General features: G+C 32.2%; 1 protein-coding gene across 1 annotated transcript; it reads right to left on the bottom strand.

Moving 5' to 3' along the window:
• Positions 1–28,391: 28,391 nt before the first annotated feature.
• LOC134712002 (QRFP-like peptide receptor) lies at positions 28,392–65,515 on the bottom strand. The gene is made up of 3 exons (XM_063573083.1): positions 64,867–65,515; positions 31,461–31,851; positions 28,392–29,319 (listed from the first exon to the last, which is right to left on the bottom strand). The coding sequence occupies exons 1-3, from the start codon at positions 65,355–65,357 to the stop codon at positions 28,594–28,596; spliced, it is 1,608 nt and encodes a 535-aa protein (XP_063429153.1). The 5' UTR covers positions 65,358–65,515; the 3' UTR covers positions 28,392–28,593.
• Positions 65,516–72,089: the final 6,574 nt, after the last annotated feature.

Here is a 72,089-nt window from a genome sequence, read left to right as displayed (position 1 = left end):
AGAAAAATGAAAAGGTTTTATAACAAAAGAACTGACGGCTAAATCGTACCACTAGGATCCTAGATTTTGAAACCCGAATTGAAATATGATAGTGGAAAGTGAATCGCTTCCGTCGCCTCTACACGCATATAACAGGGGAAAGAAAATTGTGTTTAAGTGAGTTAGAATAAATATGAAATAAGGAAATGTATGCTTGACAAGAAGACCAATTTCCGCCGAAAGACGGGTAATCCTTAAGCTTTAAACCATAAATAAAACAACAATATACCGTATAGTTGTTTATACAAAGTCCCAGGTAACCAACTGGAACAATTAAACATAGAGAACAAACGACCCGAATGAAACCAATAACAATAAACAAAAAGACCAGTATTGCAGACTACAACCACACTGATTTAAACAGGCACATAACATGTATCTTAGACCCTCCCATAGCCTAAAATTGATGTGTACCATGGACAGCATATCATCGAACTTTTATAAAATTGAGGGGACAATATCTTTTAAACCACAACAGTTAAACATAAATGAGATATGAATTTCAGTTGATATTTTCAAAACGCACTAAGATCTCCATCTGCTACATTTAAGCTTAATGAATTTCTATATTTAAAAAGTGAAGAAAATGTTGTTCTTGATTTAGTAATTGTATTATAGAAGCAGCTGACATATCCTTGAGGGCAGGCAACTAATCAAGTAAAAAGGTGAGAGTAAAAATAAACCATGCTTTAATTGAAGTGTATACGAGATGAAGATATCTATGGATCAATACATCTTGAGGTTAACAAACTTGTTTCAACAATACTAATGACAAATGTAGCAAGTGAAATACCGCAGATTTTATTTTGAAATTTTTGTCTCAAAATGTTTCATTAGTGCTTCATACTTTTTTCAGGATACATTTAGATCTGGCATAAGCAAAAATAACTTCATTATGAGATAGCTTTTGTAATTACTATTAAGATATATGAACCACATCAGTATATTTATATTTATAGATACACTTTTATTCATGTTCTCTATTCAAAAGTCACGGTTAAGAAATATTTCGCTGATAATTTATTAGATGTGTCATCGCCTATACACCATATTTCTAGCACACTGTACATTATGACTAACAAAACTGAGCCGACCAATATAAACAAAACTCTTAAAATGTGCTGTCCTAACAATTTCTTAACCGTGACTTTTGAATAGAGAACATGAATAAGCTCAAGTCTTGAAGTTCCATTCTGATCAGTAAAACAATGGAAGTTTTTAAGACCTAAGCTACAGGGGGATTGTTTTACATTTTCCAAGTTTTAGATTGGCCTTTCTTGTACCCAAGGTAACTTAGGAGCGCTGTGATTGGGTGTATGAAATCAAAATATGTTTTAAAATGTATTTATGAATATTAAGTGCAGTTTGTATAAATGTATCAAATTGAATGTATTTACAATATATAATAATTTGATGAACATTTTTTTAGATTTATTCGGAAACGCTTTCCAAATTTACATATTTGATGTAAAATGACGATACCAAAAACATGCTGCCATTTGACTTCAATTTCTAAAACAGAAAAATAAAGTTTTAATTATAACTGTTTTGTCCAGTTTGGTTATTAAAAAGGGTTAAATTTAGAAGAAAAAAAGAGTATTAGTATTGTCGCCTTCGGAAAAATAAATATAACCACTTTCCCGCCAAGTGTCAGATATTTTAAGCATGTTCGGGAGAACAATTACACATAAATAAAGATTTGGTGTAGTTCATGCCATGGAATACAGCTGTACAATGAAGGTACATTGAATAGGGACAGCAATTTAGCGTGTCAAAGGTCACATGTACATGATTTTATTGAAACGGATTACAGAGAACAGAATTACCTCTAAACGAGACATCAAGGATTTAGATCGCACTAGGATGTAAGTTTATATATCCCGCACAGGCAAACAGATACCCTTATATTTGCAAGCGTTGTGCTGTCCTTGGTTGTTTCACGAGTTAGTTATTCTGTGGTTAGTATGTATAAAATTTATGTAGTATTGTTTTGTTTATTTGTGTTATTCTCTGTCCTGAATATTATTGCATTTATTTGTACAGTATTCCTGTCATGTATTTTGTGATTTTAGTGGTTTATTTGCCATAAAAGCGCGAGGTTTTGATAGCCACAATAAAAAAACAGGTTCAACCCACCATTTTTCTTGAATTGTCTTGTACCAAGTCAGGGTTAATATGTCAGTTGTTATCTTACAGTTCGTTTCTGTGTGTGTTGTATTGCCATTTGTTTTTTGTTTTCGTTTTTTCCTCTTATAGTTGATGTGTTTCTCTCGGTTTTAGTTTGTAACCCGGATATGTTTTGTTGTTTCTCAATCGATTTTTGACTTTTGAAATGCATTATACTACCGTTGCCTTAATTTACATAGGTCGGAAGAAGACGAAGGGACTATTTATTTTTATATTCCAATCCCTCCTTGAGTTGGGTGATACCATAAAGGAAAGCACCCAGAAAGCTCAACAAAAATGAAATTATAGTTATCACTTCACTGTTTATAAAAGTATGAATTATTCTAACTACTGAGAATTTTCTTATAGCAGTTATAGATTACCCTATAGCTAGCCGTTTTTGGCGCAACTTTTTGTAATTTTGGGTTCTCAATGCTCTTCAACTTTATACTTATTTGGTTTTCTAACTATTTTGATCGGAGCGTCACTATGAGTCTTATATTGACGAAACGCGCATCTGGGGTATTGAATTATAAGCATTGTACCTTTGATATCTAATTTACAGTTTTAAATCACAGTTTATGATCGAACTCGGTAACTAAAGGCTCTAAAGTGCCTGTGTCGCTCACCTTGTCTATATTCATATTTAACAAAGGATTCATGAAAAAATTGTGTTTTGGTGATGTTTTTTTTTTTTGTTTTTTTTTTTTTTTTATCTTACTTTACCTCTATTTACAATCATATTGAAGATAATAACCAAAAGCTGCAAACTTTTCTTAAAATAACAAATTTCAGGGGTAGTAACCCAACAACGGATTGCCTGATTTGTCTTAAATCTAAAGGGCAAGCTGCAAAATTTTCTTAAAACTACCAATTCAGGGGAAGCAACCCAACAACGGGTTGCCTGATTGGTCTGAAAATTTCAGGGCTGATAAATAGATCTTGACCGAATGAACAATTGAAATCTCGTCAGATTTGCTCTAAATGCTTTGGTTTCAGAGATATGAGACACAAACTGTATTTTACCCTATTTACTATTTTAGCCATGTCGGCCAACTTGGTTCGCGGGCTAAGTCATCGGACACATTTTTTAATTTAGAAACTCCAATGATGATTATGGCCAAGTGTGGTTAAATTTGGCCCAGTAGTTTCAGAGGAGACATTTTATTTAAAAGTTAACGACGACGGACGACGACGATGGACGCCAAGTGATGAGAAACGCTCACTTGGTCCTTTGGTTAGATCACGATGAGTGTTGCTGAATTAAATACTTAAATGTAGTTTAGGTCTTTGCTGAGTTTTGTCATAAACTGTGTTTCATAACAGTACAAAAAAGTCTGCCATGAAAAGGGCGCAATTAGTACCTATAATTAGTATACCCACAATTTGTCGATAAACTTTGCTGCCGAAATGCACGTAGTGTTGAGTTTGGTGCAGCAGAATATGTCCCCGTGCATGTATTGTATATATGCTCTTATTATTATGCAGTTAAGGTTTGTTGCTTGTAAGAAGGTTGTCTACATATATGTAGTTGTTAATTTCTGTGTCATTTTAATCCCATATGACGAGTTACCTCAGTTACAATCATACATCTTATTTTTTTACATAAACATTATCAAGGAAAACAATAACAGCTAAAATCATCTCATCACACGTACAGTTAGTATATTTAGCATATTACCTTTTCTCATCAGAGAAGAATGCTTTAAATGAGATGCAGCAAATATAAATTTACATTCAGATTTACCAAACAACCATTTAATTTAATAGGAAAACCTTTTGTTTGATAAGATTGTGTTGAAATGTAGTGTAAAGAAAAGAGTTGAAAAGTCAAAACTGTCAACAGAAATAAAAGGACCAACAAAAATACGTTATCTATCTAAAAGATCGAAAGCAATTTTTACATTCCGAAAATAGTTAAGGTTTGGTACCATTAAACCGTTTAATCCCGCTGCAAATGAATGCACCTGTCCTAAGTCAGGAATCTGATGTACAGTAGTTGTCGTTTGTTTATGTAATATATACGTGTTTCTCGTTTCTCTTTTTTTATATAGATTAGACTGTTGTTTTTCCCATTTGAATGGTTTTACACTAGTAATTTTGGGGCCCTTTATAGCTTGTTGTTCGGTGTGAGCCAAGGCTCCGTGTTGAAGGCCGTACCTTGACCTATAATGGTTTACTTTTATAAATTGTTATTTGGATGGAGAGTTTTCTCATTGGCACTCACATCACATCTTCCTATATCTAATTCCACTATTCCTTATATTTTATTACAAACTTTTATAATAAGTTTCTGGATAGTAGTTAAGGAACTAGTTAAAAGCACTGACATATCAGCTGTAGAACACTTACTATAGGCCGAGATCCAACAGTATCTTACTGCTGGTTTTTTTTTTGGTGTAGTGTACATAACCAATATATAATAGTGACCTTCAAATGTCCAGAAGAGGCATTAAGCTGTGGTGCGGTTATGATATGTTTTGGTTTACTATATGACTCTCTGTGGAGCGCACGCAATTCACTTATTGTAGATTTTCATTTTTTAGAACGCCCATGCAGTATTGTTAAATGTAAACTTTAAGTTATTTATTGGACAGTTGAATGCTTCTGCTACATAAAAATGGGCTGTTTTTGACAATACATTTGACATATATCGGGTTGTAGCACCATTAAGTCATGCTAAATTACTGAAAACTTCAAAATTCTATCATTTTAGTTAAATTTTAGACGGTTTCCGTATAAAACGAAAACGGTCGCATTCGTGTTCATCCTTAATATTGAAATGTAAGTTGTATTTTATGATAATACAAAACATATATAAAGGTTGTGGATGAACACGGATGCGGTCACTTTCATTTTCGACAAAAACGATCTGAAAAGTGACGTTTTTTTGGCATCTTTGAGAGATTTTGCATATTTGAGCTTGAATCGGATCGTTTTTAATGACTACTAAATCTGTTAAAATCTTTCACATTTACTAATTGAATCAAGTGAAATAGACACTTAAATATTTAAAAAGTGGTCAAAATCTTTTGTCAGATGAAACTGAAATTTGAGGCCAAAATGAGTCCTTACCGAACCTACTCCTTTCATTTTTTAGAACGTCCATGCAGTTTTTACAGCATATCACCATCACAGAGTTGACTGCTTTGTCGACCAGTACACACACAAACCGCTTTAAAAGTTCTTGAAATTTATTTCTTATTCTAGAAGTAGAAGTATAATGTACCCTTTTATAAATTTCTAAATTATTTTCAAAATGTGATTCTTAAATATCCACCACATTTATATATTTAATTAAATAAGAAACAATAGAAATTTTATCAGAATTTTACCGTTGACACCATTGTTTTAAAAAACGAGGAAAGAGCGACTTTTGTGACCTGGCGATACCATTTCTGATATATTTTACATTGTGAACGATATTTTGATCCTTTTTATGCCTCACCTATGATAATAAAGGGGCATTATGTTTTCTGGTGTGTGTCCGTCCGTTCGTCCGTCTGTCCCGTTTCAGGTTTAAGTTTTATGTCAAGGTAGTTTTAATGAAGTTGTAGTCCGAACAACTTGAAACTTTGTACGCATGTTCCCTATGATATGATTTTCTAATTTTGATGCCAAATAAGAGGTTTTACCAAAATTTCACTGTTCATTGAACATAGATAATGATCTTGCGAGTGGGGCATCCATGCACTGAGGACACATTCTTGTTTCAAAAAGTGTAAAACTCCTCGGTCTCGGACGATGTTGAGATTTGCCGTAATAACTTGCCCATAGGGATCATATCAACTTCGACGATTCACAGTTTCAATTTAAATGAGTTTGATTTTCTATAATACTGACGTATTATAATTAAAATCTAAATTTTGCTGTTTTTTGGTATATGAACGAAAAAAAGGTGGTATTGTGTTACATACTTCAGATACAAGACTTCAGTATAAAACAAAATGCTCATTCAACATGAAACTGAAACGTCGAATTTAAGATAGGATTTCTATGACTATGTTATAACAGGGGACCTCAACATAGTTATAGACAGAAAAGTTAAATAATTTCTAAAAAAAAATATCAACATATTGTCCTCTATTGAAAATAAATTGGAACGAGTACCATAGGGTCATTAATGACCTCCTTTCATCCTTTTGTAACAATTTATAGACGGGAAACATCTAATTAAAAATTTCTTGATTCTTATTTAAATAAACTAATCTATACCGTGGATATTTGAATATCACATTTAGGAAATAATTTAATGAAAGGGTTACCAAACGCGTATTTATCATGAAAAGAAACTCACTTCAGGTAATTACCATTCGGTTAGTGTTCCTTCCGGTCGTCAAAGCAGCCAATGATGTAGTGGTGGTATAACTGTGTGACGTAAATTCTTCTGTTTATCTTTTAAAGTACATTGCTCTTTGAAAAATGTTATTGCTAATGTACTTACTGAAACTCATATAAAGCTTACTTTTGTACTGAAAAAATACATTACTCTTAATATATTTACCGAGAAAGTTAAATCGTTACGTAATTTCTTTCATAACTTGGGTCTATGAACGTTTTAACCATTGAGGTTATCGGCAGGTTGTATAGTTTCTTATTAACACCAATTGCGCCCCATTAATTGCAAACTATATTGTTTTGAATCACGGTTTATCGCCAAACTCAGTTAAACAGTACAGTTCCGTTTAAATTATATTTATAGATGATCGTTGGTCATCTCAACGAGACTGATTTTCTCGCTTGAGCCGCACGGCAATCGAATTGAGAAGATCATGATACTCTGTTTATCGCTATTTTACCTACGACGACGTGGTGACGTTCATGTCAATTTCATTAGCAACGCCATATGTCTCATTAGTTTCTAGCGATAATTTGTCCATCTCAAGCGAGGAGCATGATATGACAAATTATCACAAAAAAGGATCATAGGAAAAATGCACAAAAATAGCGATAATGATCGATATCCTAAAAAAACAGCGATAGTTGCACTTTTTGTGATTTTGAAATTTCAGTTTAAGTAAACACTGAAAACAAAAATTATTTCGACAAATGGAACGGTTTTCGCCTTTTATTTCCCCCTTTTTGGACGGTGTTGTTTCTTTGTTTATTCTAACGATATTCATATATCCCTACTTGTTTGCTTTGCTCTTGTAGTGATGTTGTATATTTCAACTACAATGTACCTTCATTGTTGTGTCGCTTGTAAACTATTACATAATAACAAACAACTAAAAAGCTTTTAGTTAATGTGTGTTCTTACATTGTTCGTCGGGTGTTTTTATGATACGGATATTGCGCTGCAACTCTGCTTTTCAAGGTTACATGGAGAGTTGATTCTAGCAAACATGCTTAAGCCCGCCATATTTTATATGCATCTGGCTGGCACATGTCAGGTGCCCACAATTCAGCGATTGTCTTTTACATTTATTATTCGTATTGATTTGTACATGCATACGTCAGGACGTTGGTTTTCTCGTTTGAATTATTTTACCATCTCACATGTCAGATCTTTCATAGTTTATTTTCGATTTATGAGTTTGACTGTCCCTCTGGTATCTTTCGTCCCTCTGGCAAAGCTTACATTACAATTTTATTTTTTTTAATGTTTAAGACCGTACAGAGTCTTATAGTTGGGATATTTTATATCGGTTTATGTCTGGTGGAAAGTGTCTCATTGGTAATCGTACCACATTTTCCTTTTCTAAACCAATAAGACTATTCGATTTGTCTCTCAGTTCATCATTTCAAATCCTAATCCCTCTAATCCCTCAATTAAAATCATCCTTGCTGTATACCGTATGCAAATAACTGCTTTAAAATGAAAAGAAATAATACAATAATGCTGACATAAAGTTTAGAAAGGATTATAATTAAGTATTTTCTGTCATCTCAAATGATCAACAGTACGATGATGAAAAAGTATGCCAGTTACATAGATTCTACAGAGAAAATTATTAGTCCCGAGGCATTTCATTAATAAACGTAATTATTTTACATGTTTTATTAATTTGGGATTATTCGTTAAGGAAATTAATTTGCCTTAGTTATAACTGTAATCATTATTTTCTTGAAGACATAGGAAGAATATTCAATTATTTCTTCAGTTTCAACTGTATTATTAGCTTAGATTCCTAAGGGTTGAATGAATGGCCACATTATTAAATTACATCATTAAATTTATAGGGTTCATTCCTGTTTTCAAAGTACTATTCAAGTTTGAATTATGTTTTGTTTATACTTCAAAAGTCAAAATGGTGTATTGTTTGTTGTAGAAACAGAATAATACAATGAATATTTTCGACATTACGGTCCTTATATTTGTCTTTGTAACCGATTCTTCAATAACAATTTCTCAATAGCATTCCAAATTGATCATTCTAGCTGTCACCTTGAACATAAAACTCCAATTACTATCTGTTGTAGTAAATTCAGATGTATGTTTGTATACATGTTACTGATGTCAGATATTCTCATATGATTTTAATTCAAATACATGTAGGAACTATGTATTCTATATTACAGCAATACCAAGCAAAGAAAGACAATTCATTTCAATCTGAGACACGCAAAAACTTTATTTTTTACGTAAAAGTTAGCAAAGATAACAGTATTATAATTAAGTACGCCAGACGCGCGTTTCGTCTACATCAGTGACGCTCAAATCAAAATATTTATAAAACCAAACAAGTACAAAGTTGAAGAGCATTGACGACACAAAATTCCAAACCGTTGTGCCAAATACGGCTAAGGTAATCTATTATGCCTTGGATAAGAAAATCTTTATTTTTTCGTAAAATGCAAAATTTATAAACAGGAAATTTATAAAAATTACCACATTATTGATATTCATGTCAAAACCGCAGTCTTGACTACTGGGTTGCTGATACCCTCGGGGACGAAACGTCCACCAACAGTGGCATCGACCCAGTGGTGTTAGAATTTATCAAAGGTACCAGGATTATGATTTAGTACGCCCGACGCGCGTTTCGTCTACATAGGACTCGTCAGTGACGCTCATATCAATATATTTATAAAGCCAAACAAGTAAAAAGTTGAAGAGCATTGAGTATCCAAAATTACAAGAAGTTGTGCCAAAAACGGCTAAGGTAATCATAAAATACGGGATGTAAACGTGGATTGTGCCAAACAGGCAACCACTTGACCAAGAAACAGACAACAACCTCAAGCCACCATCGGGTCTTCAACTCTGAGAGAAAATCCCGCTCCGGGAGGCAGGATTCAGCTGGCCCATAACACACTAATGAATATTAGTTTGGCGAAATTGAGACAACAACAAACTTTGAAAACATTCAAAAGACCAAAATTGCAAAAAGACAACAAAAACAACACTTCTTAAAATTTGGGGCTAAAGGGTCTTGCATATGGATAGGTACAGACATTATTTATCCAAATGCATCATGTCTCCTTTCATATGTGATATTATGAATAGTAAGACCTTTAGTGTTTCATGCTTATAATCGGATAGAATAAGTATGTATGTTATTATAAAAATAAGAAGATGTGGTATTTTTACCCATGACACAACTCTTTATAAGTAACCAAATGACACAGCTATCAACAACTATATGTAATTATAATTTTGTCTTAAACGCCGTAAAGAGTCTGAAATATTTAAATCGTGCCATTTTAACAAGTTCAGTACAGTTCTCGTGAAAATACCCCGTTGGTAGTTACCCAAAATTAGTGCTATCTATTTTTTATGCAAAGAGTAGTTATAACGTGTAATATAAGGTATGTTACAAAATCCCAAAATTTTCTATGATCAGGTAAAATAATATATTAACCTTGAGGTTCCTACGATCACTGATTGAGATATATTTATTATAATAATTTGCATTTTCTACAGTTTACACAAGTATTTCCCATTTCAGACTAAAAGATAAATTAGAAGAGTTGGTTTTGCTTGTTTCATTAAAAAAAGTACAGCTAACGTAGATACAAGTATCTTTTACTAGGAAGGAATAAATCCTAGTATGTTCAAAATCACTCTGATTCAACGAGTTCTCTGTAACTGACTTTATCAAGATCATTGATTTCTTGATTGACAACCTATTTGTTACATTTGGAGGACTTTCAACAAGCAATAGACATTCCCATAGGCACCAACTGCTTGCCAACTTGTTACTTTGTTTTTATGAGCATATCCTTTAACATTACTTTCCGCTATTTAGATTATGTTCTCTCACTAAATAATTCAAAATTTAGTGACTATGTTGAACGCATCTACCCCATCGAACTTTATGTTGAACGCATCTACCTCACCCATCGAAATTTAGATAAAGAATACAACAGATACAGTTAATCCTTCCTCATATCTGAACTTATCTAGAAATTGACAATGAGGATCGGTTGAAGACAAAATTTTACGACAAAAGAGATGATTTTAGCCTACAAATAATGAACATTTCATTTCTATGTAGCTTCACTTCAGCAGCACCTGTACACGAGTATATGTCTCCAAATTGATACGATATTCCCGGGCTTGTATTTCCTATCATGATTTCTTTGATAGCGAATTACTGCTTAAAAGGAAGCATTTAAATCTAAGGGTTTAAATGTGAAGTTGAAACAATCCCTTAATAAATTTTACGGACGCCATCCATCACGAGTTGGTTGGGTACGGAATTATACTTTTTTTTTTATTAATTATTTTACATCAACTTCACAAATAATACAGAATGTTCTTGAAGGAAATATTCTACGTACTGACGTTGTTTATCATCTTAATTACATGTTAGAGTGTTCTTTTGTTTGATTTAGTACATTATCACATTTACTACATGTGTGATCATAGATACCTAGTCGTCTACAAAAAACTCACCAGTAACGTTCGAATAAAAAAAAAGTTAAAAAGGCCAAATAAAGTAGCAAATTGAAGAGCATTGAGGACAAAAAAATCCAAAAAGTTTTGCTAAATACAGCTAAGGTAATCTATTCCTGAGGTAGAATGCCTTAGTATTTCAAAATTTCAGAAGTTTGGTAAATAGTTAAATTATAAATTTAACCATATCATTGATAATTCATGTCAGCAAAAGTGACTACTGGGCTGGTGATACCTTCGGGGAATTAAAAATCCACCAGTAGTGGCATCGACCTAGTGGTAATATTTTGTTTTTAAATCATCTTGCTTTTCTTTCTTTCGAAATCAAAGGCAAGAGATTCCACAGCAAGGTTCCAGAATACATATACGGAGTTTCTGTTACCTTAATTAGTTTCAAATCGTTAAGCAAGTATATTATTTGGTGAAGATTATCTTAGTGCGTAGCTTATAATAACTTGAAAATAATTAAGATAAACATGCAGGTGCTAGATTATTGATGCACTCATATATCATAACTGACATAACATATTGCATTCTATTTTAATGGTTAGCAATACCAACTTTTTAAAAATAACTGCCGAAGAAATACCAAGACCTGCATTCAAAATGAATTTTGTTGCACTCTTTTGTTACTTGTATAATTTGTTTATACTAATTTTTGAAGCATTCCCTGCACGGCACAGCAATAGTCCTGCATTGAAAATGTATGTCAGTTATTTTATTGTGTGACGCAAAGGTATATTTTAGCTCGATCAATAAAATGCAGTATGCCTACAACTACTGCAAAAAGTTTATTTTATTTCCCCCAAAATATAGTAATTAATATGAAGCAGCTTTTGATTATGAACTACGTATATTATTAAGCTGATAAAAATGTAGACCTGATACAGTATGTTAACTCGCGTGCTCGAACTCATATGAGTATAATAAAATCTTAGAACTATATTTTAGCTATATTGGATCATCAATGTACTGTTTATTTGTCTTGAATGATGTTAAGAGCCTTAAATATATCAATCGTACCATTTGAACAAGCGATTAATACAGTTTACATGCAAACTTTTTCATGTGGTTTCTATGTTGTGATGTTAGGCTATTGTTTCAGAAAAGGGAGAAGGCTCCGTGCTGAAGGCTGTACATTGGCCTATAAAATGGTTTACTTTTATAAATTGTTATTTTGATTGAGAGTTGTCTCATTGGCACTCACATCACATTTTCCCATATCTAAACACTCCTTTATTATAAAAACTGAAAATGAATTCAGTTTCTTTTTAGGCAAACACAAGGTAAAACGTATAAGTTACAAAAACTTTAAAACTTTAATGATCAATCATGAATAAATAAAGTTACCTCCCTTTGGTCACGGATTGTATATATAGATTGTAATAATCAAATGCCACATATGCGACAATGATAGTCGTTTTCGAGATACAGATTAAAGAAAGTTTTTTTTTTAACGAAACCTTGCCAGAATTTAAGAAAACTTATACAGTATTATTTAGTGTCATGATAACAAGATGTCAGGCCATCTTGGCATCAGGAAAATACTATCTAGAATCAAAGATATTTTCCTAGTTAACGACATGACGGATTAGTAGTAGCCTATATAGCCAGTTGTGAAGTCTGTACTAAGAGAAAATGTCGCAAGAATCAGATGATATCTTTGTGCTGGTAGGTGTGGCGCCCGAAATTTCCAATGATAAATCTGAAAGTGCGGACAATTTTGTTGATTCATGTGATTCAAGGGATGAGTCAGACTACAAAGGGCGTGCGCGCAGGGTTTCAGCATCCGGCCACTTGATTCTGTTAGATAATGTGAATCACATGATTGTATATATTCTTTATCATGTATATAAATAAATATTGATATGTGTATAAGGTTAATTTCTACAGCAAATGACAACAAAAGTCATAGAGTTATTTTTATTTTATTTCACCGAAATGATGAAGACCAAAGTAACCCCAAGAAATAGACAGGACTGGCGATGTAGTTTTTGTTTGCGATACAGATTGCAAAACGAAAGCTGTATGGGATGCACATACACTCAAATGTGCAAAGTAAAAGGGAGAAAAGGAAAAGTTTATGTGCTCTGAGGCTGGGTGACACTATGCTTCGACAAGAAAGCAGAATTTGAATACAGACATAGGAAACAAGAGGCTCTCAAGAGCCTGAATCGCTGACCTTAATTTGTTTGGTTAAATCTCTCATCAATGATTATTTTGGCTTTTCAATTTATTTCAATTTTCTTTTAATCGTCCTATTTTCTTCAAAAGCAAAAAAAAAAAAAAAAATTCTCCTATGTTCTATTTTAGCTTTAGGAGCTATGTTTCTTGACATACAAGGAAATAAAATATAAAATTTATACTAGATACTCTGAAACTCATTTAGCCTAAGTTTGGCTGAAATTGATACAGCAGTTTCAAAGGAGAAGATTTTTTAAAGTAAGTCAACATGATGAACAAATTGTGAAAAAAAAATCTTTAAAGGGCAATAACTCCTTAAGGGGTCAATAGACAATTTTAGTCAAAATGACTTATTTGTAGATCTTTCTTTGCTTAACATTTTTGCTATGAACAGTTTATCTGTATCTATAATAATATTCAAGATAATAACCAAAAACTGCAAAATTTCTTTAAAATCATTAATTCAGGGGCATTATACCTGAAAAAACAGTTACCCAATTCGGCTGAAAATTTCAGGACACGTAGACCTTGACCTAATAAATACTGTAACTTCTTGTCTTATTTGCTCTAAATGCTGGAGTTTTTGAGATATAAGCCAAAAACTGCGATTTACCCTGTGTTCTATTTTTAGCCATGACGGCCATGTATTTTGACGAAATAAAAAATAAAACACAAACTTTATTTTATAGACCCTACTGATCATTCAGTTGAAGTTTGGTTGAATTTGGTTGAGTAGTTGTAGAGAAGAAGATTTTTTAAAGTTAGCAAATATGATGAACAAATTGTGAAAAATTGTCATTAAAGGACAATAACCCCTTAAGGGGTCAATTGAAAATTTTGGTCATATTAACCTATTTGTAGATCTTACTTTGCTGATCATTTTTGCTGTTTACAGTTTATCTTTATCTATAATAATATTCAAGATAATGACCAAAAACTGCAAAATTTCCTTAAAATTACCAATTAAGTTGCAGCAACCCAATAATGGGTTGTTTAATTCATCTGAAAATTTCAGGGCTGATAGATCTTGACCTAATGAACATTTTTACCCAATGTCAGATTTGCTCTAAATGCTTTTGTTTTTGAGATATAAGCCAAAAACTGCATTTGACCACTATGTTCTATTTTTAGCAATGACGACCATGTTTGTTGATAGATCAAAACTTCGGATACAATTTATAAACAAGATACTATAAGGAACATTCAGTTAAAGTTTGGAAGTATTTGGCCTAGTAGTTTCAGAGGAGAAGATTCTTGCAATAGTTTACGACAGACGACGGGCGACGACGGACGCCAAGTGATGGCTGTACATGGTTTTGACAAAGCTCTAGAGAAGTCAGATTGGACTCAAAGTCTTAGAGATTTATAATTATAATAATTTTATTACTGGTTTGCCTGATGATCTGCGTACCGTGCGCAAACCGACCAAATCCATGATGGCAGTACATGGTTTTGACAAAGCTCTAGAGAAGTCAGATTGGACTCAAAGTCCTAGAGATTTATAATTATAATAATTTTATTACTTGTTTGCCTGATGATCTGCGTACCGTGCGCAAACCGACCAAATCCAACCCAGTATTTGCGCCTTGGAGGAAGTCAGAATAACTGGACATGCTACAAAAATCCGTCACACCACAGAAATTCCCAGATCGTGGTGCAATGTATCCATAGCGCCTACTCCAATCATCAGTGAAGTAGTGGTTCAGAATCTGACGATTACACTATCAGAGAGCTCAGGTATTGTACAAAGATCAATATCGCTAACCATTGCAGTTTCAACTCCTTTATTGAGTGTACCACTGCCAATGTTACCAGTAATAGTAGACGACTGTACTCAAACTGAAAGGAGACGCCATCATCATCTTCTCAGACATTAACGTAATTCCACTGATAAACAGGGCATTTTTGTCACTGAAACAGAGGAAGAAGAGTTGGTGAAAATTAAAATCTAAATACAGAAAATGTGGTATGAGTGCCAATGAGACAGCCTTCCATCCAAGTCACCATTTTGAAAAAGAAAATCATTATAGGTCAAATTACGGTCTTCAACATGGAGCTTTGGCTCACACCGAACAGCAAGCTATAAAGTCCCCCCCTAATTGTCTAACCTATATATAAAAAAAAAAGGATAAACACTTAGAAACCACGTCAACACACGGCAACCACTGATCATGTCGAAAGCCAGGTGCTGAATGCATCGGGTTTAAACGTTTTAATAAATACAAACCGGCACCCTTTCCTGGAAAAATAGTGTAACATACCAACATAGACACATACTGTAAAATATCAATTGAAATTGCTTAACTCAATCAAAAGACATATTAACACAAGTGAACACACAGTGTAAATACAAAATCAATATAAGGGGTGAGATGTTTAAAATTTTCGAAAAGACAACCATAACCTTACACAAATTGCCGCCAAATAGAATAATGTACACGAGTAAATGAAAATAATTTGTTTTAAGGTATACAGTAAAAAAGGAGAACGGAAATATTTGTTTACAAAATAGATAATTTTGTTGTTGTGAAAATGTATAGTCATACCAAGTGCTGATCAACAAATAGATCCCCGTTTCAATAAAATGCATTTTTTTTTTAAATATGTTTACGTTGAAAAAGTACACATTTTTTAGAAAAATATTAAATTATAAATTGACCTTAAATACTCTCTACAACTTTGAATCTTTAGTTTCATATAATCATGATAACTGTTTTCAAAATCAGCTTCCAATTCTTAGAGGAGATCAATAATATACCTTTGTATCAACTTACAGAATGCTACATTTGCGCAAATTTGATTATGACAAGCATTACTTTCTTTGCAAAGAAATTGTTTTATTTTTGAACGAATCTACCAATATTTGACACGACTTATTACATAAGTAATTACTACGTGTGTTTTTAAGAAAATTTGTTATGTCATAGGTTGTTGTATATCATATTTACTTTTCTTGTATTGTTTTTAACACAATATATATTTTTTCTTATGATTTAAAGACAATGTACCTCGTTCTTTTCGAATGATGTGCAAAAGATGTAATCTTTTTATATGACGTCGACTTTTGCATAACGCATCAAAAGGAAATTCAGTTGAAAGCAAAAAAATCGACATAATTGAATTTTTACGAATGAAAAACTCAAATCAAACGAACCACACGTTGATTAAATGAAAAGAAGATAAAGGATCAATCGGGTGCTTCTGTGCTGGTATGAATTATCATTGATATGGTCATATTTATAAATTAACTGTTTACCAAACTTGAATTTTTGAAATACTAAGGCTTTTCTTTTTCAGGAAAAGATAACATTAGCAAAACTTGTAGGAATGTTGGTCCTCAATGCACTTCCACTTCGTACTTCTGTGGCCTTTTTAACTTTTTTGAATTCGAGCATCACTGATGAGTCTTTTGTAAACGAATCGCGTGTCTGGGGTATACATAGAATGTAATCCTGGTAATTATAATGAGTTGATTTTCGGGTAGGAATAAGTAAATTTTGAATGTATTTGAACGATCATTTTTCGGAAGTAATATCTAACACGAATGTAAAACTTGCGGCATTTCTTCACATTATTAATTGCCAAATAAAGAATTTAACTCTTTTTTTTCTTGTCCTGTTTGCCTCAGGTAAATAGTTTTTTGTAACTAATTATACACATTTTTCCACAAACTTGTTAATAAGAGGTCCGAGTTTTTCCCCTTTAAATTGTAATTATTTTGACATACATATTTATTTACATAGCCTCGTTTGTCAGGACGAAGAGCTTGTAGGAAGCAATTATAATCACATAATAGTTGTATTCCAATTATTTGATACCTAGCGGCTAAAAATCTGTTAAATAACTTGAGATACATTCTAACAACTCGTTCTCTTAGCTAACAGCAACTACCGGTTTGAATTTTAACAATTTTAGCATCCTGATCCAAAGACATTTCCTGTAATAATGATGCAAGGATTATTAGCAACAACAAAGAGAGAACATGAATAAAACATTTAATTATTTTTCCATACTTTGCATGTGCATGTTATAAACATATGGATACATTCATTTAGCTGATGGTTTAAAATAAAAACCATGTAAAAATCTTGTTTGTAATGATGTTATACTTTTATGACTATGAAGTTGAGGATGGTTGCCAAATAGACTTTTACCAAACAGAAAGAAATGACACCAATTTAAGCAATTATAGGTCGCTTATATGTGACCTGCAATGAGATTTTCAGACCTATAGCGTTAATATTTTGTCAAGGTGACGTAAATTAACAATGAATGATACGTTAAATTATGTAAAGGGAAATATATGTGTTGCTTTATATTTTGTAATTATGGGCAATGTTTTAGCACTAAAATACAAAATGTAATTTCAAGTTTTTCGGTAAACTAAATTCAAAAACAAACAAAAAACGAACTCCGAGGAAAATTGAAGCAGGAAAGTCCATTATCAAATTAAATTACAAAATCAAAAGCGCACACACAACAAACAAATGGATAACAACCGTCATATTATTGACTTGAATTTTGTAATGTAGAAAATTGTGGATACAACCTGGTTTTATAGCTAGCTTAACCTCTCTCTTGTATGACAGTATCTTAAAATGACAGTTTAATGACAACAGACATAATAAGTAAAAATGTCAAAAATAGTGATACAGCAGTCAGCATTGAGTAATTATCGTAATCACTATAAAAACAAATAAAAATGTCAACATAAAAAACGAAAGGGCATTTAAGACAAAGCACATAAGCATAAACAAAGGAAAAGAATACAAAAAAAGTACTATTACAAATTGACGGAATGTATATATATTGAGCCACGTCAAATGAATATTGCCAAAATAAACTAAACGATAAAAGTGATAGTTTGCATTGACAAGATCAAGTAATCAGATGATAAAGTTGATGCGGAATTTTTATCAACAAGGTATTGGTATCTTCTGAAGGACTTGTTTATACATAACCCTTGTTCATCAAATTTCTGTTCTAACACTGGTGACGTTTTACAAATTCTGAGTAGCAGCTGCAAGCTTTTTAAAACCTGATAAGTTAAGAAATGTATATCACAAATGCAATGAATTTTGTATATTGCTACTAAGGTGGTGGAAATTGATAATTACAAAGTTAAAATCATAATAAGTCTTAAATGAGGCAGATGAGGCCGTGTCTGTCAATATTTAACTTCTACTTTTGGAGGATATATTGATGTTCTTGTTTTGACAAGTGTCTGAGGAACTCCGACTTATATGGGAAAAAAGAAATCTGCAAGGAGAGGCGCAGGTTTTGTTTCCATAGGAATGCCTGAAATTTGTTGAAAATGTGTACCTCCAATAACTTTTACATTGTTATATTATAGTTCGTTTCTGTGGCTGTTACATAATAATGATGTGTTTTTCTTGTGTCGTAGTTCTCCTCTTATATTTGATGTGTTTCCCTCAGTTTTAATTTGTAACCCGGATTTGTTTTTCTCTCAATCGATTTATGAATTTCGAACAGAGGCATACTACTGTTGCTTTACAGTAGTGTAATTTCCATCCAATTTTATTTTAATATGTATATATGATGTTCAAGTAGGGCTTTTTCTAGGAATATTTAACGGTCACAATTTCCTATGACGCGATGCTTCAAACGACACCAGGTCAACCGAGGACTTTAATACATAAAATCGAAATTTATTAAAGACAATATGACAGCACCGAATGTGTACTTACTATGAGCAAAACAACGGGTGTCACATGTAGAACAAAATTCGTTTCTTCTTGTTCGCAGCATCTTGGCTTACCCCCGGTATTGACGGACTGTTCTATTCGCCGTTTTCATTTTCATCGGTATGTCGGGTTACATGTATGGTGTAACGACAGACTTAAACTTGATATTTTAATGGTTAAAGAAGACAACATTCGCAGCAGATGTCACTCAATAATTTTCCTCACTCGCAACTAATTCACTTCTGCGGCAATATCAAGGGATTTGTTTTTGACGTATGTCCAGTTTCTCAAATTTCCTTATACATGTAGCATCCATAAAAATATAAATTTCTTAATTGTAATGCTACTGAAATTACTAGTTTATCGCTTATCTTTTTGCAATTTTTAGATATGTATCAAGTATAATATGTCATGTGTCGTTAAATAATCCGGATAGTAATTTGAGGGAATAAATTGACGATCGGAAATAGAGGACACGATTTTCGGCAATAATATTGGATTTTAAGGATTTGAGAAACCAAAAGCTTTCCAGAAAACGTTTCAGATCAGGTATGAATATGTAGCTTACTACAGTATGCCACCAAAAGAAACGTACAGTGAGTAACTTGACCATTTAAACTCAATACAAATGCAAAATAATAGGTGCATCAAGGTACAACTAGTATATTTAAATTGATTTTGAACAAAAGGTCCATTTTGATTCGACTATAACACATGTTTATAAATTATTACATCATTTTAAGGTTTGTAACTCAATATTCAGACTTATCCGATGGGATTGAGTCACTAGTTTTTCTTGTGGTCAATTTAGATCTCAGTTTGTTCAATTAAGCTACAAGTTCATATGTATGATCTCTAAAAGAGGGACGAAAGATACCAAAGGGACAGTCAAACTCATAAATCTAAAACAAACTGACAACGCCATGGCTAAAAATTAAAAAGACATACAGAAAAACAATAGTACACATCACACAACATAGAAAACTAAAGAATAAACAACACGAACCCCAACAAAAAATAGGGTGATCTCAGGTGCTCCGGAAGGGTAAGCAGATCCTGCTCCACATGCGGCACCCGTCGTGTTGCTTAGGTGATTACAAATCAGGTAAATAGTCTAATTCGGTAGGTCAAATTCATGAAAGGGAAGGGGATTGTAGTTACGACGCAAGGAACATATCCGATATCATTTGTGAAACGGTTATTCCATAACGGTCAACCAACTCGTGATGGCGTCCGTAAAATTTACGAAGGGATGATTTCAACTTCACCATTTGGAACTCTTGGTTTAATAGCTTCCTTGTGACCAGTAACCCTCTATCAAGAAAATCATGATAGGAAATGCAAGCACGGGAATATCGTAGCAATCGGGAGACATATACCCCGTATGCAGGTGTTACTGAAATGTTGCTACTAAAAAATGGAAAGTTCACTATTGGAAAGCTGAAATCATCTCTTTTGTCGCAAAGTTTTGTCTTCAACCGACCCTTATTGTCAATTTCTAGATGTAAGTCAAGATATGAAGCCGACTTCACTGTATCTGTAGTATCCTTTATCTCCAATTCGATGGGATAGATGCGTTCCACATAGTCACCAAATTTTGAATTGTATAGTGAAAGAACGTCATCTATATAGCGGAAAGTAGAGTTAAAGGGTATTGCTAACTTCTTATCTGTCTTCCTTAGAAGTTCCTGCATGTAGTCAGCCTCATAATAATAAAGAAACACTAGAACACACCCGTGATATCGCGGGTCCATGACTGAATGAAAGTATACAACTATGCGCAAGCCTTATTTTAGTATTAGTATTGTCATCTGATAAAGTCATGCCGATTATAAGATACAGTTTTCTCTGCTTTCAAATCTTTCTGTTTGAACCCGTCGAACTGGAACTTATCAATTATTGGCAACATTAATTACGTGGAAAACAAAAGGGCCTGGAGTGGTGTAATTTTTAATCTACACCTTTGTACTATATTAGTTATATAAAGTTGAATTCTTTGATTCGTCGTTTTTACGTGATGACGGCTGACAAATTCGACCTCGTAATTTTAGTATTATAGAAGTCAGCAGGTAGAGGGTACAGTTTGTTCCCATTGGGATGCCGACAGTCTGTTGAAAAACACGTCCTCCTCTAAGTTTGGTGTAAAAGAGACAAAATTTGTGAAATGTATATTTTAAAAGTGCCCTGCACTTGTTATTAGCCATTTTACAACAATAATTAATGAAGTGATTAAAAAGTATCTAGATAAACCTGAAACTGAAACGTATGAACAGTTCGGATTTTATCGAAAAGTAATTATCTACTAGTATTTTAAGACTTTCTAGAGTCTGTTCAGATCAAGGTAATAGTTTTGGAATAAAATGTATATACAGAAGTACGCCAGTGATTTAAACAAAACAGTGCTATGTAAATGTATTTGACCTTCATCAGAACACCAGTCAGTAATAAACATTTAAAAGGCAAAAACAAAAGTAGAAGTTAATATTGAGAATTGCTACGTTCTTCATGTTTGTGTTAAAGAGGTAGAACCAATTTAACATTAATTATTTCTCAACAGGGCAACTTTTAAAAAGTCTTTCTATCTTTTCATAAATTCAGTAGCATAGACTAATGTGTATACTTCAATGTTTTATAATTATAACAATTTGACGTATTTTTTTTCAACTATGACCAAATTATGGATGGCTTAAAACTGTAATATTTACAGATTTTGAGCAGTTATCCAAATAAAATGTATGATTATTACGTCCTTAACTTAAATATATAAATTTTGCTATAAAAATAATTCATTTTGTGTAATGATGTGTTTTGGTGCAAACTTTTACGAACATATAGGATAGACATGAATTGACTGCCTGTTCATGACAGGCACACAAAGAATCGGGCGACGTTTAAGATAAGTTTTACGAGATAAATCCTCCACAACCTGGGATAGGGAAACATTCTGTATGTGTCTGGCCCACGTTAGTGTCTGTTATTGGTTATCATTTTATGTTTTTCGTTCATTATTTCGAACAGGCAACAAACGAGAAAACTAACGGTCTAATTTATATACAAAACAAACCCCAGATATGTAACACATAATCAAACGACAAACACTGAATTACAAGCTCCTGAATTGGGACAGGCACATACATACAGAATGTGGTGGGTTTAAACATGTTCGCGGGATCCTAACCCTCTTCCCAACCTGGGACAGTGGTGTAACAGTACAGCATAAGAACGAATTAAAAAATCAATTGAAAAAGGCTAAACTCATCAAATGGATTAAATACAAATACTACACAGAGTGGACGTGGTCGGGTATTCATATATCCTTAAAACAAAAAGAAGACATAACAGATCTGAGAGTACTTGCAGTTACTGAAACCTAATTCAAAGCCACTACCAAGTAATAAAAAAAAATCATGCATCTCAGACTAGATTATCAATCAGTATGCATCCAATATCCATTATATTAAGTTTAAAGTCGTCATAAAAAGTCAGAGAAAAACATGACCTTATGCAATACGTCAACTACATTTTGAGTTGTAATGTTTGTTATGTGTACATACATGACTGACTTCGACCTCAGTTTTATTGTTCTTTGGTCAATAGTGATTTATAGTAATAAAACTCACAGTGGTCTTGAATTATTGGTTCTGTGTACTGACGTTGTTTATCATCTTAAACGTGTTATAAGTGTTCGTTTATTTGTCTTCATTAATATTACTGTTACTGTTTGGTCTGTTTTGATTGATATCCATTTGAATTGGCTCTGTACTTATGCATTCCGCCATTGTGTTATACTTAATTTGTTTTCTCGATACATAGAGAACTAGCGGTTCCCGTTACAAACATGATAGCTGCGGTCGTGGAAGGAAATCAAACGCAGTTGACTAATATCCAAAACGCAATGAACAGTGACAATCAAGTGGTGCATTACAAAATGCAGGGAAAGGGGAGTGACTTTAGGAACATTACGAAGTCGATTCACTGACCCAAAGATAACAACGACAACGGTTCGACAGGAACCGTTGAGTATGGTGTACCCAATAACATCAAACAATATAGTGAAAAAGAATTAGAAAACATGAACACATCCGGAAAGAGTCAAGAAGAATGTGAGGTAAAACAGAAGAAGAAGTCTCAGTCCGAAAAAAGTCAAGAAGAAATTTGAAGTAAAGTAGAAGAAGTCTCATGGCCGTAGGTCCTTCGAGGCCGAGGAATCGTTAGAGCTACTTGAATTGTGTAATGACTTAATCCTAAAAGGAAACATTAAAAAGTCTGAGGTTATTACACATGTTACAGATCTGAGTACTTGCAGTTACTGACATCTAGTTCAAAACCACTACCAAGTTATAAAAACAATCATACATCTCAGACTAGATTTTCAATCAGTACACATCCAATATATTAAGTGTAAAGTCGTCATAAAAAGTCAGAGAAAAACATGACCTTGTGCAATACGTCAACTACATTTTGAGTTGTAATGTTTGTTATGTGTGCATACATGACTGACTTCGACCTCAGTTTTATGGTTCTTTGGTCAATAGTGATTTATAGTAATAAAATTCACAGTGGTCTTGAAGTATTGGTTCTGTTTACTGACGTTGTTTATCATCTTAAAATGTATTTGTCTTCATTGATATTTCTGTTACTGTTTGGTCTGTTTTGGTTGATATCCTTTTGAATTGGCTCTGTACTTATGCATCCCGCCATTGTGTTATACGTTATTTGTATCCTCGATACATAGAGAACTAGCGGTTCCCGTTACAAACATGATAGCTGCGGTCATGGAAGGTAATCAAACGCATTTGACTAATATCCAAAACGCAATGAACAGTGACAATCAAGTGTTGCATTACAAAATGCAGGGAAAGGGGAGTGATCTTGGGAACATTACGAAGTCGATTCACTGGCCCAAAGATAACACCGACAACGATTCGACAGGTACCGTTGAGTATGATGTACCCAATAACATCAAACAATATAGTGAAAAAGAATTAGAAAGCATGAACACGTCCTGAAAGAGTGAAGACGAATGTGAGATAAAACAAAAAAAGGAGTCTCAGTCCGAAAAAAGTCAAGAAGAATGTGAAGTAAAGCAAAAGAAGAAGTCTCATGGCCGTAGGTTCTTCGAGGCCGAGGAATCGTCAGAGCTACTTGAATTGTGTAATGACTTAATCCTAAAAGGAAACATTAAAAAGTCTGAGGTTATTACTCATGTTACAGATCTGAGAGTACTTGCAGTTACTGACATCTCTAGTTCAAAACCACTACCAAGTATTAAAAAAATCATGCATTTCAGACTAGAGTATCAATCAGTACACATCCAATATCCAATATATTAAGTGAGTGTAAAGTCGTCATAAAAAGTCAGAGAAAAAACATGACCTTGTGCCATACGTCAACTACATTTTGAGTTGTAATGTTTGTTATGTGAACATACATGACCGACTTCAACCTCAGTTTCATGGTTCTTTGGTCAATAGTGATTTATAGTAATAAAATTCACAGTGGTCTTGAAGTATTGGTTCTGTGTACTGACGTTGTTTATCATCTTAAAATGTGTTATAAGTGTTCGTTTATTTGTCTTCATTGATATTTCTGTTTCTGTTTGGTCTGTTTTGGTTGATATCCTTTTGAATTGGCTCTGTACTTATGCATTCCGCCATTGTGTTATACTTAATTTGTTTTCTCGATACATAGAGAACTAGCGGTTCCCGTTACAAACATGATAGCTGCGGTCATGGAAGGTAATCAAACGCATTTGACTAATATCCAAAACGCAATGAACAGTGACAATCAAGTGTTGCATTACAAAATGCAGGGAAAGGGGAGTGATCTTGGGAACATTACGAAGTCGATTCACTGGCCCAAAGATAACACTGACAACGATTCGACAGGTACCGTTGAGTATGATGTACCCGATAACATCAAACAATATAGTGAAAACGAATTAGAAAACATGAACACGTCCGGAAAGAGTCAAGAAGAATGTGAAGTAAAACAGAAGAAGTCTCATGGCCGTAGGTCCTTCGAGGCCGAGGAATCGTTAGAGCTACTTGAATTGTGTAATGACTTAATCATAAAAGGAAACATTAAAAAGTCTGAGGTTATTACTCATGTTACAGATCTGAGAGTACTTGCAGTTACTGACATCTAGTTCAAAACCACTACCAAGTTATAAAAACAATCATACATCTCAGACTAGATTTTCAATCAGTACACATCCAATATTTTAAGTGTAAAGTCGTCATAAAAAGTCAGAGAAAAACATGACCTTATGCAATACGTCAACTACATTTTGAATTGTAATGTTTGTTATGTGTGCATACATGACTGACTTCGACCTCAGTTTTATTGTTCTTTGGTCAATAGTGATTTATAGTAATAAAATTCACAGTGGTCTTGCAGTATTGGTTCTGTTTACTGACGTTAGTTATCATCTTAAAACGTGTTATAAGTGTTCGTTTATTTGTCTTCATTGATATTACTGTTACTGTTTGGTCTGTTTTTGTAGATATCCTTTTGAATTGGCTCTGTACTTATGCATCCCGCCATTGTGTAATACGTTATTTGTTTCCTCGATACACAGAGAACTAGCGGTTCCCGTTACAAACATGATAGCTGCGGTCATGGAAGGTAATCAAACGCATTTGATTTATATCCAAAACGCAACGTACAATGACAATCAAGTGGTGCATTACAAAATGCAGGGAAAGGGGAGTGATCTTGGGAACATTACGAAGTCGATTCACTGGCCCAAAGATAACACCGACAACGATTCGACAGGTCCCGTTGAGTATGATGTACCCAAAAACATCAAACAATATAGTGAAAACGAATTAGAAAACATGAACACGTCCGGAAAGAGTCAAGAAGAATGTGAAGTAAAACAGAAGAAGAAGTCTCGGTCCGAAAAAGGTCAAGCAGAATGTGAAGTAAAGCAGAAGAAGTCTCATGGCCGTAGGTTCTTCGAGGCCGAAGAATCGCCAGAGCTACTTAAATTGTGTAATGACCTAATTCTAGAAGCAAACATTAAAAAGTCTGAGGTTATTACTCATGTTACAGATCTGAGTACTTGCAGTTACTGACATCTAGTTCAAAACCACTACCAAGTAATAAAAAAAAATCATGCATTTCAGACTAGATTTATATCAATCAGTACACGTCCAATATCCAATATATTAAGTGTAAAGTCGTCATAAAAAGTCAGAGAAAAACATGACTTTGTGTAATACATCAACTACATTTTGAGTTGTAATGTTTATGTGTACATACATGACTGACTTCGACCTCAGTTTTATGGTTTTTTGGTCAATAGTGATTTATAGTAAAAAATTTCACAGTGGTCTTGAAGTATTGGTTCTGTGTACTGACGTTGTTTATCATCTTAAAACGTGTAATACGTGTTCGTTTATTTGTCTTCATTGATATTACTGTTACTGTTTGGTCTGTTTTGGTTGATATCCATTTGAATTGGCTCTGTACTTATGCATCCCGCCATTGTGTTGTTAGTAGTATGTTTAATTTTTGCTTTGTCTTTGTGACTTTGTGTATTTCCTCGATACATATGACGTGGCTCGGTAACTTATTTGTTTCCTCGATACATATGACGTGGCTCCTTACTTAATTATTCCGGTATTGTGTTATTGTTCCGTATAATTTTTGAATTGTGGTCTTTCATAATTGCTAATGATTTGCCTACATGCACTTTTGTGTTCTTTTATACAATATGACGTTCCTTTTTTTAGAAGAAAAACGCAATAAGCATATTTGTAGATTAAACGCGCGTCAGGTGCACATACAAAATTTAAATCCTGGTATCTATGATGAATTTAATTATAGATAAGCTACAATAAGTAGATTTAAACTTCTAATATACATTCTGCAGAGGATATGCCAAAAAGAACTTTGGACTAATCTTTTCATACTTTGAACGACAAAACTATTATTTTAACTCTACTTGTATGACGTTTAAATTATCATGTCAAACGCTCTTTTCTACGTCAGAGTGAATGTTAATCTAACCATTTGGTCCAAGTACTTCAAATCTTTCAATAGTTTAGCAGTAGATATAACATACATAAATAAAATTCAAAACAAAGAAAGCAATGAATGAGTTTTTAAAATTGACATATGCCTTTTTTTTTTGCTTCTCTGTTAAATATAATTTTATGTTTGTTTTATTGTTATTAAGATACTTGTACTTGTACATCCTGTCATTAAGTTATTGTTTGCGATATTCTCGTATTATTGTCTTTCATTTTTGCTAAAGTGCTTTGTCTACATGCCTTTTTGGTGTTACTTTTAAACGTATACCTATACTTCCCGTTACTGTGCTGTTGTAAAACATGTTTGTATGCTTGTCTTTCATTTTTGCTGTGTGATTTGTATACATTCCTTTTTATGTTTCGTTGATCTGTATATGACGTGGCTCTGTACTTATACATCCGGTTATATATGGTAATTTTTTGTAGTTATAGTCTTTCTTTATTGCTAATACGCTTGGTCTATATGCCTTTTTTGTTCTTCTTTGCTACATGTGTGTTTGATTGTAGTTATTAAGATTAGAACACAATGTTGACTACTGTACCCCTATTTTTGATATTTTCTCCTTTGATGTCTGTTTGTTTTGTTCATGCATCGCTGTCAATACAATGGAATTTTGTGCGACTGTCATACAGGTGAGATGCTTAGCTAGCTATAAAACCAGGTTCAAGCAACCATTTTCTACATCAGAAATTGCCTGTACCAGGTCAGGAATATAACAAGTATTCCTTCGTTTGATGTGTTCGAGCTTTTGATTTGTCATTTGATTAGGAACATTTCGTTATGAATTTTCCTCGGAGTTAAGTATTTTTGTGATTTTTACTTTTTCTGTTTTCAGATGTTTTTAGCAAATAGGCATAATATATTTGGCGTATGCTACGTTCGAAAGGTATACATGTCTGTATTCCGTAGTTTCTCTTACCTTGCCCTTATTTACATGGGGCATTGGTACTGTTAATTGTATATGGTACTTGGGAGTTAAATCATCATTTACATACTTTCAACATAAGTTCAATAATGATAAGTAAAGCAGCCAACATATTTAAGCCTGTGTTTTATTGTTGAAAATGTATTTATATCTTGGTTTTAAAAGTGAAGCTAAAAAGCTGAACTGAATTTTGATGCTGTTAGTACATGAATTATTATGAGAAACCATGCCCATTATAATAAGTATGCATTATTTGACTTTTCTTGTATCTCTTAAAGTTAAAACATTAGGATGAGAGCAATGTTCGCACGCGCAGTGAATAAAGGTATACCTAAATATTGATATTTATTTTTTTTGAATCCCTGTGACTTAAACTAAGCAGAACCGTATTTGGTAATACTGTTTAAGTTTGAAGATAGGTTTCTTTTTCAACCTGAATACTATTTTGCAAGTGAAACCAAATTTGCGAAATGTTAATATTAACAGGCGGATATAATCAAGTCTCATCCCTGTTTTAATAAATAATACTTTATGATTGAATACAACAATCTTTACATAAAATAAATAATAAGGATGTTCCTGTTATATTATTAATTTGATATGTTTTAACTCTAAATAATCTGTCTTCAGTCCAGAATATTCTATCACAGTTTTATTCCAGGGACCAATTACATGTTTTGAAATGGATTTAATCATGAAAATGAATCAACAGAGTCTTTACCATGATACGAACATCCATTTGTGGTAATTGGTGATTTCCTAGAGCCTTTTTGTAAAATGGTAGGATTGTCATCTGTCGAGAATGTGTTAATGACGGACAACGAATCGGAATCGGGAATGTCGATGTGATTAGGTTTGAACCTGACATGACATTGTTTAGGATTTGCTACAATATTTTCATCACTGTTACATTGTAATGACAGGCATGTTTCTTTTGAATTTCCTGTTCCGTTTTTAGTCAAACGACTGTTCGATCGACAACTTGAATTTCCATCACTGCTACTACTACGTGAAGGTGTAGCCTTAACTTGAAGTTTGTAACGAGGAAAATTGGAATGGGATCTCAACGGTTCTGCCTCGGGATCCGTAAATGACGATGCGTGAGTTGTTATAGCTGTTGAACGTCTTTGTGACATACTTCCTCTATAAAACAATCGCTGTCTGCAATAGTAGTTGCAGAATACTTTTCCAAGAGTTCGCCGGAAACTTTTCCTAAATTTTTCACTCATAGCCGTGTAAATGAATGGATTGACACAACTGTTGATGAATCCGAACAGATGTGTCATCAGCATAGTAAAAAGAAACTGCTCCTCTCTTAAGAAACTTGATTCTTGAAGCTGACTAATAATGCTAACAAAATATTGTGGTGACCAAGCTACGATAAATGCTACTGCAACAACAATAACCATTCTTGCTACCTGTAATAAAAATTATACTTTGAATGAAAAGAAATAACACTAAATATGAATAATCAAATTTTCGAAGAAGAAAAAAAAGATTATAAAAAAGTTCCCTTCTATGATTATGACAGTCGTAGAAGCGTTACTGTTAGATATTACACAATACACATACTACTATTGGCTATCATTATGGCAGATATAAAATGGTATGTAGTATTAAGATAGAGATACGGCAAAATTATCAAAATAACTTACTAACTTGCATTTTAATTGTTTCTAATAGTTTAACGGACTAAATCTAAGCAGTGTCTATCAGGCCAGGGTGATAGCGTCAAAAAGCAGAAATACATTGAATAATTTAACATTTATCAGGCTTCTATGTCTACCATTTATGTAGCTTAGTTAAACACTCAGCGACAAATATCCCTACTTAAACGTCCACCTCAATAGCACTTGACTCATACGATCGAGAAAATTGTTATCGTAAACACATAACTTGTAGATATATGGAAAAGTGAATAGCGTTGACAGCGAAGAATAACAATTCAATCAAGGCAATGTTTACTCACGAGCCGAATAAAATACAATTGTTCCTTATTATAGGCGGTGAAACAATTAATTTGTTCGTATTTCTCGAAATACTTACGTTATATTGGAATATTGCTTTCTTGTATGAATATTTCCAAAGTTACAAAAAATGACACACTTGAATGGTATGGTTATATTCGTTAAAAATTAATTTAAGTTGTACGGGAAAAAACATTGTTGAGCTTTTGATGCAGCATATCAAAAACGTTGATTTCTGTTTACGTGCAACTGTAACAGTAATCACAGATAGTCGGTGCGATTTGAGGAAAGGATACATTTATCGTAAACGTCGAGTGTATTGATTTGTTTTCTATGGTGCTTTTTACAAATTCTAATTTACATCACATTGTAATAATTAACATGAATTACTGGGTTGCGTTTAATATCGTAGCAGCTACGTACATTTTGTAGATATCAATATATATATAGAAACTGTAGGTTACCTTCACGTCCAATAGACAAAAATCAACGTAGCAGCTACGATATTGAACGCGGTCCTAATCTCCTGTTTGCAGCATTAATGTGGAACGAGCAAAGAATGAAAAATAAATATTAATTTTATTATCTATTACCTGGTAGTGAACTTCTGTAAAAGCTCAATTCAACCAAAATGTGTTTGAGATGTTTCATTTTATCAAATAGTACTGCTTTGTATTAATTACAGCAAAACGCAAACAACTTTGTTATTTGAAATTGGGCATATAATTAAAACCTTGAAAATATGCCGCACAGCCCTATATTTTGACCTTTGAAAAAAATTGTGGTGCAACTTTCAATTCTAGGATAAGATTTTTTCAAAACTTCATAGTAAAAAGTGGTAAAGTTTTAGCCGTAAAAGTAGTTCCTATGGGAAATTGCATTGTCAATATTTACAGAAATGCAACCTATAAGGTGTGTATATATTTCAGGCGCAAGGACGTGATTGTACCCTTTCAGAACTTCATATTGGTAAATCAGTTTACTTTAAAATTGTTCCTTATTTGTATTTTAAGTTTGTCTGGCTTGAAATGATTGGTCTATTTGAATTGTTGATGATGCATTCTTTGGGTTTATATGTAAAAGTACTATAAACCTTCTAACAAAAAAAACATTGAACTTTTCAAAGAACTGTCAAGGAAGTGAATTACAGACTTGAGCAATCAATTAATTCACTTAATGACCATCTTATAACAGTCTCAAAGATCTGAGTGGACGAGTTTTTATAATCTGACAACTCTAACTATACGCTTTAAAGATGCAGTTAAACATGTTTACATTATATATCAAGGACTAATAATTGTTTAAACGAGGAAGCAACTTTTCGTTCTTAAAATATTTAATTCCACATATTGGTCTGTCGTTTATAACGTCATGATCGTTCAATTTGAACTCATTATATAAAGTTAACAGTACACGTTTTAAGCACAACTTTTTGGAATTTTGGATCCTCAATGCTCTTCAACTTCGTACTTGTTTGGATTTATAAATATTTTGATATGAGCGTCACTGATGAGTCTTATGTAGACGAAACGCGCGTCTGGCGTACTAAATTATAATCCTGGTACCTTTGATAACTACCAATACTATCTCACCTTGCGTTTATTTACTTCGTTTCTCCGTTTAGAATCACGTCTCCGAAGATGGGTATTCTCAATCACAATTGGTCGAAGTAAGCACATGGCTATTTTGGTACAAGTTCCAATTATTATCATCATGGGTAAGAAATACATAATGACGAATAAAAGAATAAAGAAAACTCTCCTAAACGTTCCCGTGTTGCCGTCTAATTCATCAAACCTATCTGAGCATATCTGGCGTGAAATCATACCATAATCACTTGAAATCGTAAATACATAATTTTTACAATAAAGATAAGGTGATGCCACACATATTGGAATGACCCAAGTAACTGCAATAATTTTCTTTGTTCTTGACTTGCTGTTAACCTTCATGGCGGATAATGGGTGCACAATAGCATAATATCTGGAAAATAAAAATCATTTTCTTACATTTTTATTATCACTTCATAACTTCTTAAAATTAAAATAAACGAAAATATTTGCTAGATGATTTTGAATTAAAAAAATTTGCTGTTATATCACTATTATGACAAAATAAAACCAGCAACTTGGTGGTGCTAGGTCTTGATAAAAATTCAGCGCTTATGGTCTAGACAAGTTAATAATAAAACTAAGTAAAAAATGTTGAATATATTTTGCGGTGCTGGGTTTAGACAAGAAATGTATAAATTCTGCAATAATGGGTCTAGACAAATGGTAAACAAATTCTATGGTGATCAAAAAAGTTCGAAACTAAGATGCTAGTTTTAGGCACCTACACGAAAGCTGGGTTAGACAAGTTGTTTACGTTTTCCAACCTTTACGTTTTGCTAAATCAGTTTAAGTGAGAAAATAAAATACTTTGAATTGCGCAAAAAATAAATAGTGTTTAAGGGAATATTTTAGTAAATATCAAACTGGACTAAGTGAAGTTATAAACACCAATAAAATATTAACTAATGTACAAGAAATACGTGTTACCATGATCACCACAACTTCACACATAAAAAGGGGAATGTAACTTATATAAATCTTATGCATTTTAATGAAATATCTATGGATAATTGATGAAAAAAAAACAACGATGAATTTTAACGAATAAGAACGTCTATGCGTGTTTGACATTTGTGTTATATTTGCTTTGGAATAGATGAATTTGTTACTATATGCCATTGTTTTTCTATTACACGGTAATATTTGTATGATTTCTCTTCCTATAGATTAGTATCATTACTGTTGATATTTGTCTGAAGATAGTTGATCCTATCGTCTATTGGAAATCAAGTCTGTCAGAACAATTATTTTTCGTCTGTTCCCACATGATATAATACCCTTTTGTAATAAATGTTACTTGAAGTATTTCAACACGTAATGGAATGTACAAAGTTTCGTGTAAGCAATCAAAATATGATGAACGTTGAAGTTTAATCATTATATTTATGAAAACGAAATCAGTTTCTCAACTGTTACAATAAATGAACAAATTTTCATCCGACTGTTCAAATCGTACTTTATGTTGATTTTATGCCGTCTCATCGACAGCTGATGTTTTATCATTATCTACCGAATTATCCATTCAAGGGTTTGTATTTACATGAGCAACATGATGGGTGATACATGTAGAGCAGGATTTGTTCACCCTTCCAGATAATCTGATATTATTCCCAGTTTTTGTCGGGATTCGTGTTGCTCCGTCTTTAGTTTTCTATATTGTGTTTTGTGTTCAATAATAATTGTCTGTCTATTGTTTTTTTTTTATGTGTATGGCGTTGTCAGTTTATTTTCGACTTATGAGTTTGAACGTTCCTCTTGCATCTTTAAACCTCTCTATTAGAGTTTTATAATGCCGTAATTGAATGAATTTAAATGAATCTATCCTTATAATGTTGGTTAGCCGCCATGTTGACGTTCAACGAACATTCTAAAGTTTTACAATTATAACTGTACTGAATGTGTGAAAAATAGCTAAAGTCAAATTTCTAAACATTCTGCAAAATACACTGTATTACTATAGATTTTCTATGTTTAAACCAAAAAAGCGTGTACTGAAATATTAGGATTCCAAGAGAACAAATCGCCTAAATTGAGTTTTATCGAGGAAAACAGAGGTTGACGACCTGCGAAAATAAATGAATGAGACTAATGTGAACCACGGATATCTCAATTAAAGAATCGATCATCTCTTCACAACAACAAAAAATCTTATATTTGAATGATTACAAGACAAATATGGAATGCTTGACAATAAATTAGTTTTATGATATGGTATGCTGTCAGTTGATTACAGTTGATTTAACCTAAACGTTCGTTCGATCTGTTGATTGTTCCAAAGTGAATATTTCTAAGCATGGTATAGGAGTAGCGCGCCTGCCTCGAGTGCGGAAAGTCGTGTAGATTATCCCCAACCGAGTCAAAGTCGTTTCCATTAAGCACAAGGTATTAAGGAGTTCGACTAAAGACTGATCAGCTCATGAAAATTAGTCGAGATAAGGTGATAAAAATATTCTTGTGAACTATTTGCGTCTGAACTAGTACAATAAATCCGACTTAGCGTAACGGTCTATTACATAGCAGGGTTCATTTTTATATTGCATTAACGTTTTCTCGTCCTAAATATGCATTCTTTTTTGCCATTGAATATTTAAAAGAAATAGAGAATACTTGTAGATACATGTAGGTTCTGCAGCAAATTTACCGGGGTGAAGGGAGATTTGCATTTAATAAGATAGTGTTTTGAAAAAGACAGATGTTTTAACTTTAGTGTCCAGTCCGGACAAATGTTGTATGCACATTCAGGACTAAAACAAATATATATCTTTTTCCTAAACATAAATTTAATTTTTATATAGGATACATATTAATTTGGTAGACACAACCATTCGAATTGTTATAGATGCTTGTTTCAGTCTGTTTATGAAATTGAATTCGATTATATATATTCACATGATACACGTTTGAATATGAACGTTACACTAGGATTAATCAAATTTATATAGAAATATTACCTAAATTCAATTATAGATTAAATCAGTTTATAACTGCTATCAATCACCAGTACTGCCAACTTGACAGAATTTAGAGTACAACGGTTTAGGATTATTTTTATAACTGAAATGTAACTTTCATTCCCTTTAATTTCCATTTCGTTAATATTAGTTTTCTGCATTTGTTTGGTTTGTTCTTCAGAATAATAGAATTTCAATGCAATAATTATAGAACAACATGAAAACCTATGCATGTTATCCGATATTAACCGTTTCACAGGGTATAGTTTCGACAACTAAAGTCTGATTTAGTGTAATTTTATTATATGTAATTTAATATATCTATAGCCTTCTCTTTTAATACTACTGTAAATAGAATACGGAAACTGATACAAAATGCATTTGTTTATTAATGAATTAAAATTCATCATGGTCTCCAATACTGCTCAAAGACGCTTGAAAAACTGGTTTGTTCTCAAGCGTTTGAGGAAGGGTTTCGGAGAATTCGAGTATCACCATCCACCACAAAAAATATGAAGAAAAAAATACGGAAATGAAAGTCAAACAGAAAGTTCAAATTGGAAACACTTTAACATGCTTTAGTCTAAGAGAACATCATTTGTTTATTACTTTTTATTTGAACTAGCTTTCAGAATCTGCAAGTGTTAATATTTCGAAATGTTGTGTCTGTCAATCAGAAGATGAACTAAACTGTTTGGTCCTTTAAAACAATGGAAACTTCATGCAGTAATTGCTTTCACTTATGCCATATTACATGATGAAAACTACCACAAAAAAAATGACGTATTCAAACTATGCTACGATAAAATATTTTAGTAGACGCAAAATATAAAAACAGCTTTAAATCAAATAAATGCGTTGTGCGCTTTACACATAGCCAGAAATGCAGTGTTTGCTATACACGTAGCCAGATCATCTCTGAAAAAGAGAAGCTAATTTTAACCATACTCCTGCAAATTGTTTTAGAGTACTAGAGTGTTAGATACTTTAAACACTTCCATACATCATTTAATTTCATTTTCGCCATATTCAAGTGGAAATTACCACAACTAAAACGAATGCATACCAAGCTACAATTTCTAATGGACGCAAAATGTAAAAACAGCTATAATGCAAGTAAACTAGATTTTTGCTCTACACATGGAAAGTAAAATCACGTCCATTCTAAACACATATTTTATCAAGGATGCCTATATCAGTGGACAGATAATTGCGAATCAAGTTCATCCGAATGAATGATAATTAAATGAACTATGCTGCTACAATCTCGCCGGGATTTACGCACACGATTGTATTCAGTTCAGCTTACTGGTTATATAACTTTTGGAGATATAATTAATTTCATGTTGACTTTCTTCATTAACGTATGTTTCACAAAATAAATATCATTTAATTGGGTTGAATGTGTTCTCTCAAGAAAAAAATCAAGCTATGGAATATTATAATTAATGGCTCAGCTCAGTCAAGTGAAGTATTAAATGATATATGGTCTGTTTGGTTACGAAAATTACAAATGTTATTGAACTTAATGTTTGAGTAGTATAAAACACATCTAGAATATACATATGAACCAAATTTAGAAGAAAAATTCGTTATCAGAGAGTTGAAATTTCTTATCTTATTGACGAATCAATATCAAACTTCGAATCTTGACTCATATATGTAGGTTTTAGTAATCATATAGATGGTTAAATAAGACTTTTAAATTCGGCAGTCTATGTTTCACGTGCTCTCTTAAAGTAGCCGTCAAATAAATCACTGCATGATATTGAAAGGGATATACAAATGTGAATTTTGCTACATTATGTTATGCAAGGACATGTGAAACACTAGTTATAACAGTTTACCGTTATAAAATGTATAAAACCTTATTTTGACTGAATTTTGCAGATTTACATTTGTCTAGTTTTGCAGTCTGGTCACGAAGTTTGTAATTCGTATGCCAATCATACGTGTCCTCTATTTGTATTTACTCGATGATCTCATCTTAAGAGAAGACATTATATAAATAACACAATCTTTCTAGACTCCAGTTATTTTAATTTATTTAACCTAAATATTTATTCGTACTTTCATTTGATATTTTATGATTAACATTATTTGTTGTTACTGAATTATCGAAATAAAACAAATGCGTTGACTACCGTGTAATGAGACATTTTCTCCCGTTTTTGTTTCTTACAACATTGCCAACGATACTACAATGTACGCGTGATCACAAATAAGTCACGTTCTTTATTCTATCGTTAGAGGATACAACACATGAGAATTCAAACTGTTTTGAGCAATAGCTTTAAAAATCTTCTTCTACAATGGAAAGGGGAAATTAGGAGTAAACACATGCAACCCAACAACATATATAAATAAAGAACATATAAAGGGCATCGTTCAGTCTTCAACATAAACACTGAACAAGGTATATACAATTTGTATTCAAATTAGTTACTATAACAAAGTTTTCAAATCAAGATAAAATTTCAAAAGTTTATAAAAACTTTCAAATGACACCATTAGGATGGCTATAAAACATTACAGTTTATCACATATCAGTAGTGTCTATTTACATATGGCTTGTATTTAATTCATAACCGCAATAACTGACACAATGCCCTTCACTTCGGGATCTTTTTATCATTATTTAGATATTAAATAGAACCAATATGATTTTAAAATGAATTACAAACTAAATAAATTTCGTGCGTCCGAGACCCTTTTCTAGATTTACCTTCACCTGCATGGAACCCTTAAATCTTAAAAGTATTTGAAAGCCATGAATGCGTAATCATTGACGATGCAATTCTAGCAGCTATATGAACAAAAAGGAGCTTTAAACAATAGCCAAATTCATCTAAATACGGCATGGGGAGTTAAAAGTATTGAGGTATATTATACCAATATGCTTTTTGGTTTACTCAGAAAAGATACGATTAACTTGAAACGTACTGAATGAATTGATGGTCGAACTCACTTGCTTGACAGATGTAATGTACAAGTTGTCAAAAAGTTATAAAAACGTGTTGGTTTCTATTTGTTGATAGTTAAATAAATATTCTTTTGATTTTGTTTTAAATACAAGCGGTCAGCTTTCATAGCACCATCATAAAGCATTTAATTATCAATTCACTGTAAAAAGTCCATTAGGTTTTTTCTCTTTTTCTTGTCTAGAAATGTGACATAATGTGAAATGTCGTGTGATGATGGAGGCAATTTACAATTTGAAATTATTCTGGCTACGGAATTAAATCAGCCTATTTACAGTTAGCGGCAAACGCTTATTAAAATTGTTATCGATAAAGATTGAAGCTACAAAACGAATTATTTACAGAAAATATAATTGACAAACCATCCCTGTGGAATAACATTACTTACACAATACGCATATTGAAAAAAACATATGTGTAGGCTTCAAACCACTAAATCTTGTTCGTCCATTTGTTGTTGTTTGCTGTAAAAGAGGGACGAAATATACCAAAGGGACAGTCAAACTCATAAATGTATAACAAACTGACAACGCCATGGCTAAAAATGAAAAAGACAAACAGAAAAACAATTGTACACATGACAAAACATAGAAAACTTAAGAATAAACAACACGAACCCCCACCAAAAACTAGGGGTGATCTCAGGTGTTCCGGAAGGGTAAGCAAATCCTGCTCCACATGTGTCACCCGTCGTGTTGCTTATGTGATTACAAATCCGGTAAATAGTCTAATTCGGAAGGTCACATTCATGAAAGGGAAGGTAAGTAAATGGTTCAACTATGTTTTATAGAATGTATGAAGATACAATTCAATAAATGAAAGCAAACTTTCTTAAGAATCCATATAACAAAATGTATGACCATTTCTTGTTATTATACTCTCCCCCTTCGCTTGATAATTTTGTTTAAATATGATACATTGTTGTAGTTTATTTTTCATAAATATATTTATATATATATATATTCGTATACAAGGATGTCTTTGACTTTGGCTGTAATTTACAAAGACTATAAAGTTGGACGGTAATCGAGTTTTGAAATCAAGTTCATCAGCTTTGAGTCTTGAAGTTATTATTATTATCAATGTATGCAGTGTAAAACGTCAAAACGTCAGTGATTTATATCAGTGATTCTTAATAAATATTTACCGCTTGGTCAACGTGATAGCAGGGTAACAAGTACAAATAAAACCAACATTTGTATATGTTTTATTTGTACAATAGTTGGCTGATTGCAAAATAAATGACTTTTATTGAAAAATAAGGTTGTTTAAATTGATTTAGATACAAATGTACATGCATTTACATACTTGGTTTTTGACGACCTTGCATTAACGGATGGACTAGACAACAATTTAAAAACAGTCCAGTCAAGTAGCACTGTCATATTGAATGATTTATGCTGTCGCGGATAAAACTGCGTTTCACAGCAACCGTTGGAATCAATTACAAACTTAGGCTGGCAACTCTCAAATACATGTACTAAACTAGTATTCCTCAATCTAAAAACAATATATGGTATATGAATCTTCAAAAAAGGGGCATTTTTATTTTTCAAAGTTTGTAAATTACCTCTTTGAATATGTTCTATGTCCGACCACATGTACGACTAACAGTAAGATTAACATAATACTTTGTAAATATTCCTATACATGTACATGCAAATGATTTATAAACTTATCCTTCGGGAGTGTTCCTTAAATAGAAGGAACCTACCAATAAACAGTAAACAGAATGTTCATGTAAAACAACACGTTTAATAATTTCAATGCGTCCGAAATGTTTTTCTGGATTTACCTTCATCAAGAACACTCAAAGCCAAACATTTGAAATCCGAGGATGTATAAATACCGAAACCGTTGAAGAGCTATATGACAAAAATACCTAAAATTGATAGCCAAATTCATCGAAAGGTAACTAAATAGACAACAACCCTGAAATAGCAGTTATCAAGATACCGAATTTCAATCAAAGTCTACCAGTACACTCAGGCTCTTAGGTTGCCTCTAGTTTTATGTTTAGTAATTGTAGGGAACATCCCAATGAGCCGGATATATGAAAAACATACACAATGAAGAAATATAAGTAACTGTAATTTTTCATTGACAAATACTGGTATTTTATTGATAAAAGGTCAATCCCAATTAGTAATCAGCCAATATTCAAAGAATCACACTAAACACATCCAATTTCTTTGATCTTTCTTGAATAAATCCTTATGGCTTCAGTAATTGTATATAGGCGCTATCTATATACAAAATGTAGTTTGTTAGATTTATTTGTATTACCGTATATTTGTGAAGAAAACTTAATCTGATTAGAGATATAAACCAACTAATATTTTTATGACGCAAATGAATCAATTTTAAAATGACTATATGATAAAGAATCATGCTTTATAAATATTGATTCAAAATAAAATATAAAGTTTTGATCTACCAGAGAAAAGACGAAGTTTGAAGTGATCGAGAAGACATTTACAACACAATCTGAGATTTAATTGGTTTTTGCACGGATGAATTTAGCCGATTTACAGCTTTTGTATATCCTTAAATGGCACAAGGTTTAAACCACTATTATCCGTAAACATTTGTCTTGTGGTCTTCTCATACTTTTCCATCATCCTTTAAAATTTTAGGCGGGCTAAGGAAAAGCGGCTATGCGTTACTTCAGATAGAGCGGAAACGACTAGTATATAAATTAGTTACGAAGATCTCAAGATAAAAATCACTGAAACGACGAGTATATTAATTTAGTTAGAACGTCTCAAGATGGAAATGATATCGCTTAAACGACGATTACAATTTATCCTGATGTTTCTTGCAGGCGACTAGAGATAATTTGTTTACTTGCTTATAGGTCATGGTTTGAATATTTACATAACATAATTAACATCTCGAAAATTGTATCGTTTCAATTAAAAACTGAAACCTTGAATATGCCATAATGCTATAAAATCCTAACAGAGATATTCTAGCATTTAAAAAAGCCTCGTTCATATTTTTGTACAGGACTATGGGTTAATCTTGAACGATATCAAACCACCAAAGTTGCAACGAGGTGATACATATATATCGTTTTCGAACGTTTTGAATTATCTTGGATCTTTCATGTATCCATGTAGCTTTATTTAAACAGTCATGTACTAAAAAAAGGGCATCTTATACGGTTACCTTTAAAGATATATTCTTTTTTTGAACGATTCAGATAAGATTTATATAAATAAGTTTGTACAATGCCGAACTGTTGACTTAAAATAATAGAAGATACAAAGAGGACAACAAAAAGATGTTGGCGAAAACCCCGAAAGACAGACAACCCATAGTCTACAAACACTTTAGATTAGTACGTAGAAGAACCATCACCTTTTACTCGTTTCTTTCATTTTCCATGTTAACGCGCTTTTCTCAAAATTGATTGATTTTTGTTTTATAGACTCGATCAACGAGTATTTGTTAACTTACTCTCATCCTCAATACGCTCAATTAATTTAATTTTGGATGTAACGCGTCTTAAGATTGGCTGACGTTATTTTGTTATGAGCCCATATACATAATTTAGTCATGTGACCGTGACGTCATCAACGTTTTTTTCATGGTTCTCTACGGTTTAAAATGGAATTTAGAATTAAATTATAAGAAATGACTGATATATATTTTTTTGGTCTATTCGAAATAACATAAAAATGTGGTGCACACTGTTAAATTACCCGCTACGCGCGTTATTCAGTGTGCACCAATTTTTTTATGTTATTTCTTCATAGACAGAAAATATATTACAGTCATTCCTTTGATATTTCGTGCGTTTATATCTTAACTCAACTACGTGCGTGTTTACAATTCTTCCGAAAAAGGTAAGCATATTAATCTCAATAACTTAGAAAATATTGTCTTTATCATTTTGTCATGTCTATTTTGTTTTCATTATAGCAATACATCTTTGTTAACTTAATTTTGTTCTATTGGAAGTTAAGGTAATATACACAATCATATATGTTTTTGTTTTTGTGTGTGTATGTGTCTGTGATTGCTATGTGCCGACGTATATGCTGATGGATCGTCGTACGATGTACAGACGAAAATAGAATATAATGTAACCAAAATTCGGCATCCTACAGGTTCGTTGCCGTCATCCGTCTACCGCAGTGAAATCGAAAGTGGTCAAATCAGTAAGTCTTATTAAAAATCTTGTGACTAATTTATATAAGCAGTAGCACGGTATGACGTTTTGTAATTTTTTGGATTTTACGATATAAAATGTCCATATCTCCCAAAACTATGCGTCAGAGTGACATGATGCAAATGCCAATATAACCGCTAACAAAAACAGTCAAAAAAATCCATCCATAGAAATCACTGATATAAAAATAATATTTAGTATCAGAAAAATCAAAGCATTTGAAAATATGTAAAAAAAAATGATATTCACATTACTGATAAATGCACGTTTTCGTCATAAAAACGTCCAAACAATTATAGTACGTTCTTTCCGAATAAAACTGTTGACCAATGTCATATGCTATGGCTTAGGACATTTTGAGATGCAAAATGTTTAGTGATGTAGGACTCTAGAGTAAGACGTACTTTGTTCGTCGATGGCGAGTTGCAATTATATTTATCTCAATTTTAAAATATTTATATCATTGTACATGTGGGTTTTACTTGTCACTGTTGTTAAAATAAGCAGCAGAGATAAATCCCATCGCGTCACTTCCTGACAGATCATTCTGCAAGATAATGGTAAACAACAAATACCTTTAGGCTTTTCACGATGTAATTAATGTATCGGGAGATACAAAAAAAAATGTTTGTAATATTTACATCCTACGTACTGACAGTTCTGATATTTCAATTTGATAGTATCTGGGAGAAATAGTTTAATTAATGAGAAATTTACAACTTAATTACATTGTCAGCTGAAAAAAGCAACCGCTGCTTCTTTTTGATTGAAACTTTTTACTTTAAGTTGTGTTATATGGGCCGTGTTTTACTTCACTCACTCTTGTTCATATAATATAAAGAGTATATGGGTAAACGTCAACAGATTTCAGAAAGAAAACAGTTAAACCATAGACAACATCTAGAAGGTAATACATGGTTGATCGGAGAAATGTTTGTACCATGTAAAGCTAAAAAAAACATAAGTGTTGTTCATCAAAACAGAAGCTACCAAAGATACTTGTGTAGAAACAGACTGTCCATTAAAAGGACAAAACGCTACTAATTGTTTGCCTCATCGTTTTCTATGTTAAATTCTTAGTTTCAAGCATACATTGCTCTTTTGTCTAAAGATAAAAAAAAAAAATCCCATGTGAAGGAACTATATTGTATTTGTATTATATTTGAATCAATTTCGTAAACGCTTCAAATATTCGTCAAATCTATTTCAACTCTCTGAGACCTAATCGTTATATTTAAGCTACATCTATTTTTTGACCTAATGATTTAGAAGCCTTTTTTCAAAAGCAGAAGGATATATGGTACAGACCTGATTCATGCGCCCGATATGTCTGAAGCATCAATCAATCTTTAAAGCATCTGTGGTCCAACACATTCACAGCAGAATGTCTGATTGATGGAATGTCACTAATAATATAGTGCTTGCTTTTCTTTCGAATCTCCGAATTTATTTAAATTATTTTGACAATAATCGGTTTTAAATTATTAAAAACTGCATGAAGTAAATGAGTTTGTGTGGGTTTCGCATTGTCTATTTCTTCTTAGGGAATTAAAACATACAGTTTTCTATCCACAAATAGCGTTCTCAGTCTACAGTTTAAATCAAATTGCGTAATATTATCATAACAACAAGAAGGACGTCGTACGCGTATAATTAGTCGAAAAATGGTCTTTTTCTGAAATTGTTCGTGTTTTTTGGTTGATAAAATTCGGTCACAGCAAATTGATAATTTTTTTTTTGTGTTTGCATACTGACCATAATCAATGAAGACACAATTGATAGATCATTGATATTTGCTTTACGTCATCGCCGATGCGGAGTACAACAAACACCGTTCAATTGTGTTTGCATATAGTCAAATTGATTCATGTTTGGATGTAGTCAGTTACACGTAAAGTATTCTCCTTTTAATTTAAGGTTAACACAAACGTCGCTCTAAACTAAAAAAACGACGTGAGTAAACCATTATTGCTCATTTGAAGATAATTAAACATGTGCAAAGGAACTATTGGTATAGATGTGTCTTTTACTAAAATAAATTACAGCAAAATTTAAATGAAATTAATTAGACTTTTTAGTCATAACGTTAACTTATCTGTTTAAAAATGTAGGACACGAAAATTCAACGGTAAATCTCTACTGTGCGAAGGTCACGCTATTTAAAGTATGATTTTTTTTTCGATACTATCGCACATCAGCGTGATAAATACACACTTCAGCGTCAAACAATCGCACATAAGCGAGACCATCCTGGTACGAAGTACCATCGCTATTCTGAGCCAAAGAAAGAGTTTCCCTTAAGAATGTAGTTAGTTTAAACATATTTATTTATAGTGGATTGGGAAACAAGTTTTGCAACTTATATTAATCCCTCTCCACTTTGCGGGTGCGAGTGCTGCCTTGTAGCGGCATTAGCCTACTCTTTTTCGATATCTACAAGGGTGTCTTTAACGTGCAAGAGATATGGCTCTCTCTTAACACGGGCCAGCCATTTATCGTCCCCGTCCGACGGACTATCATCGTTTCCTCGAGACCATACTCGCAAATGGTGTCAAGGGAGAGCCGAAAAGTGTGTTCCTGAAATTTTCATCCCAAACGAGAATCGAACCAGGAACCTTTGTGTTAGTAGTCCGATGCACTAACCACTACACCACGGCTCTCTAAGAATGTAGTTCGGTAAAATGTAAAAATCTAGAATTAAAGAGTTGCTTCTGTAAACCATAGGAGCATTATTTAAGAATCAAAATAAGTTAAAAACAAATTGATAGGTTATGTAACTCTTGCGTTATTAGATTTTTTTAACGACGTGTAACGGCAGACTCGGACTTTTACTTCAACATTGGCATTAGTTCCAGTCTCCAATCATAAGAAAAAAATCTGCCTAAATGTTGGTAATGACCTTTTTATAAGATATCGAAGTTTTATATGAAAAGAAAAATGTGATTGGTATGGGGCAAAATATGTTACCCTGTATCGTAGGGAAAAAACAAAAAACTCCGAACATCTGACAAAATTTGATTCATAAAACTGACCTGATCACATCATTGTTTAATTGTGTGTGCTTTTAATTACGTTTTGCTAATTTATAGCCTGCTCAAGATAATTTTTTAACTGTTAAAGGGTCGAGATCTTTCAAATAAATATTAACCCGTCTTTATTTCCAAGCGCCACACCAAGTGAGGAACATCGTCAGTTGTCGTATGTCGTTATTTTAGTGTGTTTCGTTATTTGGAGAATTGTGTGTTCACTTTAATGATCTATGAACGATTTGGAGCTTGGAATATAGTATAAACACCTGTCTATTGTCGAATTTTGTTTGGTGTTCCCGAACATATTTTGACGTTGTGCTGTTGTCTCATCGACGTATGCTCCTTCTATTTATTTTGTATATATGATATGACATTCATACTGCCCACGTGCATCTCCAGTCGAGTAATTATTTTCATTCATACCTTCTTTCATGTTATTTTCTGAGATATTGAGCTTAATTTCTAACGCAGTCATAATAAAAAGTTTAATTCCATGTAGTTTGATTTTAACGGATTTGAACTTCATGTGATTAGAATAACTGTTATTATTTTTGAAAGACTATGAGATAATTTGAGTAAATTCTTGTTTAATCAGACGTTGCTGCTTAAATTGCATAAGCGATGGATGTCGGTCGAAGCAAGATTTTCAGACACAGAAGCCGTATATTTAAGCGATAAACCAAATTTTAGTCTAATGAAAATAAACTTAAATACCAAATCGCACCGCGTGAAGCTATTAAAGTTAAAACAAATGCTATGAAACGTTACAGAGAATGTCAGAAGTAAGACGTTTAAACCTACTTTTAAAGAATTCGGGTTACAAATGTATTATGTAAACGAGTTCTAGGGTTCTATCATAACCCGATATTGAATAATACAAAAGTGTGTCGGACGTGTCCTCATAAAGATTGAATATTTAAAAGACTACGTATGTTGTTCAAAAAAATATAAAGTTAGATCTACAATATATCTAATTTTCATCCTACATTTGTGATATGAAACATGACGAATAATTGAGATCCTGAAGTTCCTACTAATGGTTAATTAACCAAATTACTCGACTTAAAGTGGTTTAAATATTTCAATATAAAATAGATGCCCTTTCAATGTTCAAATTTGTCACTAAATTGCAGATACTTTCTTTCCGTCCTATCAAAGTATTTCCATATTTGTAAAATAACGACATAAGAGTTCTGGATCGGGATTGAGGTCGGTAATTAACAAGCAAGATAGTATTAAATTTAGTTCCATTGCACTTTTATCTTCTATTTCGGAAATGGTTTTAGCATATTGGCTTTAAAAAAAATATACGCAAACTGCATAGGAAGTTTCTTGTTTATCTTTAATCTATCGTTTCAAACAAGCTGATTCCAACTTAATTTATTGGTAGACACTAAATCAATTGATGGTAGCGATGATGTTTGCATTGTATGTTAGACATATCAAAAAAGTATTTGACAAAAGTCTGGCAAAACGGCTTACTATTTAAGCTTTAACAAAATTGTATGTGAGATAGTATTCTCATTTGTTCCATACTTTTCTCAAAGGTTGTTACAAATCGTAAGTACTAAATTGTGTAAATAATATCAATGGCATAAAGTAGATATTACTATTGAAATTAAGTCGTTTTTTCCTTATATAACATTGCTTTAATCACAAGTATCAAAGAGGACAATATTGATACTATAAATATTATCCTAGTAATAACAAGTAAAATACATTGCATATATGAAACAAAATATATTTAATATTTAAAAATGTATCACGGTATTTTGGTGAATCCTATCTTTTCGCGTTTAACTTAAAATCGAAAACTTGAAAACGAATTGACTATAGAAAACAAATAAAAATTAAGTATAGAAAATAATGCGTGCAATAGTTCTATCTTGACATATTAACATCATTTTTTTGAAGATATCATACTGATAGCTCCAAATGCACCACGACCAATTATCACAAGAGTTTATGGGAAATTTTTTTAATTCGAACAACGATTTTTTTTTATGAGGTAGAGTCAGAGTTTGATCATTGTGTGAACAACAGTGAATATTGTCATCAATCAATGGGGACTGTTGTTCATGAAAATCCAGCGATCAAACTTCGACGCAAAATTGATTTTTTTGGTTGTCTTTAGATAACGTAAATTTTAAGAAGGATTGGGAAGTTTTTGTTAAATGACAATTGCCCTTGGTAAACAAGTCAGTACGAAACTGACACTCTCTGACATTTCTTACTTTTTTCATTCTATCCCACTCTAATTTTAGTTATCCTCAATGTTCAAAGTAAGGACATATTATTGTGCTTTTAATCATTTGTTTTTAATTAATACCTCGCATCTTCAAAACAGCTTATAGCGATATTTTCATACAAATCGAGATTTTTAGATGTTCAAAACGATTTTTCTCTAAAAGATTGGAATCAATTAAAATGAAAAACATTGTTGTTTAATAATGATTGAACTAATAGAAGACAAAGTGTTATTTTGAACGCAACTTTTACAAAATTCTTTTATACTCACGGGTTATAACCGCTAAACTTTACATGTGGGAAGTTACATACGTTCTGAAGCGACAAACAACAATAAGTTTATAAGAGGAAAATTTACAACTTAATACTGAAAACAACTCTTATGTTTTTCAATATTTTATACACATTCAAAGTACTAAAGTACTGTACATCAGGTGACCGCAAGTTATGTCGGATAATGAATAAGCAGGTGGCAATATACCTGCCAGACAGATCTGTACATCCCCGCTTTTGTTGGATTGTGTTTTCGAAATATTCGTACGCAACACAATTTTTCGGAATGCGTGCATAGATGTTAATGTTTTTATTTTTACTTATATATATTTATCACGACAAAACATTTTCATATTATTTATTTATGTTCTTAAAGATATTTTCATGGGTATTCATTGAAGAAATATATGTATAACAAACGATAAGGACATATGCAACTTCATTCATATAACAACTAGTATAACTATTGCATACGTGTTTCCTCCATAGCATTTTTCATATCCCTATATCATTGTCGTATCCTTTTTCCTTAAAATATCCATTTTTATCATTCGTTTCCTGTAACGTTCGTCGATGTTCATTACTTAAGTTGCGCGTTTGGTAATGATAAGAATCGATTATCGAGATGTCTGCATACCGATATTGTAAAATATCAGCTCTGAGTAGAAGTTTTTTGTAGAGTAAGCGTAGCGAACGAGTTCAAAGAGGCTTGATATTGTGTCGAGCAACATATTTTCTTCAATATGAATATGAACTTTAAAATCTGGCAATCGGTTTATCGGATTGTATTTGTTTGTTTTGCAGGATAGAACAAAAAATGTTTCCTTTATTTCACCAGCAAATCGGAAGATGATTTGATAAGTTTGAGTCCAGTAACTTTACATGACATTTCCTTTGGTTCATGTTTATATCTAAACAACAATTGTTTAATGTATATAACAAAGAAAACAAACTTAGAAACGTGACTGCTTTTGATTTTTTTTAAGAATATTTACTAAAGGTTGCAATAAAACATTTGTTTTGCGTATACATGCAAAGTGATGTTGTATATTTCAGAATGAAAGACTCTTCACGGTTGTCTGGGATTAATATTTTTGTGATTGTAATTTTCTCATCGGACGACAATATTTCTTATAAATTGCGTGTTTCAAGATTATTGTCATTTCATTTCTTTGGAAATCGTGTCCTGAACTTAATTTCAATCTATACTTCCTGTAATGGGAGTGCTGGGGAAAAACACAAAACGCTTGAAAACCCATCAAAAACAAGATCAGCTAATGCGCTTTATGTAAGAGATGAAAAGCATTATGAAATACGTGAAAGGAATCTTGACAGCTACGAAACTTTTTCCAATTGTTACTTGGTTACTACATATTAAGATTTTAGTACAAATTCATTTAACATGCACTAGCAGTGACTAGGTGATAGAGACTTTCCATATTCGATCACAGATGCTTTTAAAATACTTCAGTTTAGTTTTCTGAAATCAATTAGTTTTTTGACGCCCACGTAATGACGTATAATTTAATCTATCATATGCAAAGACTTATTAAGTAGAGTCAACAAGCAATTCTTTTTATTGCAATAAAATCTTCTTTTTTTAATATACTTAAGTGTATGCACAAAATTCCCAAAGTCTTCATTTTTTACTTATTTAAAGTATTTTCAATGTTCAGTAGCCAGTTTTTATTAGATCAAATGTAATTCAGTATAATCCTGTAATATTTTAATTTGGTTGTTTAAAGACTTGGACATTTGAAGAAAAAAAATCTTGTTTTGAAAAAGAAAGAATGAGCCTGTAGTTTCCAAGGAGAAAACTGCTTTTTTCTTATATCGCAGAGGCAATTTTTTTTTTAATCCAATTTGACCAAATTAAAACTTAATATTCATTTCAACCACCTTAATTGCAGGCGAAGTGTTATAAAAAATATTTAACAGTTGATTATTTAACGAAAGACAATGGACACAACGCTAGGTACTTATAATTGTCCAACCGTTGTTGAAATATATATAAGCCTATACACACCTTATGGGTTCTAATTTTGTAAACGTGGATGGTTACTGCTGGTACGGCCATAACCGAAGGAATATACGTATTCGAGCGAAGAATGAATCGGGTGGTGTGCGACGTTTTGTCCGTAATGACTTTGATCAACAATTTAATATTGAAATTGTTGATGATAACACTAATTGTATAATGTGGGTACAGTTTAAAGATAAACGTTGTAATGCCAGTATGTTTTACGTTTGCGTCGTCTACCTGCCACCAGAAAACTCAACTAGAGCAGTCAATGTACATGAATTTATGGAAACATTAATGACACATATGTAATACACAATTCCACAAGGATTTTTTTTTTTTTTTTTTTATCTATGTGTAGATTTTAACAGTCGTTGTTCTGATTTCTCTGATTCAATCGAAGGAATAGATTGCTTAGCCGATATAGTCGATTTTCAGACAAACGGATATGAAATTTTTTTTTTGTGATTTTCTAATTGATGTTAACTGTTGCATACTTAATGGTCGGAACACTTTAATAACGACTTTACCTTTGTCTCAACACGCGGTTCCAGTGTAGTGGACTACTGTATTTTACGATATGAAATGTTGGATTCATTTTTAAACTCCTTTAGCGTAACAAGAGCTACTACTATCATTCAAAGTCTTTGAGAGTCCGGTAGATATGACCTTCGTAAAATAGTACCTGACCACCCACTTTTGACATAGAAATTGTGCCTATATTTTCCAATTGAAGACCAAGTCAGTAAAAATAAAGACAAAAATCAAGCGGTTACCAAAATTAAATATGATACTAAAATTTTACCGGAAAATTGGCTTATCGGTGATTCTATTGTAACAGAAATCAATCGTGTGATATTACAGTTGGAACAATTTGAAGCTTCACAACAAAATATTGATAAAATGTATGAAAATTTTGCATCGGTACGGAAAACAGAAATGTCCGAAAAGTTATCAAGTAAAGAAATTCGAATTATTAATGCGTTTAACAACAAAGCTAGAAAATTAAAAAAAAAAACCGTGGTGGAATTCCGAGCTTACTATGTTGTGGAATGATGTTTGTAAAGCGGAGAAAAACTGGAATAAATGTCTCTTTGACACATTCCCCATTTCCATTCTCAATTTTATTAGTAACAAAAAAAGGGAATTGCGTCATATCTTTGTCCAAAAACGAAAGCTAGTTGATCGAGGTGTCCAAAGATCAAAACGGCAATTATTCAATGCACTTGAGTTAATTTTATAATTCGCAATGAAACCCGAAAGAATTTTGGCGGAAAATTGGCAGGATCGGAGTAGGGAGCGAGCGTCAAAATACTATTCCAATGGAAATCAAACTAAATGAAGGATCATTATGTGATGATTAGGATAAGATTATAAATGAATGGAAATATGAGTTTGAAGAAATGTTAAATAAAAAAAGCGATACTAGTATTAGTAATGAAATAGAAATTGTAATAGTTATATTATTTGTGATGAAATTTTAGATGGTGAAATTACCAGTAGCGAAGTGTATAATGTAATGAAAATATCAAAATGTGGTAAATCTCCTGGCGTTGATGATATTCCAGTTGAATTATATAAAAATCCTACAGCATCGGATGCGCTTATCCGTATTTTCAATTTATGTTATAATTCCGGTAAAGTGCCAGCTACGTGGAATAAATGTATACACCGATCCCCAAGACATCCACGGCAGATCACAGAGATCCGATGTCCTATAGAGGAATAAGTCTAGCACCTGTGGCATATAAACTTTACTGACGCGTCCTAAATGCACGTCTGACCGGAAAACTTACCGAACTTGAAGTGATCAATGACGAACAGAATCGTTTCAGAAAGAGTCGCAGTACCATAAACCATCTATCAACTTTAACCACTATCATTGAAACAAGAAAACTTTGTAAACGTTCAACATTCTGTGCATTTGTAGATTTTAAAAAAGCATATGACTGGGTTAATCGTAATTTGTTGTTTAGTAAATTAGAATCCTTAGGTTTAAGTACCAAAATGTTAAATGCTTTACATTCTTTATATCATAATGTTCAATCTAGTGTCAAGATAAATGGCAATTTGACTGATTGGTTTGGAGTAAATTCTGGCCTAAAACAAGGCTGCATATTATCGCCGTTATTATTTAATATTTTCATAAATAACTTAAGTTGATGACATCAAGAGCTTAGATATTGGTATAAATGTAAATGGTGAAAAGATTTGTATATTGTTATATGCAGACGATGAAGTTTTATTAGCAGAAAATGAAAATGACCTTCAAAGAATATTAGATGTTTTAAGTTTATGGTGTAATGTAAATGACTTAATTGTAAATATGGACAAGTCAAAAATTGTTCATTTTAGAACACAATCTGTGACACAAACAAATTTTGAATTTATGTTGAACGGAAACCAGTTAGATATTGTATCAAAGTATATGTATCTTGGTATATTATTAAATGAGTTTTTGGATTATAACGAGATGGCGAAAATTGTAGCAAAATCAGCCAGCAGATCGTTAGGTTTACTAATTGCTAAAGCAAATGGTGGTTTTGAATATTCTACTTTTACTAAGCTTTTTGACACTCTTGTTATGTCCGTAATTGAATATGGTGCTGCGATATGGGGAAGTAAAGAATACTCTTGTATAGATGCTGTAAAAAATAGGGCAATGCGTTTTTTCATAGGTGTTGGAAAGTACACACCTAATTTAGCCCTATATGGTGATATGGGCTGGATGCCATGTATTGTAAAACAATGAAAATGTATTTTTTAGAACTTATAGTAGATTAACGAAAATGTGTGATAATAGAATAAACAAAAAAAGTTTTCATATGGGTAAATAATATATGCAATAAGACTAAGAAGCCGTGGTGTAGTGGTTAGTGCATCGGACTACTAACACAAAGGTTCCTGGTTCGATTCCCGTTTGGGATGAAAATTTCAGGAACCCAATTTTCGGCTCTCCCTTGACACCATTTGCAAGTATGGTCTTGAGGAAACGATGATAGTCCGTCGGACGGGGACGATAAATGGCTGGCCCGTGTTAAGAGAGAGCCACATCTCTTGCACGTTAAAGACACCCTTGTAGATTTCGAAAAAGAGTAGGCTAATGCCGCTACAAGGCAGCACTCGCACCCGCAAAGTGGAAAGGGATTAATATAAGTTGCAAAACTTGTTTCCCAATCCACTATAAATAAATATGTTTAAATTAAGACTAAAAAATTGGAATTTCAGAGTACACACAAAGTTTAAAGAACTTGATATTGAACATTTTTGTAATACTAATTTGATTATTGATAAACATGTTATAAAAAATATTGAGAATATCTGTTTCAATAGATTTAAAGAGCAATGGTATATAAATTTAATGTCAAACGAACTTACAGACTGTTCAAAAATGAATTTGGTGAAGAAAATTATGTATTAAAAATTATACCTGGTAAATATAGGAGTGCCTATGCCTTAAGAAGTGGTACCGCTCCTTTGAAAATTGAGACTGGAATGTATGAAGGTCTTTTAGTTAAAAATAGAATTTGTTATAACAGTATTTGAAATTAAAATCTTTTTATTGAAGATGAAAAACACGTATAAATGAATTGACCTGTGTATGAAGATTTGCATTGTAATTTGTTTTATAAAGCATCTCTATTTAATGTTAATTTTATGCAATTGTCTGGTGACGATAAATTTATATTTTTTATTCACAGATGAAAATATGTACTTTTATACTGCCAAAATCTGCCATGACATTTTATTGAAAAGAAAATATATTTTATATAGCTAATTTTAGTGTAAATACTGTATAAACATTTTAGATAGTCTCTCATAACTCTTTTTAGAGTGGCTTTTGTATGTATTATGATGTTGTTTTATCGACTGTTTGTATGTTTTATATAATGAAGAGGTGAGACTTAAATAAAATATTGTCTTGTCTTGATCAAACTTACAAAAAACATATAATCCTGTAATCACGTTTCGATTTAAATATATTGATGAATGTTTCTGAATGTGATGTTTTTCCATTAATCCGCTACCGTTTAACTCTACTTTTTGGAACACTTGTGGGCTTTATTTAAAAAAAAAAGGATGTATATTAAGATATGAATCACTGTAGGAGTACTCATGATAAAAAGTTTTTATCGCTTCTGTCACTGAAATATAATACTTTTAATATATCAAATTTCAGCTGAAATAATTTTCTTTTTCTAGATATACATATCAGTTTAAGATTGTTCTCTATAAACTTATATTTACGACAAAAGATGCGATGTTTCGTTCCCTTTTACCGATTTTTCCTTTATATGACGATATATTGGTGTTTTAAACAATTCACATTTCTGTTATAAACAATTTCTCTTGACATACTTATTTTGCATACTGTATCGTCAATACGTGTCTCCAAACTCTATAAACGTACTAAATTTGCAGACTCCTTATTAATAACAACAAACATACTTTAATTCTTTGAAAGACTCACAACTAAGTCGTACCATAATCCCGCCATACAATAGTCGGCCAAATATCATGTAGGTCATTACAAAACACAGCATTTGTCGCCGACTTTTACTTAATACTTGTAGAACTATAGTTACGAGTTTATGCATAATGAAGTTCGGTGACTTTTGCCAACACTAGAAGCCAATTGCAACTGTAAGGACATCTCAATAATTTGATATATAATTTTTATTCTAAAAGCAATGAGAACCCTTTCAAGGTCTGAGAAAGTTTAAATGTCGACCGTTGATACATTCAAATTGATCTTTAAGCTATTGGAATTGGAATTGGAATCTGTTACTTGTAATATTGAAAGTCACCATTGAAAATATTCCTTTGAACATCTGAACTCCTTTATTCGAGCACAGTTACGATTGTTTAGATATCGCTATATTTAGCATTATTTTTTTCTCATTAAAGAATATAATCTAGATTTACACACAACCATACGATAAAAGATATTAAGTATTGTTTAAAATGATTGATACTTATCTATATTATGTTTCAAGGGATTATCAGGATTAGATAAATAATATGCCAACTGGGTTCATGGAAAATCTAGTGAACCTTTGATGACATGAATTGTTAGGAAGTGGTAAGTTTCTTATTCATGACACAGAAGATGACCAGCCATGACTCTTCAGACAATAATACATTTCCCCTCCGTGAAATGTACGGTTTCGTCAGATCCTAAATTAAGCAAATCATTAATAATTGAATTCGGTTTCTTTTTTCCCAAACTGTGACTTTATTCACACATTGCACTGGTGAATGTAATATTAGCACCGATTTGTTCTAATGGCCATCTGAGGCCCGCCTCCGGGTGTGAGATGTTTTGCTGTGTTGAAGACCCATTGGTGACCTTTCAAATTGAATGTTTTCTTATCTTTAGCCGGGTTATTGATACATTGATAGCTTTCATATCCCTTAATAAAACAAATACAAACACCTACAAACTGTTAAGACATGTATACAAAGTATGAGATTATTTATAAGATCTTAAAATATTTGTTCATTATAAAGGTAAGACTTGGTTTTACACCTTTTAAATTATACAAAGCAAGTATGTCAAATCTTAATATATTATCTGATGAAGGTACAAAGTTTCGATTCGAATTTATATAGGCTTTTCAGATTTTTGTCATGGGTTTTCTAAAGTCATATCCTTCAAGATATTACCTCACTAAACATTGGCTAGTGATGCAACAGTTGAATTCTTTAGACCATTCGGCCGACGAGGCACCTAATTGGAGAAGTACAATCTTGACTTGCATGTCAAAATATTGGATTCGGAAACAGTTTTAAAAAACTCATTAAATTTAATCAGTGTCCCTAAAAAAATATCCACGTGTATTATAGATAACAGTATGACTTACCAATATTTTATGTTATATAAAATATTGCAGTCAATACTAAAAAAAAAACAACGAAATAGTTACTGTGATTTATTTTATCTTCGGGACACTGAATCTTTACCACACTTGTCAGATTAAAACCGCACATCGCAGACCACTCGATATAACACTATGAGTAATAAAAGTATATTCAAAACGTTGTGGCGCATTGATATATTTAGAAACCACTAAGTCATTATATAAGCCTGGAATTGTTCTGAGTTTTTATTAACTATAAGCATATTGTCTTGATCAGTAATAAGTCGTCTTGGTACACGGATATATATAGGTCAAATAGTTTTAATTTAAGGAATACAAGTAAAGAGTAAAGATTTTTGCTTGAGGCGGCACTTTCGATTCGATTCTTTTAAATATCTCCCTAAAGCACTTTGAATCAATCAGTGTTGCAAATTGGATTAATTTTTTTTACAGTCTATAGGTGAAATCGGCCCATAGTTGAAATTCCTATGATATTCAATATTACAGTTAAAAATTTAAAGGTTGTTGCTGTGTTGTCTAGATAACAACTTCGGACACAGACATTGCTATCATCGAAGGCAAAACTGGGTCTCGAAGAAGTAATTATGTACATTCCGTGTTAGTTCTGATGCTTTATATGTATATAGAAAGATGTGGTATGAGTGCCAATGAGACAACTCTCCATCCAAATAACAATTTATAAAAGTATTTACAGGATAATGTACGGCCTTCAACACGGGCATTGGTTCACACCGAACAGTAAGCTATAAAGGGCCCAAAAATTACTAGTATAAAACCATTCAAACGACTCTTTTATGTATACTTTGCGATATTTCAAAAGTATATATATAATATATTAAAAAAAAAGTTTTAAAGAATATTGATATAAAATATTCTGACAAACATACGAACGCAAGTTCATGCCTTTACATTTTACAGTATATATTGCTAACTCCTAACTGTATTGCCGAATATATTTGTTCTCGACATACAAAAACGTCCTTGACACAACACATCATAAAAACAGGATGCATGTTTCTGGAGCATATCTTGTTTTATCTTTGAAATATCCGTCTTGTACTTTAAATTAAAATAAACATTACTTATTGCTCTTCTTTGAAATCATCATAATCAAACTCAAATAATTAACAAATTCTTGTGTTTTACTCATGTGCAAAGAGGGATTTTCCAAACGTTTAAACAGTTTAACAACTCGTAAAGCTTCGTATAAAAGTAAGATTATTGTTTTGTGCATATAGCATTAATCTAATGAATTATTATTGTATCTTCCCTTCTGTTGTTAGATATACACTTATATGTTTTCCTATCTGCTGAATTAATTATCGTCTCGCCTATTTGCACGAACAAATCGTAAATGAATGGTGAAAACAAATACGCTTTTTCAATTATCCATTCATTTATCAGTTGTAAAAAATGGGACAGATCTTTCAACACTAGTCTTTAAAATAAATCAGACATCTTAACTGACGATTTCCTGTTTTTTTATATGTTTTAGTTGTATAATATGGAAAAAAAAACCATAAAGTATTATTCAATTCTTTCAGCACACAGAGGTATGGATGTGTTCTAAACATCGACTATTGCATATTTTATCCTATGTTTTTGTAAGGCGATATCTTTTACCATTGCTTTTGATGTAATGAAATACTATATCATTTCAAATTAAATAATATCCGATAACTCCAAATGTTAAATAAATCTATAATTTAACTTAGTACATACTTGTAACAATTTTACCTTTGCAATAAAGTATCTATGCTTGCAAATGTAGGAAAGCATTTGACTCGAGACCGAAAAACAATTAATATAATTTACACCTGTGCGTACACCTGCGCTACGCGCATTCATGAGTTAATGTGGAGTTCGGCCACACACGGTATTTTTAGATATTTGCAAGCATTATCCTTCTGCTTCATGTAACTTATATAGATATGTTGTCTCACTAAATAAGTCATGATAGTTTGGAGAAACGACTGGGAACAAAACTTTACAACAATGGAATTTATTTCAGCTTCAGAATTATTTTCATTACTACGTAGCAACATTCCAGCAGCGCCTGCATATGAAGTATTTATCTCCCAGTTGTAAACACATACGGCTGAATAAAACGTTTAATATAAATACGTGGTATTTATTGTAAGAAATGTATCGTAACACTTAATTTGTTAGATATTGCCATATTGTTTAAATCGACATGTAAAATAACATTATTGCAACATTTAAAACCACGATGAGGTTTATATTGCATGCATAATTTTACTCTGTATAATACTGGACAAGATTTTTTCAAGGATAGCCATATGAAACTTTCGAAATAACATAACTCACCTGATTCAGATAAAACTATTGAAAACACCAGATAGGTTCCTCGGTATGTTTATTTTTCTGCTTTCACAGACAATACATGCGGAATAAACAATTATCTAGCAATTTTACGTAATGCACTACTTTAATGATTTTATTAAAAAGTAGAAATAAAAGTTTATTCTCACCTTTTAATTTGGGGGTATCATTTTCAAAGAAACATAATAATTTTTAAGTGAACAAATTGAGATATATTTATTTTTGTATACTAATTACTGGATAGACTGCAACGAAATGACGTATTGTATTCGGTGATAATGCAAAGATATAAGACAGACCGTAATTTTGTAATATGTGTTTGTACTCCTATGTTTGCCATTGCTTGTCCCCCCCACCCCACCCCCCACTTTAGACTTTAGGGTCAATTGAATAATCAAACATTTACTATACCTAGTTTTCATATTTGGATCACAAACATAGTGTTCGTTATTACTTGTGTTTGTTTGCACTTGGGGTCTTTCTAGGAGCAGGAATTTCGTGTCTGGTATGAGATGTTGTACAATCAAAAAAAGTCAATAATTCCTGTCATCCTGATTTTACTTGGGTTTTTTTTTTCTTGTTGTATACGAGTTAATCCAATTAAATCAAATTTTAACTATACCAAATCCCGCATTCATCTGTGACGAACCGTATGAATTTAAGAAAGTATCATTGCAAAATGTACAGTGAAAATTTAAAAAAACCCGTTGTACATCTAAGCAACACATGTTTATATTGACATTACGACAATGAAGTGATTGGATGTTGAGTTTTAAACAAGAACTCACGTCGATACAGCAGTGGAGTTTGAATAACACGAAGTTCATTACTCTGTGAAAGTCGATCAAAAACAGCATGATTACGATAAAAACTTATTCTCTATGTCTAATTCATGTTGGATTTTCTTTAAAATACAATAGAGAAATAATAATTGTATCTCTTTTTGAATAAAAAATCTTTAATCAAACAATTACCAAAGCAATTCGCTTATCAATTTTTTGAGTGGCTTTTCATTATAGCTCTAATTCCTTATCCACATCGTATTTAATACATTTTATAAAGTTTTGCGTTCGTGATTCAAAGAACTATTATAGTACTGAACTCCTTATCATTCAATCTAGAAAATTTTATGGTCCCCTTTAATTTCTCCAAAAAAATCTTCAAGTCTTGATAAATTATTAAGTAAGTAGTATAATTCACTACCGATTTAGTTACATATAGTAAATATTAAAGACTACCCAATTCTCCTGTAATTCAATCTATGAATGTCATAGTCGTATTTCATTCCATCAAGAAGATTTCGACATATTCCCCCTTTTCACTGTTTGTTCTATCAGGTAAATTATATAGTCCCCTATTCCCCCTTAGCTCAATCTACTTAATGTTGTAGTCCCCTTACATTCCGACAAGTAGATGCTATAATCCTCTTTTCTCCTTTTAATTCCATCTACTAATTGACATAGTCAGCTTTAAACTTTAGAAGGAGGTCATATATTTTAGAACTTCCTAGACTAACCACTAAATCTTCAATGTTGGAGTTAAGCAATGGAAGCAGAAAATCTTAATAAACATCATCATTGTTAGAAGAACTTTTTTTTACATCAATGCATTAACTTCGATATGATGTCTATCGGAAATCACAGATAGCCATTAAGTGTACGTATGATTAGTTCATAATTTTGCTTACCGTAAACTTTAACGAATCGCACTTTGTAAAATTTTCTCTCTGACAATAGAGGGGAAAATGTTCTCTGAATCTAGTAACACCATCAAGCGATTTGATGTTTTGAATGTCAATATACTTGTTCGGTGGACATGTATTTCTGTTTGCCGATGCCTTCTTTTGTTCATTGGAGGTAAGAGTGAAGAGCCTTCTTTTACTAATAAAGAGGTTTTGATTGGTGATGGATTAACTTTCAACGTTGCGTTATTTAAAAAAAGATATATGATTGCCAATGAGACAACTTTTCTAAAGAGACCAAATGAGACAGAAATTATAAACTAAGAGATCACCGTACAGCTTTCAAAATAGAACAAAGTCCATACCTCAAAGTCCGCTAATAAAATCCCCGAAATGGCATATGTAAAGCCAGGGCCGTTAAACACCAGGAGTTCAATAACAATTACAATTTGCAATAGAATGTTACAAACATGTACAAAACAATAAACAACGCATATGATTAACGGCAACCAAGAACAACCACTGAATTATAGACTCCTGACTTAGGACAGGCACATACATACAAAATGTGGAGGGGTTACACATGTTTAAGGGCTCCCAACCCTCCCTTTCCTGTGACAGTGGTGCAACAGAACAATACAAAAATTGCACAATAAACAAACAACTCATATGATAAACAGTAACACACAACAACCACACAATTACAGGCTCCTGACTTAGGACAGGCACATATAAAATGATACAGGAACTTAAACATGTTAGTGGCATCATATTTAACTATGGTAAATTTGTGTGTTCTTGTCTTTATATTTTGCTGTCGTGCTTGGTCTATATGCCATTATTTGCTTCTTTGAGTTGTTTAGTGATTGTGATTTTAACACAATGTTGACTACTGTATTTTTGACATTTTATCTATAACGTCTGTTGGTTTTGTTAACGCATCATTGTCAATATCATGGAAATTAAGGTGAGAGGTTTAGCTTGCTTTACATCCAGGTTTAATTCAGCATTTTCATCATAAGAAATGCATTCTTTTGATGTATTTGAGCTTTTAATTTTGCCTTTTGGTTATAGACTTTCCGTTTTGAATTTTCCTCAAATTTTAGTATTTCTGTGAATTTACTTTTTTAAAGCTTGCTATGGGATATTGATTTTGCTAATTGTTGAATGTTGTACGAAGGCTTGTAGTTGCTTATTTATTCGTCATTTGGTCTATGGAAGAATGATCTCTTTAGCAACTAGGAAGCTTTATCTTAACTGTAACCATGCTTTTTTTCAGCGAGAAAAAATGTTTATTAACTATGTATTAATAACACTTTGTGCCTTAGTTACAATTATAGTGATTTGTTTATATGGATAGTAATCATTAAGAAAGCGGCTACAATTTAGTATTTTTTTTCTTTCTATAAATCAAAAGAAACCGAGGCACAGAATTGAAGATTTGTATTCTTCTAATTTTTTTCTCTCTCTTGGTGTTCAATGAAAAAAGAAATGGAACATCCAGGGAGTAGAAATGCTTTTATTATGCCTTAATTTATAAACAAGAAAGTGAGAAGTTGTCAAATTAAGTAGTATGTTACCGTTGGATATGTTTGATAGGAAATGCTTTAAATTCTGTTTCGAAAACTACTCCATTCTAAATTGTTAAACCCAAACAACAAATTTTCTTCATTAAAATGTTTTATATCATATACTATCATTATCAAAGTTCATTAAATATATATAAAATAGTTTCTTGGCTTGATTGAAACCCTTGAAACACCTTTTTGATCTTTAAGTAGCTTTTTACGATTCTAGAAATGTCTTATAATGAAAAGCGGAATTTCACAAAAAAAACCTGAAACAAACAATGTCCTATTATTCTCAGAATTTTTATTACGTTTTATTTCACTTTATAAGTAACTGTTGTTGGTGAACTGATTGATACTTAAGTCTGGGATAACATGATTTATTTATTAGTTGTTATTCGCTTTGATCTAGCTTTCAATAACTGCACGTTCTCGATGTCTTCTGTTCATCTGTTTATTGATGTTTGCTTTGATTCGACAATCATTAGATTTAAACATGTTTTCCCTATGTTATATATACAGTTTATTTGACCCCTCAATTTCTGTGTAAGGAACATACATTAACGATGAATTACTTTACACTATAATGGTAACCGCGAAATCTGTGTAAAAAAACCCGTTTGGCACATATTTTGAAGTCACGTCTCATTTAGAATGTGATTTGATCATATGACCACAAGTACATACTAAGGCCACACCAATTTAATTTCTTATTCTACGGATTGTTGGACTCCAAAAATTGGTGCGAGCGAGCGATTTGAAAATTTTAATAAAAAAAATATTTAATTTGCAAATTTTTGATGCGAAGCATAAAAAGTAAAGGCGAGCGATTATAATTTTTTTTTGTAAACATAAAATAGTCCGTTTTGACTATATTAAAACTTGATTTATAACTTGTACCTTGACATTTCTTTAATTTATGAAGTATTTTTTCCCTGTTCATCAAGAAATAATTGAATAATTAAATCTGGTCTATGTTTGTGTGACTGACAATGAGACAATTCTCCATCCAAGTCATAATCAGGTTCAGAACAACCCATTAATTTTATGAATATCCCTTTTATGAGGGGTCAAAATAATTTATATTAATATTTTTTTTTTGTTGTAAAAACACTTTAAGTACAAAAGGGCTTATATTTTCCCAAAGAACTATAATATTTGGTATTAAATGGTCAAAACATGTCCAAGAATTTTGTAATATTCCTGGACTTTAACCATGTTAACATATTTACTTTAACAGTTTAATATTATTCAAAATAAGTGGACCCTCCCTCTTTTAGAAAAGTTGTTTAAAATATAATGTATTTCTCCTATTTTTGAGTAAAAAATTCTAAGTTGTCAAAAGGTTTTGTATAGTAGCACTGTACAAATCCTTAGTTTTTCTATTTTCTTTTCTACAACTGGTAAACATGGTAAAATGACTCCTTCAATGCCCTTGTCTGAGGGAGGGTTGGTCCCAATCTGATAATACACCTTATCGCTAATCCCGGCTGACCCTGCCGCTTGAACTTTTGACGTCAAAAACAATCACTTTTCCATTGTGGCGTCAGATATTTTGTTTTATGACGTCAACATTTTACGGGAACCTGTGTGAAATCCAGCAATGGCGGATAAATAGCGATAAGGTGTATAACAAACATAGGTCAAAGTACGGCCTTTTACACAGAGCTTTGATCAAGACCAACCAGCAAGCTATAAGGGACCACAACTTAGTATTGTACACAATTCGAACAGGAAAACCAACGATCTAAATTATATTTCCAAACGGGAAAATACCAATGAACCAAATCAACAAACGATAACTGCTGAACGACAGGTCCCTGAATCAACCATGACGGGTGCACAAACCTGCAGTGGGTATGACCGTAACCATACATTATAATTGCAGTTGAAGGCAAATCCTTCAGAAGTTCTTTGTACTTTATTTTAACAACGAACATTTTTTCATAGGGAATATAAGTTAGGGGGAAAGAAACCAACGTTTTGTTCTGTACTGGTATTTCTATTTATATCGGAGCACTCCCTCTTGGAATAAATTGGTTTCATGCTGAAACAAATATTCTCGCAGATATTTACAGTGTTGTGGGGTGCTGATAGGTTTTAAATCGTTATATAAAGGCTAGACTGTGATTTTAAAAAACAAATGTTGAGATCTTTATGTAATATTTACAAAAAAACGGTGCGGAAAATGGACATGAATTCATATCCGGATGCGGGAAGCGGGAATATAATAAAAATTAAAAAAATCTGATTTGAAAAAATTAGGTGCGGGCGGGTCCGTCGAACAAGCAATCAAATTGGTGTGGCCTAAACTACCTTGAACTTAAAAACTCTAACCAGAAAAGAATCAGATTAGGTGTCAGATCACCAATTAAAAATCCTTATCTGTTCAACCAAATTTTGCAAATTTTCACAGCTTTGTAAATATTTTACCTTAAGTTTAACTTCATAAAAACCAGGTATATCCTGAATTGTACATGTATCAGCATTCTACATGCCAATTTTCACCATACCTTTAAAGCCTTCTAACAAATTAACTGACCTTCAAACAGAGATACTCCAAAACAAAAAAACTGTTTTTCTGGAAATCTAAAATTAGTATACTATGGAGCGCATTAATCCTCAATTGTCAATGCAAACTCATAGACAAGTAAATTTTGGCTCCAAATGATCTGGATATATGTCTCTTTTACCAAAAGTTTCATTTCTGCATATTTGTTGGTTAGTTTAAGTAAACAAGGACATCAACAGCACTATTTTCTATCAGAGTAGGGCTACTTTTACATACGTTTTAAATTGGAGGGAGTAATTGGTGGTCTGACACCATTAAAAGACCGGAAATTATTTCACCTGCCTACGATAAGGCATTTAGCAGGAAGTTGCTTCGATGTCATGGAAAGAATATCCAACATTCCAACTCAATATATAAAATTGACCAAATAAAATCCTTGTTCAGTGGGCTTAAGTTAATAAAATTCAGATATTCAACTAACAGGAAATGACTATCTGGAAGATATCATAATCTCAACATGGCAAGCACGATATACAAATCATCAATATAAAATGCCAGACGAAATATCATATCATTCCATTATACAGAAGTTGGGAAATTCCCGACGAAAAACTCCAGGCGTAGCGGTCAATAAACATTTTAGCAATCGTCAAAGAGAAAAAATAACTTATACAAAACTGATTTAAAATTTACAGTTACAGATTGATAAATTGATAGACAAGGTGAATGCAATACAGCACTCATTCCGTGAGCAGGGAAAAATCGTTTTATTCATACATATCATTTATGTATTTGAGAATGAAAAAAAAGACAGGAAAATATTTTCGCTACGAATGCAATAATTATTATATCCCACCCATGAATAAAAGAACAGTGATGCCATGTAAACATCAATGAGACGGCAATACATCATATATACAGCATAACCATGATATAGAATTTCAAGCGTATTATTATAAGCTGACTGCAAAGTAAAAAAATACAATTAAAATCTAAATGTTTACAAAGAATCTTCTTTAAATATGTTATGAATAAATATACTTTGATTGGCAACTGCTGACAGATATTATCATTGTACCTGACGTTCAGTTTTAAAACTTTGTTTTGAGGGACAGTAGGGACATTTTCGTCCGTATACTTAGTTTAGGCTATTTTATCAAAATACCACCCAATTGTGTATTAAAAATAATCAAAACAAAAATCATTAAAATCCATAAATAATGTATACATATCGAAACAAAGGTTATATATTAGTTTGAGTATACGCGCTATAGTGTTGCTTTACGGGACCTTACGTCGAAATCCCCCTCTCCCTCATATTATTGTTATCATCACATGATTCTTGTCCCTAAGCATTGTCAGTGTTATAGATTACCTGGATCTTTCCATATGTCAGGCCCCAAAGCCATGCCTTTTGTAATGCACTTTCGTCATAAGTAATATTTGGTTGTCTCATTACAGAAACTTCACATCAATTCTAGACTTATTTCTTTCATTTGAGTCAATTATGTTTTTATACTTTAGTTTTCTTTAAATCTTTTTTTTTTTAATGATAACCGTTCCTTTTTTTTTGTTTTGTTAAAAAACTGTAATAGTCATCAAAATTCATTTTTAAACAAGCTTAAATGGTAAAAACTGCTTGATGGAAATTGATTGTCGAAATTCTGATATTTTCAGATTCATTTGAAATGTAACCCTCAGTATGAAAAAAGTAAACTCACCTCTCTAGAGATATAGCAACCAATGTTAACACACTTGCAAACACGAAAATTGGCAATGTATAAGACAAAAAAGCACACAGGTTGTCACTATTAAAGATGTGCCACTGGCATGGAGAGGTATATTCTAACAATTTGAGCGGCATATCGATGGACGCCACCAAAAAGTCGGAAATTGCTAAATTAACAATGTAATAATTTGTAACAGTATGCATGTGAGCATTTCTCCAAACTGTCCATATTACTAGAATATTGCCAAAGATTGCCATCATCATTATTAATACATAGACTACGATTAAAACACTGTAAACGGAAGTTATCTGTGTGAAATCGGCATGCGGATATCCCATAAGGGGACAACCATATTCATCATAATCATCTGCAGTCCCATTAAATTCCATCGAATTATTTTTGAAGTGACTATGATTTCCCAACATATTAACTGTCCCGTTTACACTGACGGCTTTATTGTGTTGTCCAGATATTATTTCCATTCGTTTTTGGTCACATAAATTTATTAAAATTATGAATTGTATTGTATGTTGAACCAAACAAAAGTAGAATTCCTTCTGTGAAACATTGTTGGTGGAATCATTTTGATAGGAATATTAAACACGACAACACCCTTTCTCTCAAAGAAACGGTTTCATGGTTGCAGTACCTGAAATAAATAAGAACTTATTAACACGTTGCATTTAATAAAACAAAGAAAACTGTGATAATTGGACAATCATGATGCTTTTCTAAGAAATGTTAATATTGATTTAAATAGTTACCGTCAAACCTCGCTGCTGCCCATAGAAAACTATCAGCAAATCAGACTGTCGCTTTCCTATGTAATTGACAAATACACAAATCGTGCCGAACAATCATTAACTAATGCAACCGGATAACCAGAAAATAGTTCCTTAATAAAAATAAAATCCGTTTAATCTAAACTTGATTGTATGTCATTTTTCTCTACCAAGTTTACATCCGAAATACCAGTTCTACAAACGGCAATTTGTGATCTATCATCATTTAGAATGAGACAAGTTTCTTATTGATGTACCTTCAATTTGTTTGACGTCTTTATTTTCAATACTAATAAAAATTATGCAAATTTCTTATATCATTTGCAATACAACCGAACATGAATTATTGTTGCAGTTTTTAGAAATAACTTCAATCGTATGTAGATATAAAATTTCCGGGAATGATTAAGAACTGTACAAATGTATGAATAGACATGAAGATTTAGTTATCTTAATCTCACAGTGGATAACTATACAGTAGATTGCGTTGCTTGTAATTTTCATATGACAATTTATCAAAATAAAATAATTGAGAAAAAAAATAATTTCCATATAGTACCGATTATTATATATTTTTCACAAAAACTTATGTAAACCCTAACACATTTTGAACTCTGGTCTGTTCACTGTATTTGTCGAATAATGTACAACGAGTAGTTAAACAAGTTGAACAGGTTGTCCAGACCGCTTACCCTTATGTTTACCCTCTGATTGGATTGGGAAAAGAGGGGGGTGTCAGTGATTCCTACTTTCTTGTAGTTGGTCATTGAAAGAAAGAAAATCATAATCCTACTAAAACAAATCATGCAATACAACACAATAAAGGGAATGTATAGCCCCATAGCGGTGACCTGTAATTGTTCATCTCTATGTTCTTTGATCTCAATATAGTTGTTCCATTGGTAGTTACTTGTGGTAAGCATATCTCATTTTTTCTTCCTGTTTCTTAAACTCGTACAGGTAAATTTTATATTATATTATCATATATAGTATATGGAATTATAAAACATTCGTGTGAAAGAATGCTGTTTATTAGAATGTTCAGTAGTTATAGAACCAGATTTAATCCACCATTATCTCATAAGGAAATGTCTACACAAAGTCATAAATATGACAGTTGTTTTTCAATCGTTTTATGTGTTTGAGCTTTTGATTTTGCCATTTCATAAGGGATATTCCTATTTGAATTTTCCTAGGAGTTTTGCAATATTAAATTATCGTCACGTTAAATTTGGCAACTGATTTTAACGTTTGTTTGATTATATGCTTTTTTTTCAATACAAATTATGTCGAAAAAGGGAATGCACCAAATTACAAGATATTGCAAAGTTATATGCCCCCACCCTAACCCATACATATTCTTACATTAAAAAATGTAATTAAGAAAAACAAACCGATAAGGTACTAATTTATAAAAAAAACACTTTATCCAGTTAACACACAATTCATTATTATAAACCTTAATAGTTCTGTGATTACTCGTGTAACATGAGTTTGCAGAAACTAAATGTTGATAAACATATATCGTAATTCAATGAAATATATCGGCGATCACAAGTCCATTTTTTCCGCCGCCTTAGCAGCTGCATATAATGCAATCACTCATTGTTTATTTTTTTATGTTATTCTCATTTTGTTCCCATAAAAATTTGAATCCCGTAACTCATTTTAATAAACTAACTGAATCAATATAAAAAATAGGAATGTGCTTTCGTTGTTGCTCTATGTATTTCTTTAAGGTTAAACAAAATAACTATTTCGCGAAAACATTGTCTGTTTGAGTTCAACCTTCCTTTTTTCTGTTTAATTTACACAATTTTTCACTATGAATGGCAAAAATAATTTACACAAATTTTCCTGATACTTTCAAAATATTAACTTTACTTGTCTGATTCAACACAGATATACCACAAACAGTGATATAGTGTAACAATTTCAATCTATCAAATGGGTATCTTTTTATTAACCTTCATCAGAAATACCTCAAGTTAGGACAGCTTGAAGTGAAAGAAAAACTATAGTGTAGTAATTATTTCAAAACAAAATGGTCTGAAAGAATTAAAACTTAACAAAGGTCAACTTGTCATGAGGAAGTATTTTTTTTTTATGCCCCACCTACGATAGTAGAGGGCATTTATGTTTTCTGGTCTGTGGGTCCGTTCGGCTGTCCTGCTTCAGGTTAAAGTTTTTTGTCAAGGTATTTTTTTTTATGAAATTGAAGTCCAATCAACTTGACACTTAGTACACATGTTCCCTATGATACTATCTTTTTAATTTTTATGCCAAATTAGAGTTTTTACCCCAATTTCAGGGTGAACTGAACATAGAAAATGATATTGCAAATTTTAGGTTAAAGTTTTTAGTCAAGGTAGTATTTGATGAAGTTAAAGTCCAATCAACTCGAAACTTAATATACATGTTAAATTTAAATGCCAAATTAGAGTTTTTAACTAAACTAAACAGAAAATGATAGTGCGCGTGGGGGCATCCATGTACTATGGACATATTCCAATATATATATTTCTAACAAAATGAATCTCTGGAAAAAAATATCCCTCAAAATACTAGCACATTCACTAGAAGTACTATTAACACAGCTGTACACATCCAAAGGAAAGAGTAATTTATATCTTTTTTAGTTATACAGTAGTTAGACATTGAAGCCCCAAATTTGGACTTTGTCATATCAACACAATACAGTGACATCTTTTTTATCCGAAATACAAAGATCTTAATAAATTTGTGAACTTGCATCGCAGACACTTAGCCAAACTGAACATTTCTTGTAACGTTTATATACATAGAAACGAAAAATTATGTGTCAGCACTACCTCCACGAATAAGGATTATTATTTTTTACCGTATCCCAGCGATTGCACATTGATCTTCACAATCCCATAGTATTTTTAGCAATATGTTTATATACGAATTGACAGTTCTTAATTGAATGTATTGTCAAGATTTGAATTTTATCCTTTCCAAACAGGGAAATTATCTCTAACTGGTCTTCTTCAGTTAAAATCTCGGTGTTTTACCACTCGGTGAGTTATACGTAGGAGGAGAAGTTGTTAGAATCACAAGGAGTTGCATCCTTGTTTTTGCAATGGATATGAGTCTCCGGTCATGTTGTGTTGGGGTTTATGTGTGAATTACTTTAGTAAATATATTTACCAGAATAGATATTTACGAGTTTTATTATCTAAGTTGTTGTTGTCTTGAACAGAGAAGACCAAAGAAGTACAATCCACAAAACAGTTCTGTGAGTGGGTAGCAATCATGTAAGACAGAAATTTACTTACATTTTTAGTCTAAGAACAAGTTTTGCGGATGTTAAATTCAACAGATGTGTAAAAAGAAAAATATAAAAAATCCCAAACTAGAAAGGAAATTAAAATTGAAAGTTTACAACACATATTTCAAATAGAAAACAAAGGTGACAGTCATATTTCTGACTTCGTACCAGATGCCACTGCTGGTGGACCTTTTGTCCCCGAGGGAATCACCATCCCAGTAGTCAGCACTTCGGTGTTGACATGAAAATCAATTATATGGTCATTTTTGTAAATTTCGTTTACAAAACTTTGAATTTTTTGAAAATTAAGAATTTTTTTATCCCAAGAATAGATTTATATTAACCGTATTTGGAACAACTTTTGGCAATTTTGGGTCCTCAATGCTATTCGATTTTGTACTTGTTTGACTTTATTACTATTTTGAACTGTACGTCACAGATGAGTCTTACGTAGACAAAACGCGCGCCTGGCGTAGTAAATTATAATCCTGGTACCTTTGATAACTATTAACAAGGAAACACAAAATGACATATAGACAATGTACATATTAAACAAAAAGGCCAAAAGCAAAAGCTCAAACACAATTTAAGAATGGAAAACAACTGTGATCGTCATATTTCTGACTTGGTACAAATATCTCCTTATGTAAACATTTGGATTAAACATAGTTTTCTAGCTAGCTAAACCCCTCGCATGTATGGCAGTAGAATTTCATTAGTTATATATAAACAAAAATGTGTTAGCAAAACAAACAGACATGATAGGTTATAAAGTAAAAAATTGGAGTACAACAGTCAACATTGTGATCTAATCTTAATCACTTTAAAACAAATAGTAACTGCTTCAACAAAAAAACACAAAATGGCATATAGAAAATGTACACATTTAGCAAAATTGAACGAGAAAAATTCAAAATTTACCATAGCTGAGTGTAAAAAGTAAAATAACAAAAAAACTGATTTCAGAAGAAATTCAAAACGGAAAGTTCATTATCAATTGGCAAAATCAAAATAGCAGTTCAACCGAATGGATAACAACTGTCATATTCCTAGCTTGGAACGGACATTTTGTCACGTAGAAAGTGGAAGATTAACTCCTACCCGATATGTATAAGAACATAATAGACGATTAATGCAACAAATATAGTCGTAAATATATTGCCTTACTTATTTTTATACCATTTACGACAATAGCATAACTTCATAAAAACCGTAACATATTATAATATTACTTTCTCTATGAATATAAAACATGATTGAGATATACACTCAGCCTGTTGTTTGACCATCATTTTAATTGTATATGCTATAAAAAAAAATAGTTCGCAAAACGGCTTAATTTAAAACAATACTAAAATGTATGTTTTGAATCTGCATTGCTATTATGTAATTGTTCTAGGCATTGCAAGAAAGTGTATTTAGTTAATTTCAACCTTGTACTATAGTGTAAGATCTTGTTGAGTTGTAAGAGTACATGTCAAGTTTTGTTCTGGTAGCTGTTCCTATTCTTTGACACGGTTTAATACTAAATCTTTACTTGTAGTTTTGCTATCAACTTCAATGTTAACTTATCTTACAGTTAAATATGTTTCCTGTATTGATTTTATCGTGAAAAATATACTTTTATGTGTTGGTCTTATTAAAAGTAGAAGAATATAGATCTGGAAACAAAAATAGTTTAACCCCGCAACAAATTTACGTGGCTGTTCAAAGTTGTGAGTCCCTCTTTAGTGGTTGTCGTGTGTTATGTTTATTTTGTAGGAATCATACCTATTGGTAATGTTCGCCTAATTGATATCTTAAATGCGATATCATTTGAGCTTGACAAATTATTTAGACACCTGTTTATGGTGGAAGACTATTTGCTGTCCGCTAGATGTCATTTTTATATTTCATTGTGTTCTTGTGTTGTTGTCTCATTGATGAATATCCCATATTGCAAGTGACGATAAGCTCGGAACTTGAACATTCCTGTGGTTATTAGAGTTTCAATTTTATTGTTAGAATTAAAGTCCTACACGTTCACTAGCAGCAAAGGTGAGCATGCACCGGGATCATGGAGCCAATTACTGGAAGATTCAAACCTTATATTCACTATGAGATTTGTCAAATAAATCCGTATTACTTCACCGACTTTAATTTTATGGTCAGTTTTGTCAGTTAAGCTAGCACTCGTAAACAAACTAACATCTTTCAAGGCTATAAATCATAAACCCAGCGTGACAAAAACTATCTAACTGAAATAATTTGTCAATGTTTGTGCAGAAGAATGTTAAACATGCTGCTTTGTATTAAAACAAGAGATAAACAAATTATCAGTGAATTTTCCTTTGACCTTTGTTTCGGAAATATAAAACTAACTTGTTTCAAAAAAGTACAAAAATAACCCGAAGGATTATGTTATCATTTACTTTTTATAACCGGAATGTTCAAGTCATAAGCACTGTTGTAAAGGCAGAAAGAACGACTCTGTATAGGAATAATAATTAACGATAACACGGCATACTAGTCCCAATAATCAGAGGAAATCGAATGCAAATATGGTCAAAAACTTCTATTAGTATAATTCACTACGTAAATCGATTATTTGAAAACGTATTCTTTTTTTACAGCATTAGGGGAAAAGTTAAATAACAAAAATACCGAATTTCATTGGAAATTCAAAATAGAAAGTCCTTAATAAAATGGCAAAATCTAAAGCTCAAGCACATCTAGTATATCTATAAATAACCTATAAAGCTGTATTTGGCAATTGTTTATGAATTTTCGGTTCTCAATGCTCTTTATCTGCGTAATGTATTTTGCCTTACACCGTTTTGTTGAGTCGAGCGTCACTATTGAGTCGTATTTAGACGAATTGCGCATCTGGCGAAAATACAAAATTTGAATCCTGGTATATATGATGAGTTTATCTAAAGGTTATTTTCCTGAATTGGTACAGACATTTCCTTGTGTAGAAAATGGTGGATTAAACTTAGTTTTATATAGCTAAACCTCTCACTTGTATGACAGTCGCATTGAATTCCACTATACATTATACAATATTTACCATTTTTGGTTGCCCCTTGTTGACTTTCCAATCTTTTAATACACTATTTCAATCTAAACTGAAGACCAGTAGAGAGTTTTCGATAATTGTT

The sequence above is a fragment of the Mytilus trossulus genome, chromosome 3 (genome assembly GCF_036588685.1).
Source record: "Mytilus trossulus isolate FHL-02 chromosome 3, PNRI_Mtr1.1.1.hap1, whole genome shotgun sequence".
Taxonomy (NCBI): Eukaryota; Metazoa; Mollusca; class Bivalvia; order Mytilida; family Mytilidae; genus Mytilus; species Mytilus trossulus.
This window is presented reverse-complemented; position numbering and strand designations above follow the sequence as displayed.

What these genes read in the sequence shown, in the direction of transcription:
- LOC134712002 (XM_063573083.1), bottom strand. Translation starts at nt 65,357, where the DNA reads ATGGAAATAATATCTGGACAACACAATAAAGCCGTCAGTGTAAACGGG. An exon ending in GTTGCTATATCTCTAGAGAG is followed by an intron (nt 31,852 to 64,866) that starts GTGAGTTTACTT and finishes TTTATTTTCCAG; the next exon opens with ATATTATGCTATTGTGCACC. An exon ending in ACGAAGTAAATAAACGCAAG is followed by an intron (nt 29,320 to 31,460) that starts GTGAGATAGTAT and finishes TTTTTATTACAG; the next exon opens with GTAGCAAGAATGGTTATTGT.